Genomic DNA, 72,089 nt, shown 5'->3' on the forward strand with positions numbered 1-72,089 from the left:
TTAGGGTGCTTCAGACTGGTTTTCGCTGAAAAAAATGTCATGTGTCGTTTATTGGTTTTGTGCGGCACTACAGCCGAGACGAGTGCAAATCAATACGATGAAACGCTTACTTTGTAATGTACAGTATTAGAACACAACGCGGTTTTTCTTCTGTCACTTGCCTGATATATACGTAATACTTTGTTCGAGATACTACTAAAATACTTTAAATATTTAATAGTACAGCAAAAATACAATGTGCAGCGTTTCATAGCCCGTTGCATGACAAACGCACGTAACAACACAATTACTAGCCGTAGTATTGTTACTTGTGAAAATAAAAAAAAGAATACACTTATACATCCCAGATGTATTGTAACCGTGTGCAGTAAATACAAATTCGCCCCTATTCGAATATTCCAAATAATATGATTTGCGTAATAGGACACAGACACCACTGGTTAGTTGTTCAGTGTCTCCGTACGAATTATCATGTTTTGTTTTCTGTCAGATAGTCTAAACAAGGTAAACCTTAGAGAGGCCCTGAGGCCCTGACTCCTTTTTCTAATTTAATGGTCGAATGACATCTACAATTGAAGTTTATTGCACCACGAGCCTATTATCCCAAAAGTTTCTCCAATCTGTCAAGTAAGAGCGAAGTTACAGGGCTTTGTCGTTTGTTTTAAGAGGGGCCTCGACAACCAATTAGGATCGATCATAATCTCCATTGTAAGGGGAACGTGCTCTATTGTTTCATCACTGCCGCAATATTCGCAAGAAGCACTGTCTTCCGTGTTCTCTCTCACTGCCCACGCTACATCATACAAAAACAGCCGCTAGCTGCTGCGTTGCCTCGCCTTGACGACAGACCGTTGTCAGAACAGTCAGTGCACGAAAGCCGACATGATCTGTCTTCTCACAGATAATCAGTGAAGGCCTCATGGAACTTTTTGCGTGGTAGTGTTCTATTGAATAGGATATATCAACCACGCTCTTTTTTTATTTTTTGCCCGTCTATTTTGCTCTTCGCCTTCTTTCTTCCCTTTCTTTCCAATTCCCATTTTTCTTAGTGCAGGGTAGCGAACCGAAATTCCAGTTTTTGGTTAAACTCCTTGCCTTTCCTTCATTTTATTCTTACTCTCTCTCCATTGCAAGGGTTAATTCTTGCGTTGTCAAACAAGCTAGAGAGAAAGAACACTCTGGCGACCAGTTTTGTTTTGTGTGCTCAGTTATGCGTGAATTCGAAGTATTTAAGCTTTCTTCATCTCGCCATTAAACGATATGCAGTGGCTAAACTAATGCCATTGAGGCACCGCAGCCCCATACTGAGTGCGTGTGGTAAGGTGGCTGGTTTGGTAGCAGACGATAGCTCCACTCAATACGGCAAAGGACGTCATAAGTTGAAAGGTAAAATGGTTCTCGCTGGCGCTAGGTGGGCTGAATCTAGACTAACATGTTCTTTCACAGGAGTTTTTTCCCATATGCACAGGCATATACCCTGTGTTTTCACATCTTTCGCGAAAACCACGAAATATTGGGGGACCTTGTCGAGTGTTAAGGGTTGTCTTTCTGCAGTTGTCCCGATGAATGCGCTGGAAGCCAAATATGGAGAGACGACACGGGGGAAAGAAGCTACATCACTGAAGTACATGACCCTGAACGTGTTTGATGAAAGGTGATTGCTCTTTCCCGTAGTAATTTTTCACAGTGCCAGTGTGGCTGTCCAATAAGAGACTATAGAGCACGTCATCGACCCATGCATGATGCATTGCCCCCCTTGGCAAGAAGTGCTTTTTTTTCCTGTGCGAAAAAATTGTGTGTATAGAAAACGTGTTGAAAGTTTCAGTGTAGGTCGTATTCTACTATGAAAAAGCAGAAATCCGTCCCAGTTACCAGGGCATTGCCATGCGGCTCACGATTCAAAGCACTATGTCTTTTCTGTGCTTAGAAAAATTTATTCTCTACTGCGTTTAGAAAAAGTTGCAAATCCCACGTACAGTGAGAATCGATGATTTGAAAAGCACGAATGAGGAAGGTTGCTATGCCACTTTCAAATCACCACAACGTTACGTGGCGGAGGTATATTATACCGTACACGACTTCCGTGTCATGATTATCATGTTTAGATGTGTCCTTTGCCTTCGTCATATATTCACGTCACGTTATGCCAAATTCAGAATATGTGGAGCTAGCGAAGTGGCCGCGAGCACGCTATGAGCGTGGTATGTTGTCATGTTCCTACATGACGCGCGTCTTATGATTATCATTTTTGCACCAGTCATATACCTGATTGATATGTGGGATTTCACGTCCCAAAACCACTAATAATAATGAGACATGCCGTAGTGAAGGGCTCCGGAAATTTCGACAACCTGGGCTACTTTAACGTGCACCCCACTAGTCATATAACTTCATCATCCATTGTCGTCACGTTACACCAAATTTGGTATGTGTAGAGCGATAGCGAAACGGCTTCGAAAGCACCATAAAGGGTCCAATATACTCCAACGTAACAGTGACGCGCACGCACGCTGGAGACACTGACGCTACGTTAGAAAAACGCTAAAACTTTATAGTCTGACGTCAAGCGCGACTGGCGCTACCAGCATCCGTCGGCGCGGCCCGACGGCAACCGGCGCAAAATGCGACGTGCTGCATTTCGCGCCGATGCGTTACCCACACAACACTCCGTCTCCCTCTTTTCATGGCGGAGGGACGCCGGATGCGCTGAAACGCGCATGCATCAAAGCAAAGCTGCGTGGCGTGTGCCTGCGACTATATGGGAGGACCGGCACCTGGTGTGACAACGTCGGCGTGACATGACGAAATAAACGCCGGTGAGCACGCGCGCCGCCTCACGTCGAAATGTATTGGCGCCTTGACTGTGGCATGTAGTCATGTTCTCACATGACACGCATCTCATGATCATCATGTTTGCACCAGTCACAAACATTCGTCATCTATTGACGTCACGTAATACCATATTTGGCATATGTGAAGCTAGAGGAACGGCCGTGAGCACATCATGAGCGTAGCATGAAGTCATGTAACATGACACGCATTTTGTTTGTTATGTTTGCACCAGTCTCATACTTTCGTCATCTATTCGCGTACCATGATACCAAATTTGGTATATGTGAAGCTAGAAAAAAGGCCGTGGGTGCATCATGCGTGTGTCATGTAGTCATGTTTTTACATGACACGCATCTCATAATTATCATGTGGGCATCAGTCTCATACGTTCGTCATCCATTCACGTACCGTTATACCAAGTTTTATATATGCGAAGCTAGCGAAATCGCCGCGAACGCATCATGAGCGTGGTATGTAGTCATGTTACATGACACGCATGTCATGATCTTCATGATACGGTCTGCCGCTTGTGTTTGTCATGCAATCATGTCATACCATACCAGGTTTGCAACCGTCATGTGACCGACATCATTGCGAGAGCAGCAAGCTCATGCAATGTAATTCATGACATTGATGCCATGATTTTCATATTATGACTATTCAAATACGTTCCTCATACAGTCATATTATTGCATACTAAGTTTGGTATCAATACCATTATTAAAACGGCCAGGAAGGAAGGAAGGAAGGAAAATAGAGGGAAAAGAACGGCAGGGAGGTTAACCAGCCTATAGGCAGCCGATTTGCTACCCTGCGCATGGGAGAGGGATGGGGGAGATGAAAGATAGTGAGCAGAGAGGCCACGAGAGCTAAAAGTCGTGGGCGGCTAGATAGATAGATACGCTCAAAGTCACTGAAATTCGCTAAGAAATGCTCGCATTCAAAAGTGGGCAAGGATTCCGAGTACTACGTACTCTACTGTGGAAGAGCACTATGCCGTGCCGTCCCTAGAGGTTTACTACTGCCACCTTATCTGTACATTTTTACGCTATACCATGCCCTTTTTTCTAGAAAGTTTCGTGGTGACCTAGATGAGTGCGTCTGTGAAGCATCTGTTTCTCTTCAAGAAAAAAGCTGGACTTTCTTTGTTAGATAGACGTTTTGCTGAAGCAAGGTACTTTCATCTCGTGGTAATTATGACTATTTAGTGAGCACACTCATTTTTCTGAGGAGGCAAAATTGAGGCATTCAAACAAACCATCCGTTTTCCCACACTCCTCCTGTCTGCTTCTACTCCGGTATCTCGTTTCAAGCTCAAGGTATTTCTAGTAGACTTTTAAACCTACAAACCTACATTGTAAACTGTACGTTTCTTGCCATGTCCTGCGTTTAGCGTTCGGCTCATGTTTTCACGGAAGCTCATGTGCACATGTTCACCGAAAAGTCTACCAAGCGGTAGCCTTTTCTGACCACGTTCATAAAGTGTTTCAGGCCCCCTTGAGGCAATATGGATTTGGCTGCTTTTGTGCAGTAGACCACAAACGTTCAAGGAGAGTATATAATGCGAGCGAATTTAGACTTTCCTGCCATATTAAGGCAGCGTATACAAAATCTTCATGCTTGACACACCGAAAAATGGCAACTGCACATGCAAACACAATACTAAAAAAGATAATGGAATATCAGGCTACTGATGCGTTAGACATTTTTTCGCCACGTTTTGCACTTCGTAAACATGTGCAGTTATCTGTGGTGTAACTGTGCGTCATATCGATGGAAAATAAAACAGTCACCGCAGCATTGTATAAGTGTATATATGCTGTATAAGATGGTGGGCAGCCACTTTTGAAATTTCTAATTGACGCACTGGCATAGCTATAGCCCCTCACGTAATCTTGGCTACGTCTCTGATCGCAGCCTATAAAAATCATCTCTTATACTTTAGTTGCCTCGACGAATGGACTTTCGGTGCTTCCGAAAGCTGTATATCTGAACGATCCAGTCCTTGGACCGATCCAGTCCTTGGCGGGAGGCACGAGCGGAAGTTCGTGCCCCCCGCCAGACACGACTGAATGTGCGGGATGTTGCCACCATGACCGACGCGCCAACGTACGAAGGGCCGGCTCTGGCTAGGGCAGAGCGCATCACTCCCTTCACGCCTGCCACAGAGGCAGCCATCTGCCACGTCGGCCTGTACACGATCCTTCGTGCACCGACTACCGAAGGGGCTTTTACGACTTCTGGGACGCCGACAGACCCTCCTCCAGAATGCGCGTTTGCTCGGTCACATGACGTGCCTCCGGGCATGATCTCGACGAGGGACGCGAACCAACAAGCGTGTAACTGGAATGCACGCATTCTCTTTGACACGTCTCAAGCCTCGTCCACATCGGCCCGACGCGCTGACTGATCATGTGCCCTCCTTCAGATGGTCCTTCGACCACAGCATTTCCACGCCCGTCGACTCGGTCACCCGCGCCGGCATGTCAGCCAAACTGCAACGCTCAGGTCGGTGTTCCATGGACGGCTACGTCCACGCCAGAACTGCTAGCCCACTGATTCTTGCCAACAGCCATGTCGGCGCCATGTGCGCTGCTGCAGACGCCGCCGCGTCCTTCACATTTCAGTATTCGGTCGTCCTGGTTCCGCGTCAATGCATAGCACAACCTGGTCAAATCTATAACGTGGCGCTACAGATAAAATTGAGAACTCATGATTTATGGGAAATTTAGTTCATTAGGACCTCATAGCAGTGCATCCGGACATTGTAGATCAACAAAAAATTTGGTCAATCAATACAGATTTGCCGTAAAGAAGGGGAGCCGACGTAGACACAACGCAGGGGAAACTTACCAACCAGCTGAATTTTTTGACGTCCTATATATGCTTATCGATAGTGTATTATGTACCTATTTTTCTCTTCACCGACTCATGTAAACATTCTTTCGAATTGAATTTTTGTGAGTGGGTTACGGATGGGCAGAATGCTGGCCATGGCCCCACCACGACGGTCTGGTGGCTAAGGTACTCGGCTGTTTAACCACAAGTCGTGGGATTGAATCCCGGCTGCAGCGGCTGAACTTTCGATGGAGGTGAAAATGCTGTAGGCCCGTGTGCTCAGATTTGGATGCATGTTAAAGAATCTCAAATGGTCGAAATTTCTGGAGCCCTCTTTACGGTGTCTCTCATAATCATATGGTGGTTTTGAGACGTTAAACCCGACATATCAATCAAATGGAATTCTGACCATCTCGTCGGAAGCTTGGTATGATGCCCTTCTAATAGAAGTTGACACATTTGGTCGCTTTTTAAATCATTGACATGTCAGGATCCAATGATTTCTGCTAAACTAGACGTTGATTGTTGGCGACAACTTGAGATTTATACAGAATACCAAGAAGAGAGGAAAGAAAAAGCAAAAGGAAGGCAAGAAGGTTAACCAAGTTGAACTCGGTTTGCTACACGGCATGACGTAAGGGGGGAAAGGAAGGAAAAGAATAGAGAACAGAAAAGAGGTAAAGTAATACGCTTGCACTCATAGCACTAAGTACCGCGCATGCTCAGAAAGTCATAAAAGTGTGAACTGTCACAAAGTAAACGGGTCGACTTGGATGGTCTTAGATTAAGGATCACGGAATTTTGTCACGCAAATTTGTGCCATAGCTTCTCTCGTGTGAGCGTATGCACACCTTACTTTCTTTTCAATTACACGTCGTGAGCTTACTACCATAAGTGCTCAATATGCTTCACATGTTCGAATGCCCCAAAGTGCCGCCGCGTTGAGAAAGCTAGACCACTGTGCGCAGAACCACAACTAGTAGCAGTTTATTACAGTCACCGTAAAAGCCCGATGACTGCGTCACCTGCTTGCTATCGTTCTTATTAAACGAAATTCAACAACAAAGGGCATACTTACGGCATCTTCTAGTTTTTTGCAGTTAGGATCGCTACTTTCCGGAGCCCCTTGCAGGTTAACAGTGCCTGCCAATGCCAGAGACAAGTGCTTCGTCACAGCAGGAAGCGTGTCAGTGGTTCGGCCCTTCAAATGTAACCACGATTTGTACCTGCCTACGAATACTTTTTCTAGATGTAATTTTTTTTTTGTGATGAGACACTTCAGTTACAGCTCCCACAATAATCTTATTTCAACACGTGAGCCTGTGATCCAGCGCTGAAACTATCGTATGAACTAAATAAAACAAAATATTCGCTGTTTTGTGCCTAGGTACGAGCGGTACTAATGTGTAGAATATATTAGTTCATCATTTGCTGGGCTGAGCGAGCTGACGTGAAAAACATTTTCCAACGTCCATGTCCGCAACAAAGATTTTTATGGGCAACTTGGTTTCAAGATAATGCTTTCTGCAAAGTTTACCTAGCTCTTGCGGCATTTCGCTTAACTAGACAGATATGACGGCATGGTGAATGTAAAGTAATTGAAAAATTTAGCAAATTCAGACGTGGCGACAGATTCTTGTCTGGACACGAAAACTTATTGACACTTCGAAAATGTTCGCAACAACTGGCATTTCTTCAGCTGAGACACGTATTGATAAGTTTCTCACGACGTTCGCCTCAATAGTTTTGATCTCGTGGAATGTGCGGGTGATATGTTTTGTTCACACATCTCGCACAAAAATTTTTAAGATATCAAAACTTTGCAGAAAGATCATTCATACTTACAAATAGCAAAAGTGGCAAATACAAACGTGAATATCACAACCGAGCGCATTTTGCAATGCTTCCAGAAGCTCGTTTGTGGGCCCTGTGCTGTACGAGCATCTTGTGAAGCAGAATTACAGCAGCGGAATAAATAACCTCCAAAATAAGAGCATATGTCGCGTGATTGTCGAAAAAAAAAAGATTGTTGAAGAAGAAGCACAAAGCAGGTGTGTTTACGCATGATTAACACCTTGTCGAGGCTCGGCATCACTGCTATTCAAAACATTTCAGGCTTCTAAGCAACGAAGCCGAACCATTTGCAGCGCGTGTAAACGCAACAGTATGGCATTTAAAGCTAAAGGGTGGACACTTTACCCTACGTAAGACGCTATCCTTTGCAGATTTTTCGAGCATAAAAAATAAAAGTTAACCTGAGCCACAAAAACATAACCGTATTGCGCAAATGAATTAAGAAAGAAGTGGTCACAGGGTCCCCTCTCCCATTAACTCCATTTCTTTGCAAACAAGAGCTATAATGGGGCATATTTGTAGAACTTGAACCAATCAACCCAACAACGTGTACTTTTGAGCTTGTACAAATGGGATTTATCGGAAGCATCCATGATAATGTATTCCTTCGGCTTGTTTTTGTTGTTGCTGCTGTCGCGGCTATTTTGTACGCATATGATGAATAGAAGAATTTTTGAATATGTGCATGACAATAAATACAAGGTATCTATCTACGTCCACGCAATCTTATTTTTCTCATTACCCATCCCTCCCCTCTCCTGCATCCCGCTGCCAGTACACACGCAGCGTGTTTTTCCTCTTGGCTGTCTCTGTCTAGTTTAATCGTGTATATGTTTGACTACTACATGCTAAGTAATACCTTATGAGTGTAGAAGTGTTAGACGTTATTTTGCGTCTTTATCGCGCCACCGCGATAAACTCGACATTCCATCTTTATTGTGAATAATGCTACAAGAAGGGGCATGGGCCGGTACGATATCACATCTTGAAAGGCCTGTCTTGCCTCTATGATGGTTCGGCCTATCATTTCAACATGGAATTGCCTCGTATACCATCTAGTGTAGATGTTTCCCTTAATTGGTAGCTGAGCAATAGTCCCTCGTATACAGTAGCCATGGCGGCGAGTGTGGCACACTCTTTATGAGCCTTTGTGACATCACGTAGCATGTGAGCGTATTACGAGAGACCAGCTCGTAATACGTTCACGTGCTAAGTGATGCCACACAGGCTCAAAAAGAGTGTCCCCACCTTCTTCTCAGTTTCTTCAGGCTGCATTGGTTGCTTTATAGCGTAGTTATGCGTAAAACGGTGCCCGCAACCAGCTTATATGTGCGTCTGAATGCACGTGGGCCATTCTTCAAAGTGTTACATGCAGTCCGTTTAGGTAATCACCTGTTCTATAAGGTCATCAGAGTATTTCAATTAACACCATTTGTCAAGCGTCTAGGGGTTTCGGGCGTTTATATAACGAATTTCAACGGAGGATCTGGGTCATGCTTTTCAGTCACCATTTAAAAGCCCAAACCACTGTCCGACGTTCGTTGTTACCTCACTCTCTTCACGACGCTGCCACACGAGCACAGTCGTCCGTCATCATCTCGCACCACCACATTTGTGATGTATGACTCTTCACTAATTCGTTGTTTATCTGGAGTACATACGCGCAGGCGTTACTCGAGTGTACCTGACATGACGCTCAATCAGATAATTTCCCTTTTCGTGTGACGCCAGTTGGTCAGATAAGCGATTGGTTGGTCATTTGACTAACTCATAATTACCTTCCGGGTAGTTGGGAAACTTTATACACATATGAAGAGTTACACACACACACACACACACACACACACACACACACACACACACACACACACACACACACACACACACACACACACACATATATATATATATATATATATATATATATATATATATATATATATATGTATATATGTACATATATATATATATAAGTGTGTGTGTGTGTGTGTGTGTGCGTGTGTGTGTGTGTGTGTGTGCGTGCGTTTTCGTGGAATGAAAACACAAAGATTAGGAAACATCGTTTATTCTCCAAAGTGTGGGATTCATTGATCGTTTGGAAACTTTTTTCTTTAGCGGGAAATCTTTGTAAGCCAGCCAGACCATCTTCTGGTTACCTATCGACTCTGCCAGGAAGCACTTGAGGAGACATTGCTGCTGCTAAGGTCGAAAAAATCAATCAGCTGGCTATAATGAAGTGTGACCCGGGTTTGGAAAATCTGCGCACTATCTCATCAGCATGGTTTTCGCTTTTGGTGTGTATGACGAGGAGATAGTCGTCGTTCACCTAGTTTCAGTTTGGCTGCAACAAGCGACATCTTTGTTCGATGGCACAACGTGTAGCATATTATGCCTGCTCGTAATGTTGGTTTCTTTTAAGGCCTTTTCGTCATTTTTCAACCAAACTGATTGAACTAAGTATTTTGTGGAAATGGCCCAGATTATTTACACAACCACTGCTACTGTCGAAGTTTTCTCTCTGTCGTAGATACGAAATGATCATCACCGTGTAACGTCAGCTCTCATTCAATACCCAAAAACTCGGTACTGATGGTTAATAAGAGAAGCTGCAAGGTGGGGCCCCTGTAAGTGTTGAAGATTTGGCAAGTTGGTTTGTCGTATATAGTTGACAAGGTATAGTACTAACGGTAAAGAAGAAAGGACCGAGCAGACCGATACAAGAGGACAAAAAAAATTTACTTGCACACGACGCTTCATACTTTGTTGAATATATGAGTAGTAAACATCTAAGGTGCAAATGTCAAATGTATGGCTGTAAGGTAAATAATTACATTAATGTAAACAGGCTACCATTTATTTATTACATGAAAGGGAGAAAGACAGATATTTTCTTCTATGTATCCTATCAAATTGTTTTCGTTATATGGTTGTTAGCAAAACACTTTTCTTGTACGCAGACACTTGTAGGCAGCTCTTGCTGAGAGGAAGCGAGAACAGATGCTTTAACTTGGTTATTCGGAAGCTGCAAAGAAAAAAAGAGATAATCGAACTCTCATGCCTTCAAGCTCATTCATAGTTATATTTAATGTTTAGTCAAAACACTATCCCAATCATGCAGCTTAAACTTATAACGCGCATTAGAAGAATGTTAAGAACATTACCACAAGTGGCGTCATTTATTTTGTTACGTGAGTTTGTACGCAAGTTGTTATGATGCAGGTACAATTGATATGTTGGCTGCGCGCTTTCTGATACTTAGGTTGGATTCAGAAAAGTCTTGTTACTAGGCTAACGAAGATCAAGGCTAAATTTGGTGAATATTCGAAAGAAGATGATGAGCTGGTCACTATTTTTTATTCATTTTGCTTTCTAATATGGTCACATTTTGTGTGCAATACAAGAAGAAGGAACATAAAGAATACTCTTTGCGCAACAATAGCGGCTTTCGTATCTGTGTCTCAATGTGCCTTAGACAAAACATACACAAAAAAGTGTTTTTTCTTGTCAATCACTTTTTTAGTAGTCGTCTATTTGTTGTGGCATAGGTGTTTGTGATATAGTCTTGTTTTGAATGTCCGCGCTCTGAATTATTATTCAAAAGACGGTGAGCTTGGTGCGGTAAGCCAACGTGAAGGCGTTGCCAGTACATGCCGGGACACTTTCGTAGTTGGTAAACTGCTATAAACGATGATATGGTTTGGTAGGTTGGTGCCGTGGTTCACGTACTTAGCCATTGCCACGTTACGCACATGAGACCGGTGAACACTTTAAGGGCAAATTGTTCATCACGTTTGAACATCACGTAAAAATAGTAAGTAGCAACGGTACGTAGCGTCCATGAAGATGTCAGAAGGAGCGACAGGTAAACATTGTACGCGGTGTCACCATGAATCATAGTGCCCAAAACAGTTGTTAGCTTTTACAGTGTCCTACAGGTGTTAGCTGTATTGTGGCATACAGGAGTACCTTGCGTAATGAGTCTTGACAGCTTTTTCTCTTAGATGAAACGGGAACAGGTTATTTATGATATACTAACAGTAAAAATCGCAGAACTCCTAAATTCCACGTGCAGTTATAAACAGTAGGTGCATTTTGGAAGTGATCATTCGTAGCTACATAGCGACTAAATTGAAGTATTTTCACCTGCGATACACGGCGACTTTCACCGGGTGTTCTGTAAAGGTTTGACTGCATATGTGCACCGCATATGTGTACTGTGGAAAGTTAGATCTAAAGCGAAATTACTTCTCCCATCGGCATTGGTGGTGTAATCGATGCAACAGCAGTGCTCCTGTTGGTGGATTTTCTGTGTACGAGAATTCATTATGGCGACTATTAATAATTTCTAACTATTCAAAATGGCGAGTGCCCATCGTGAGTTAAGATATGCTTCTTATCAGATGTCAACAAATCATGTTTTCCTTTTTGTAACCTTGGGTTTTCACTGATTTACCCATAAACGTCCGGAAAGGCCTTTCGCAAATGATTTGCTCACCGTCAAAGTGTGTCAGCGTGATATATGGGGGCATGGTTTATTGAGTAGCACTAATTACTTTGATGTGTTCTGGGCAAGTCTGTTTCTGGCTTTTCCGTTGGGTATAATTAGATGCTTTCGTATCAGCAAGCTTTTAAACCAAGTTGACTACGATACCTGAACGGAATAGGTGGTTGCGCTCTAACTACACAAGGACACAGAAGGCACGGATCAATATATACGCAATCACCCACGTACCAGCAACAATTATCGCCGTGTCATTGTCGGCAAATTGCAAAACCTTACGCAAGAACCTAATTTTACAGTCCACTAAAGAAATGGAAGTTTGGGTAACACAAGCATCTCCTATTGTCAGAATATAAAATTCTCCCGTCAGTTTCCGGGCCTGTGAAACTCCCTCCACCGCTTAAGAAAATGCCCGCACCACAATTTCATTGAACTATGGCAAGATTGTGTGTGAAAAACCGGGAGAGAATTACTAAATATATTTTACAAAGAATACAGATTGTCAACTTTTAGGGCATTGATGTTTCTATTAGTGTAAAGCAATTTCTATTACTGTGATGGGAATATATTTAGCAGTAAGAAGCTGTAGTACGTATTCTCGAGCTGCAGGTAGTCTAGCCTTCATTGAAGATTATACATTGCTATCACGTACTCTCGGCGATTACCTTGTTTTACTTGATCATCGTTACCCTTAACAAAACACAGACACAAAAATACGTAAATAGGAGGGATTTGTAGTCATTCGCACCTTTATGCGGGGGCACGTTCTTGTTTCTAAGAACACATACTCCATTTTCGCAGATTCCTTTTCTACGAGTGCGTCTACTCTTCTTTGAAGAATTTATAGTATGCCACTTTGGAAGCTGTAATCATTAAGAGAAAAAAGCAAATATTAAATTTAAAGCCACTGTAGCAATCAAGTGGAAAACTGTATACAAGGGTATGAACGCGATAGCTGGCAGCTCATATAAAATAAACACTTTTGTAAAATGGTATTCTAGGGTACATGCTTTATCACCTAATAACGAGGTTCCCAATATCCCGAGCGGCGTTTCGCATAGCGCCATCTTTCCGTGGTGGGCGCAACCCGCGATAACAAATGGGAAATTGCGAGAAAAAAAAACGTATTTTAGGACAAATCACCTGATCGAATTGGACACCACCATTGTATACAACGCATAACCAAAGAAATAATGCGGTAAATTTCTCGTATCATGCCACAAAGTACCTCTTAAACGTTTGGTTATTTCGACACATTAGACATCACTTTCATGACTGGATCTGTTTATACATACCAGGGAAACCTACGCAACTTTTGACATGTCTCAAAATTTTGTTTTCAGAACATCAAATCAAGCATCTAGTACGTACAACGATAAGTCAATTTCGATCACTCAATTTGTTCGTCAAGTATGATTTCATGGCTTATAGTCAAAATATTTACGGGTGCATGAGAGGCCACATCCAAGAGAGGGTGCCCTGAACAGCTGTGCCAAAACGCTGCTTTTTAGACAAGCTGACGCTTGTGATAGCACGGCAATCATTTAACAGGGCAAAACAATTTTTTGAGCCCGGCGCTATAACAGGGAATGAGAATTTTTTGGATGAATAAATTAGTGAGAAAACAAATTCTGATACTGAAGTCGTTCCATAATTACTTGGGAAAGTGGTTCAAGACGTTTTAAGTAACACATGCGACATATCTCACCCTGCTTTACAAAAACCCGTTTGTACTGAATGAGCTAACCCAGTGGATGTCCTATTTGTTTATTTGACCTCACAGACAACAACAGCACCATCTTCATATCCCACCATAACCTATTACGCTAATATTTGCAGTATACAGTATTTTAATGGCCAGAGCCCCAGTCGCAAAAAATAGCTCACCTAAAATTGTTTTAACACTTCATTAAAAAGGCTCCTGGAATACTACAAAGATTGGCACTTTAGGGCGCATTAAGCAATACATCGGAGTCGTACAGAAGTAATAAAAAATTGACATTAAATTTACTCACCACACACTTTTCGCCTCTTTTTAAGTACACCATTTCATCCCCTTCGCAAGAAAATGAGCATTTCCGATACCCGTAATTCTGGAAGAAAAATTTGTCCACATAACAAATCTTTACCGAAGTTACAAAAAACAAATGTTTTTTTCTTTCTTCAGGCAATTCTAACGTCTGCGTATTTCCTCACTCATCTGACACATTGGCGCAGTAACGAATATTCGATTTCAAAAAAAAAAAAAATCACGTGCATTTGAGAAAGTGCGAAATGTCGCATAGCCGCGATAACTTTCAGCGGGAGTTTATGGTGTTCACTTTCGGTAGGTTTTTACTTCTGTGACGGGCTGTTATAGTAAGAAAAAAAAATGCGGTTGAACGAGGTCTTGTGAAATAACCTAACTCCAATAGACGACTCTTAGGTCTACTGCCTATTTGCTGCTAACATAGCTATAATCATTGCTACAATTCACAAAGTAGAAGAACTTCCAGGCTTACATTGCTTAATTTTCTTAGTCACTCAGGAGTATCGAGTGTCGGCTGTCAAGCCCAGAAGAAGTCATTGATATAATCACTGTTTGCAGTGTATGCTTTCAAGCAAGATAGTTCATTTCATAAAAAAAAGGTAGTGGACTTTCATACAGTACATTCAAAAGTGCTTATTCAAGTGTAATACATTCAAAAGTGCTCATTCAAAATAATTCAAAAGTGCTTATTGCTTCTATTCAAATTAAAAAAAAAGCTATCTTGACTGCATGCTCACCTTCTGTGATCGTCATTACACACAAGTAGCTTTATTTGTAAGTTAATATTATTACATATATATTGCGCGTACACTGGACGAAGCATTTGAAAGTTATATGACATGAAGTATCGGTTTTTGTCCTCTTTACAGATAGATTGATACATGTCCTTGCAGGTTATTCCATTACTGAAGCCTTGCAAGTGAAATTATGTGCGTTCTGGTCTTTAGCGCACACCTCAGACATCCCCACTTGTCTGGAATTTCAATCAAACAACGAGAAACTTGCCACAAATGTCGAATCTTTATTATTGTATTCGCAACATGAAAGCGTGCCCTACTTCAGTTGAAGATCTTGTCGCTCTCAATACTCGATGTATGTCCCGCCAGCCAGCAACGCATATTCACAGCTGGTTTGGTAGTTCTATTGTCCTTTTGTGTTAAAATAAAATCGGTAAGAAATTGATAAACTGGGACAGGATTGTTGTGAATCCAAAGCTCAACAATTTGCGAAATAGCATGTGGTTTATGACTAAGGCAGAAGAGCGTATCGATTGGCAGAGAGGCATACAAATGCTGAATCGTCTTGAATTAGCAAGGCAATACGTACAGGCTACGCGTTTCACACATTGTATTCATAATATCCCAACCCTGATGTCAAAACTCCTCATTGAGGCCTTTGAGGTTTTCTAAATAAGTATATAAATAAATTAGGAACTCTTGACGCGCCTATGGACACATACCATACGCCGATTCTTCCAAGCTTCACAATCACGACTCCTTCGGGGTGGTTTTGGTCCTCCCTCTAGTTGTTTCAAAAAAATGGAACATAAAAAAGTGCATATTGAAGGTTCGCTATTCTAACGCTCTAATAATATAGCTGGAACATATATAGGAAGGCTCTACTGGATAATAAGCATGCCGCATTTACTGGCTTCCGTATGTCGAAGAGCGCAACATGAAAGGACCTAACTATATTTCTGCGACTACAATTGTTTAGGAAAGTAATAGTAATAATTATGTGGCGTTTTATGTTCCAAAACTAATGGGCAATGTTCACAAATGTAAGAATAGTCTTGATGCCATCTCCTAAAAGCAACTGTGCCGTTATTATCTGTTGCTGGATCAGGGGGCAACGGAGTGACGTACAGACCTTTCTCTATCACAAACTTCGTCTAAATATACATAGACGATACGTTACTTATTCATGTTACTTGCAAATTGTGATTTTCGCGTGTGCATGGAGGTCATAACATATGCAGAACAACCACGCGAACGTGGTGCCATGTAAGCTGTAAAAAAATGACAGAAATATCTAGAATGTTTATTAAAAGCGTTAGAGAACTCAATAAACTTGATAAGTGGTCAGTTCGGGAGAGCGAAAGCACGTCCAGGAACATTTGCTAGAATGGATATTTTTTCGGGAAGCAAACTCTACATTGTGTGCAATGGCCTACAAAAGATCATTTCATGTCACAAAGAGCAACCACATAATGACTCCTCATTTGCTTCATTTTGGAAACTCTAAGCATAGGTATCGGTAGGTAAATATCGCGAAACTTCATTATTCTTCAGCATACTCAATAGCTAACTTGTTGTAATTGAATGGTTTAGCTGGCAAACACTGGTATATGCTGCGTATGTTTTCAGAAGCAAAACAAATGACAGTTCAACTTACGGTTTGGAGGTATAACTGCATTTTCCGAAACGCACTGTCCTTCTTTGCAGACTCCCGTAGCAAAAGCAGTTGACTTTGTTTGCAACGAAGTTGGAATGGCGACTTGATGTTGGCCTTGAAGCTTTAAGCGCGAAAGTAAAAAGTCGTCCAGCAGGTTTAGATTTTCATTGTGAGCATAAATAGGTGTAAGAAAAACGAAAACATCCTTGAGAAGGAAGGGAAAGGAAAGGTAGGAAGAATAACCAGACGAGCATCCGGTTTGCTATCATACACTAGATAAAGGGCATTGAGGGATCAAAGAGAGAGATAGAACAGGAGACAAACATGAAATAAAAATACACCTGAATTCAATCTACACTACTGCGTTCAATAGCAGTGGACCCAGCACTTCAGGTGTATCACATTTCACTGTAGTTACTGGATGTTCTACGTCCAGTGCTTGCAAGCCTTCAGTAGGCACCATGAATGAAATGATTCCTAAATTTACTGCCTTCTAAGGGTTTAGTTAGAGTGAAAGAACAAAGGCAGTCAGTTAAACAGCATTTGGTATAATGATTATACAAATAATACTAATAGTTAAACTATCAGAAAAGTCGTATGCTACAATAAATGATGTGGCGCGGCTTTTTTTGTCACCAGTTTTGTTTCTTGGTCAGCTGATGCAGCCTGACATCAAACAAAATTTATTCCATGCTTATCGAAATGATAGGAGTCGGCGTCGTTGCATTCCACATGTTATTAGAAAATAAAGACCTTCACCATAAAATGGTCGCAGATATAAACGAGTTCGTCGGAACTTCCGCATACTTACAACACATTTCTCACCGCTATTCAGGTAGGACTCTTGATCTTCCTCACAAACAAACGTGCAGTTCTGGTAAACATAGTCCTGAAAAAAATATACAAGCATCGTCTTAGTATTAAGCTTGGTAAATCATAAGAAACCTGTGGAACGTCAAAGAAGGAGCGGCTATAGACCTCTGTTTACCTAAGTAATCCAAGAAAACCTATAAGTTCTGGTTTCTTCAGAAAAGAAACTTAATGGTGTGTCTAGGATGGAAACCGCCAAGGCGTGGGATCGAGTTGGCTTGCGACGGCGGAATGACATGCAATTATTGTCGAGGGTCGTTCGGGAATCTACTTCAAGAAAGTTATTTCAAATATGGTATAGAAATAATACTACCGACTTTTGAATTTTCGTGTGTTGTAAACTACTAACATGCCTTTGGGTAAATTTGTCATCCTCTAAGAGATTTCCACCATTTGAAGCGACTGTCCGATAACTAAGCATTCAGGCCTTACGCCTTTGGAGATGTCATTAAGGTTATCGCCAATATTAGTCACTAATTCTAGTATGCTGGGAATTTGACAAAATCTACACGGCTAAAAAACAATTCCTAAATATTAAAAACGAGAAGTAAAAATATACATATTGGGAGCGCAGTCACCGAATCTTCTTTATCAATTGGACGTGTCATCACCATTTGTATAATTTCCTCATCTGTAGATATCATCATCAGTGTGTGCCAGCTCAAGCTCGTCTAGAATGAAGTTCTTCCTCATAATATGCAGAACCATGAAATTATTCTCACTTTCACAATGTGCTATGTTAGGAAGACAAAAATTGGCTGTGCCTTACAACTGTTCGCGAGATTTCCTAGTATGTAACCGCAATACCAATATAAAACACTACCGTATTTGAGAAATGCTTTACATGCACAAGCCGATTACTGTTTTGCCATTCAAGTCAAGTAACGTCAAGATTTATTCAGATACTTTGGGGTTGCTATCAGCCCACGTGAAGCCGTTTGCATCTCATGTCGCACGCGCGTCTCGTTGCTAAGTCACAGTTGGGTTAAAAATCCATCGAGCGTAAGGCGATGCGGTACTCGCGTGGTGGAGGTTCAGCGTGGCGGTGCCAGAAGCACCACCTAAGTGACCACACAGAAAATAGCAGCGAGCCTCTTTGGTGTTTGTGGCTTGCGTGGACGGACGTCTCCTAAGGTGAGTTCATGAGGAAGAAGAGGAGAGGCTGAGGAAAGGAAAAGACCCCAGTTCGCAGCATGGCTCAGCGACTGTGGTGAAATAGACAGAGAACATTAAACATGTGGAGAATAGAGGAGAAAAAGAAAAATGGCTTCCATGACTAGGACGTGGCCGGTGGCTTTTGTAGCTTGTTGTCGAGTCCAGTGTCCTTAAAAAAGCGAAGAACAACCTTGAAGACCTGGGTGTGGTGTCGGGCAGAGACAAAAAAGTCCTTTTGTGTAGCCATGTGTAGACCCACGCAACGAAGTGCGGCGAGCACAGGCACAACACCGTGGGCTATTTCCCATGGACTACTCGTGGTATATCGAACGTAGGCGACGCTGTAATCGTGTAATCGTGGTGCCTTGCATATGTGTTATGCTGCTCTTGTAGGCTACGTTGTTGTTGTATTGTATTGACACGTTATACAAGGTTATTCAGCGTGTCACGAGCGGTGTATTAGATTCGGCTGGTGAGCTGGCCGGGATGTGAGAGCAGGTTTATAAATGTACACGTCTTCATAGTTCGATGGCGAGATTGTCTACTTTCGTTTCGAGAGCGTGGCGTTCTTCTGAGTCCCCAAAATGTCTTACATGCGAGTGTTCAAAACAGTCCGGGCGTGAAAGCTGTAAGCAATCAACTTTTCGAGGTCAAGGGGCCATCACAAGACGACATCAATGCACACAGCTGCAGTACAAGCGTCAGTATTTCCGTAATGACAGCTTCGCTAATACAATGCGTGATATAATTGTTAACCTTATGTGTTGAGGCACTCGACGATGACGGCTACATTTCCTCCCTGAAGATCTGTGCCATAAGCTTGTGCAGAAAACCCATTGTGAATGTCTTTTAAGTGTGAGCTAGCAATGTCGAAAAATACCGTGAAATATTTGACGAGTTGAAAAAGAATAAGTGTAAATTGTAACTTACACCAATGTCATCGTCCACGTGACTACAGTCAGGGTTAATGTCAATTGGTGGACCAGGTATTGCTGAAAAACAAAACAGGGAAAAAATAAAAAGAACATTAGGCTTGGGAAAGGATTGTATGAGGGAATTAGCTGCATTCACAAGGCATATATAGACTTCCCATTTACAAGGCTTTTGTTTATAGACACCGGCACCTGGAGCGATAAGATTTGAGTTCTCTCCAGTGAAGACGAATTATTGCGTCGTCCCCCTACGGTCTTTTTTTGTAGACCAACAGAATTGGTAAAGTAATAAATTACAACATACATCTTCATGTAAACACTGTCCATAAATTACAAAGTACCGAAATTATGAGCTATAATTTTCCCGATATCCCGCAATGTTTTGTTTGGCATTTTGAACAGTCTATTGCCTGTGTTGTGTGTGTGTGTGCTCGTGAATGAATCGCAATATTTGGACGTTCATACTCAAATTTTGTAACAGAAATTACCGCCCAAAACATGAAACTATATGCAGAGTGAAGTTGGCGTATATTGTCCTCAAGACACCATCAATAATTCTGCCTTTATTAAAATCTTAGTTGAACTAAAATTAAGAATGATCACTTGATGATTAGTTTAAGGTTCTTAGCGACGTAGGTATCAGTTTATTTCTTGAATATTGTTTTCTGGGAAAAGTGCACGACAGTATATTTACAATATTGTGGGTATGTTTGAGCTGTTTACCTAATGACATTGGTGTATGTGATGCGTAATAACATTTACGACTATTATGAAGTGATAACGTTTGCGATTTCAGTATTTCTGTTTATATGAAATTGATCTTTAGCAGAGGTTTCTAGATTTGTAGCAGCGCTATCTACCACTTCTATCGTAACAAAGGAAACAAACATGAAAAACATAAAAGTGGGATTGACACAAAACATGCCACTCTGTGGTAAATGATGTTTCGAACCTTTCTAACAACTGAGTTGCACTTGACCTATGCGTCCAGTTAAGAGACAAACGAGGTTACAAAAGTGCAGTTTACGCTGTTTATTGATGATGTAAAAGTGTTATGGGGTACAATAGCTTGATGAACGAATCTTACGTTTTTGCGGTGGTATCTTGCTGTCCCGTGGAACACATTTTCCGTTATCACAGACTCCTATCTTCACAGAAGGTGAAATTTCTTCGACTTGGTTTTTAGTAGAACCAAAGGCTGGCGGAAGCTGAAAGTTACAATTAAGATGTGGAAAATTTCGAAAGGATGTAATGTAACATATTCACGGTTCAAACAACAAAAGTTATAATTTCGATGTGAAAAATGTGTTTCTCATAATTAAGGTGGTCATTCAATGTCATGCAAGTGTACTTAAGTCTGCACAACAAATTAAAGTTCATGTAATGGGATAGTCTTTGCTTCGGTATACGAAGATTACCCTAAGTGGTCGAGACAGCTACTCATTCAATAGATGTGACAAAATTTAACAAGGAACAGCGCTTAAGCCATACTTACCACGCAAGACTCATTATTGCGCAAAGCAACTCTTTCGTCTTCTTCGCATGTGAACATGCAGGTGTGAAAAATATTGTCCTGGAAACGACAAAGAAAAAATTTGGGGAAGAAACACTGCAAATAACGAGCAAAATTGCTCTTTGTGAATACATAACATATGTAAAGAAAAAATTATTATCGCAGGTACCATCGTGCTATCACTTAAGGCGAGTCCAAGGATCACATAATTTTCTTTTTCTTTGTCCTTCCACGCCCCCTTCAAAAATCTTCGTGCACCAACGTGCTATTTCCCTCCTACCGAAATTGGGACAGACCCACGGCGTGTCTCCACGTCAACGTGCCACACCACATCCCCCCATTCGCCGCAGTTCTTGGAACGATGCCAAGTAGGTCAAGTTGCAGCTGCGCGTTGACATCACTCTCTCTCATCCGCAGCAGCTGCCGGCTCTTCCCAACACACCTACGGTGTGTCTGCTCCACCCGCTCTCAACGCAGTTTTTTCTCTCTCGTTTTACCCTCTCCACCGGCCACAATGCTAAATAGAAACACTATTTTGGCTTGTTTATATGCGATGAAACCTACACGAATCGCAACCCGCGTCTTGTCGCTTTGCGCTTCAAAGAATCGTTTGCTCGAGTAAAGCCTCCAGTGACTTTCGCTTCTAACCGTTCTTTGGGCACCCGTGTCGACGCCTGTTCCTGCCGGGTCAACGGCGTGCGCACAACTGCTGCTTCGCATCACATCGTGGTTCCCTTCGGGGAGATGGTCCAAAATTTTTATGCAATCAATTATTCGTGTTGATTTTAGGGCAACGGTAATGTATGCCTCCTTGAGTTATGGTGCTTAGGTTGTAATACAAGAAAGAATACGATGGTGGAATACAGTTATATTTGTTGCTGGTTCGTGTCTACTGTTCGGAGTTATTGAATGAACCTTAAATAGATGAATGGATAAATTTTGTTGTCCTGGGAAACGAGGCTACTGTAAGTTTGCACGTTTGTGTAGCAATACAAGAAATGTGCAACTGCAAAGAAATGTGAGAGGTGATTCATGATAATAGCTACCATATGAAGTGTATTACGGACTACAAGGCTACATGTTCAAAATGTTTCGCTGGTGACTCTTTGTCACCGTGAAACTCTGTTGGAAATCGTTCTTGCCAGTTCGGCTCAAGTTTTGAGGGCAAGAAGTAGTAAAACTAAGACCCAGACCGTTGCGGAAAAATTTATATGCCAGTGACAGTTACCCGGAGTTGCTGCCACTAGAACTGGCTAAAGAATTGGACCATGTGACAAATGTTGATATCTATGGCGACTACATGGCGAAGTGTAACAAACGTAGGCCACCAGTGCCAAAGAAAACTGATGAGGCTTTTATGATTGCTTCTGGCTCCAAAGGTCTTTTGTTTAGTAAAATTTAGAGCCTTTAATAAGTTAAACACTACCGTTCTACTGGCGTGACTGTACATGCGATTCTATTAGGTGAATTACTTGGTAGGTAGCCCACCTTACGACAGCAGGCAGCATCGTAAAACCCCGAGCAGATAGACCAAGGAGATCAGTATTCTTAAGGACAGAGAGAACAGTGCAGAAGAGAGGAATGCAGAAAATACTCACTGTGCGATTCGTCATCCAAGCAGTACAATCGGGATTAGTTTCCTTTGGAGGTCGTGGCTGTTTAGCTGCACGGGGAATGCATGGAAAGTCAGCGTCACACAGTTTCAACGTTTCAGGTGCTGAGAGAAGCCACTACCGAAGTGAGGGTTCTTGTCTTTTGTCATATCGTAAAAAAGAAAGGCTCACAGATATTCCGTCACATACATTAGCCAGTCAATTATTAAACATTTCCAGGTAGCAATTTTTTTATCTCTCTATTCAACGAGCTTGCTTTGTGCAGGCAGATACATCGCATTTATGGTGGGAATCACGAAGACAATTTCTTTTGCCTTGTATCTTTCGCTTTGTTTTTCTTTCTTCCAGCGCTAAAATTTTGCTTTGAGGGAAATGTGCTTAAGAAATCAGTTCGGCTGTTGCTTCAGTTACAATTGAACTAGAAAATAAAACTAGCTACGTTAAAGTTAAGCAAGAAAACTACCAGATGTATGACAAATGCTGTATAGCATAATAATACAGATAGTCATGCTTGTATCGGCCTCTTCAAAGTGATAGTGAGTCCCTATTTATTTTCAATTTTCAGTTATTTATTTATTTATCCTCCAAGTTGAGAGGGCACTGCATGCACTAGTGGTAAACAAAGACTGAAGTAGGTCCACACGATGGTAGTAATGTAAATTAGGAGACAAGTACAACACACGAGCAGTACCGTAGATCTTTGTGCCATGCTACCTGACACTTCACTCAATTGTTTGATAGTGATAAAGTATAGAGAAAATCTAATTTGTGAGAGAGGACCTTAATCTAAAACTTATGTGAAGAGATCCTACACGTTGGGGCGTTGCTGTTCAGCGGAACACATTTGCCATCCACGCATTGTCCCATGTCTACAGTTCCCAGGTCTTTTTCTCTGCTTGGATGTTTTGAAGGTGACCCAGGCGAAGGTTGACGCTGAAATGTCCCATTATATTGTTAAAGAAATGCACAACTAATGTAGTAAAGCAATAGACATTCAAAGTATTAAACGAAATAAAAATCGTATCACCAGTTCTTTTAGCCAGAATGAAATCTCGCAATTTCTGTTTGTCCCACGTAGAATCCTATCTATCTATCTATCTATCTATCTATCTATCTATCTATCTATCTATCTATCTATCTATCTATCTATCTATCTATCTATCTATCTATCTATCTATCTATCTATCTATCTATCTATCTATCTATCTATCTATCTATCTATCTATCTATCTATCTATCTATCTATCTATCTATCCATCTATCTATCTATCTATCTATCTATCTATCTATCTATCTATCTATCTATCTATCTATCTATCTATCTATCTATCTATCTATCTATCTATCTATCTATCTATCTATCTATCTATCTATCTATCTATATGCGAAAGAAATGTATACTTAAAAGCTCGGGTTCTCGTGTTTGGACACAATAATAATGAAATCTAACAGACGATAATGCCAAGGAAAGTATAAGGGAAGTTATTAGACCGAATTGTAATGTAAATGTGAAGAAAAAAAAGGTGGGTGAAAACAGATAGATAGATAGATAGATAGATAGATAGATAGATAGATAGATAGATAGATAGATAGATCCTCATTAATTTCATAAGTGGCGTGGCAAAGTGCATTGACATTGATACAGTACCATCAAATATCGGAGATTTATTGTTGGTGACTGCCTTAGTTGCAGATTAAATTATCTACGTGGGGCGCTCAAGCTCATCAAAACCATATAAAATAATCGAGGCTGTTCGACTTTCCAGTGCTGCACTTACAAGGGAGTGAGGGGTTTAAAATGTAAGGGTATGGCTACGTGGAAATTAAAAAAAAAACCCATAAGTGCGCATACTTACAACACAAGATTCCTTATTTTGCAAAGCCACTCTTTCGTCTCCTTCGCAGGTGAACGTGCAGGTGTGATAGAGATTATCCTGGAACAGGAAAAATGAGAAAAACATTTTGATGAAACACATCGAATAACAATGATATGTGGTGTTTAACGTCCGAACACCACCATATGATTATGAAAGACGCCGTATAGTGGAGGGCTCCGGAAATTTCGACCACCGGTGGTTCTTTAACGTCACCCAAATCTGAGCACACGGGCCTACAACATTCCCGCTTCCATCGGAAATGCAGCCGCCGCAGCCGGTATTCGATCCCGCGACCTGCGCGTCAGCAGCTGAGTACCTTAACCACTAGACCATCGCGGCGGGGCGAGAGTCTACATGATGTGACCTGGATAACGTATGGGTCTGTGCAGGCTTCCGACCCATGACAAAAGGCTCAGCCATAATTCTTCATTGCCATCAGCCACTTCATCAGCAAATTGATCATACCATTTTACAGGTATGTAGTGGTTACCTCACTCTAGCCAAAAATGATGAACAGCGACACGGGATTTCCCATATCGCAAAAAATAGAACTCGTGGCTTAGTGGGCACCCTGATAGTGTACCTGAGTAGTTACCCAGAGGTGTTGACGACCGGCTCTAGAATTGCCGCTATTCCAGCATTTCCAGTGACTGTGCTGCGTGTATTCTATAGCTTTGGTGTTTTTAAGTTAAGCTAACGTTAAAAAGGTGTTACATAAAACTGCACTCGCCTCTTATCGGGAAGCTTATTTTCAAGAGAGGACTATATAGTTACAATTCCTGAAGGTTCGTGCTTGCTGTTTCGAGTTAGTCAATTAGGCAAGTAATTTGTTCACTAATGTTGGTCTACAGATTTATTTACACAATCAAAGAAACATGCGAGGTGATTGATAACTTGTAACCGCAATATGAAGCATGTAACATATATTCAAGAGTACATGGCATAGTGTTTTTTCCCGAACATTTTGCACATGACTCATCACCGTGAAACATATATGTGCAAATAATCGTTCGTGTACGTTCTTGCTTCCCTCAGGTCGACAAGCAGTAGAGGGAAGCCTGGAATGCTGTGCAAAATATGTTTATGGAACAACTGCGATTTCACAGGGACGCTATTGCGCGAATTGCCCCTAGAATCGGACAGTGCTTCAAACGATCATATCTGCGGTGGCCGCACAGACAACTTTAGTCAATGTAGATGTTCAGCTCCAAGGAAATGTTATGATGAAGCTTGTTACTAGTGTTTTCTTTCGCTAAAAGGGTCTACTTAAGTTAAATTTATTGCCTTGGAAGGGTAAGTCAAGTATTACCATTGAAAGTATATGATAATAATACATGCTTTTATACTATGCAAAGTACAATGTAGGTATAGCGCACAGTGCAAGAGCCGGTACCATCATAAAATCTTAAACCTACAGTTTCCAGGATTGCTTTACGTAAAGACAAACAGGACACTTGAAAATAGAATGCACAATGCTCACAGTTCGATTTGTCCTCCAAGCAGTACAATCTGGATTAGTGTCACGTGGGGGTCCTGGCTGTTTCGCTACACGGGAAATGAAGGCAAGGTAGTGTAACACAGTTTTGAATATTTCGGACGCTTGAAGGCGCTACTATACGAAAATGATACATCATGTCTTTTGGAATGTGATAAAAAAGGCTCATATCAAACAAAGGCGCAGAAATTTTTGACATGCCGTTTCAGTGTACCAGATATCTGTAACTCTTCTATCAGCGAGTTTTTATTTATGTGAGCATGTCACAATGAGGGAATGTAACACGCCGTATAAGGGCCAGCACACAATCACTTTTTTCACCATACTTTTTTTTCTTCCAGTGCTTGCTCTTAACGTGTTAACATGCCGTAAGTGATTGATTTATGCGTTACCTAAAACTGAATAATGAAGTGAATTTGTCAAGTTTGTGCACTCCATCAGGTGGTGATGCAATTAAGATCTTTTGTACACATTGACAACACTTGCATATGCCCGGTGAAAGTGATGATGAGCATTTAACTATTTATTTTATTTCATTTTTTAAACTTCATTAAAAGCCGAGGACATCACGCAGGGGAAGGAAGCAAGATGGTTAGTAATAAACGCATTAATATTTTTGGTATAACCAACCCTACTGTATCTCGAAAGACAGGAAGTGCGAAACATGATAAAGATAATATGATATATCATAAAAGCAGTACATCGGACGTAAGCTAATACAGGCGGCATAAGAAAAAAAAAAGTAAATCATTCCTATTTTATGCATTTTCTGACTTCGTTACTGTATTGTAGTGAGTGTGAAGGCGTCTTACTTGTTATCATAGGTACCTTGCTGTTCGGGCGAACACATTTGCCATCCACGCAGTGTCCAATGTCAGCTGTTCCCAGCTCTCCACCTTCGCTTGCATATTTTGAAGAAGATGTAGATGCAGGCTTAATCTGAAATGTTTGATTAGATATCAATAGCAAGTTGGAGTATTCAAGCAACTCAGGCTTTAACTATCGGAGCATAAAATCTTATATATGCTGCCAATGCACTCAGTATAAGATCTCTAAGTAGCTGTCCGCCTTGTAAACTTCCCTATTCTTTGGGTTTGACAGGTTACAAAACCATAGTAAAATGTAATAATATGATGGTCGCCAAACAAATAAAAATGTATAAACGTCATAACATTTCAGGCAAGCTATAGGCAAGTGCAGTTGTTTAAGCGTTAGAAATAAAGGAAAAGTGTAGGCTACTGCGTACTATCGGCGGCATATGAAACCCAAGCAGCGACAAGCTTCCGTGATGGTTATCGGCCGCACCATCCAGCGATCACCATGGAAAAGCGCGCATACATGTGCAGTGCTACAAAACCGGATGCGCGTGCCTGTGAATGTTGATGACTGTAGGGTGCGCTCCAGACTGCACCGAATGCTTGCCGATGTTCGGGTTTCATTTGACGCCGATAATACACAACTACGAGATGCCACTGAAGCAAACATATCACCCTCAACATTCCTGAAAGGACACTTAAAGGCTAGGCAACAGCATTTTTCGTTTATTTTGCAGAAAAAAAGCCAACTTTTTAGGGTACTAGGCACACTACTATGGGACAGCTGGATGAAGTGTTTCCCGAACTAAGTTTCCCCCTGGACGAAGTGTGTTACAAAACACATGCTTAAAACTGTACTTACGACACAAGATTGTCCATTGTTCAATGGCACTTCTTCATCCAGTTGGCAAACAAATGTACAGCTGTGGTATAGGTAATTCTGAAACAAAACAAATTGGTACAAAACAGTATTATTTGGTAAACACACAGAATGATATGCTTCATTACAATGATAGGTGTTCTACATATGAACTAAAATTGTACATAGCAGGAATGAAACTGGGTCTATAATTCGTTGTCTTTTTTTTTTCTCTCGTAGGATACTTCTTTATACATCGTCACGACTCCACTAATAGTATGCTGGGAAAGAAGATCAGCTGAAATTTTCGTACGTACGACAGTGGTACCTTAAGAGGATTTAGTACAAACAAGTGCGGATGTAATTTCTATACCACACGTTCGGAGAAATAACCTAATATCTGCTGTTTTACGCGACAAAGCTACGCCACTAATACAATACAAAAGGGGTGCACTCCTGCCCAACCTGCGCAATTTTTTTCAACACCTGGTCGGTGATCATAGTGCGCACATGAGTTTAAGTAAACAAGTGTTCTTGCATTTCGCTCCATCGAGGTACCGCCACCACGGCCGGTATTCGAAGTGCGCACTTAAGCTTTACATGTCAAGCTGATACGGCCTGTAGTTTAATTGCTATCTTTATAGCGCTGCTAATTTCCGCCTGTACTGGCGGAAATTAGCAGCGCTGTAAAAATAGCAATCACACGTTTTTTTTTTTCCATTTCTGAAAACAGTCCCGCGAATATAGAAGGACAGTGCTCAGCAGCTATCTAGGAACTAAAGCTCATGGAGCGCACTTATGTGATTATCGCTGGAACACATATACACTCGGGTTATACTGCATCAACAATCTAATCCTCTACATTCCGAACGTCGACAAGCAAAGGAAGCCCAGCAAGCAAATGAACGAGGTCTGCATAAGCAAAGATGTTTACGACCAACACGATAGAGAACGCGATGTGTGATACTCACAGTTTGATTCTTCTCCCAAGCGTAACAATCTGGGTTCTTGTCCTTGGGAGGTTGTGGCTTTATAGCTACATAAAAAAAAGAAAAAAAAAAGAGTGACGTCGAAGTGTTCTTACGCTTCAGGAGGTTAAAAATTACGGTGTTTTTTGTGAATGCAAATGTCTTGTTATGAATAAAAAAAACGTGAAATCGTGATTGTAACAGGTAACGTCACATTTTTCGGATGTTTCATTAGGTAATGAATACTGGTTAACAAGTATCACAGCTTTCTTCAACAAGATATTTTTTTTAGTTCTCGAGAAACACGGGAAAAGCCACACGGTGGGATTTATTTAGAAATTTCTATCGTCCCTATAAGGGTTCCTAAGCGGAGTGTGAAAATGTATATATTAGTATTTCGTTCATAGGTTGCTCATCACTGTATCATCAATGGCTTTGTGGCCTCATGGCACCCCTGAATGTCTTCTGCGAGGCACACATTGCAATTATTTCGATTGTGCCTTTGTGCGCCTTAGTTGATTTTAAATTTTTAGACAATTTTCATTAATGGAGGAAGTACAAGTTGGAAATCTTACTAGTAATCGGTGCCTTGTTGTCCAAGGGAACACATTTGCCGTCTTTGCAGTATCCCATCTCTACGGTGCCTAGCTCTCCCCCGTTTACTTGATTTTTCGTATCCTGTTCAGATGTCGAGTTGAGCTGAAAATTTCAGTTAGAAAGTTAAAAAAATGTATCGGTTTGTGGTATTGGAGTATCTCTGTTTCTCACTACAAAATTCAAACTTAAAAGGCTCACACAGCTTTTGCTTCTTTAATACTCAACGCGCTAATAGTCTTGCTCGATCAGGATACTGTATTCCTGGATAAATTTTATGCCCTATAAAAGCGTACCCATAGGTATTTATTGCCTTGTTATACTCATTTGCGTTAAGCCATCGTAAAGGGGAGGCTATCTATTATTTGATAATAGATACTTTCAATAAACCGTACTTACGACGCAAGATTGTTTATTGCTCAAAGGCACTTCTTCATCTCCTTCGCATACAAACATGCAGTTGCGATAAAGGTAATTCTGAAATGAAAAAATAAAGCGAGGAAGCTATAACTAAACATGCGACTCAATTCATGCTGATTGTTTGCAATAGCTCTGCGTCCAACGTGCTAAAAAAAATCATGTATGCATCTTGTACAAAAATAAATGCTGATGCAATCACTTTTATGCACAATGCCTATCTTTAACTACATTAAAATTATTGACAATCAATTATTTGTTCCTAATTGCTCGTACCTAAAAGATACATGCGAAAAATGACCGGAGGGTGTAGGGGATGTCTGAATAACCATCTCAACCCACTGTACCGGTAAATTACCGCAGACGAAGAGCTGAAACGTGCGCGACGTTGAGTTAGCACACGAGTGAAAGTAGGTTGAGTGAAGCCGGTGTTTGAAGCCCTTTGACGATACGAGAAAATGACGAGTGGTCGTATGTCGCTATCGCTCAAGACTGAAGAGAGTCCGATACTAAAAAGGCTTACTCCCTATTTTATCGACTTATACAACCTAGAGGCGTATATCTCGGCTCACTTTACTATCTCCGCTCTGGGTTATAACACCTATTGTTTGATCGTAGAATAATCTAGTACAAATCAGCTTTTTAAAAACGACCAAACGTGCTACTAAAGCTATACAATAAGGTTCTAAATGATGTTGTTAACGTGCGAAGGAAACAGAATTGGCCGCAGATAGACAATAATGTGTCTACATTGCAAGTAGAACATGAGATGCAGGATAAGTCTTTATACCGGTGGTTTAAAAACAGCTGTGTTGTACAAAAAGATAACACGACGCAATTAGATTTCGCGTGGCAGTACTGTGGCGGGAGTCAACGTGGTCTATAGCATCTCGTGCGTGAGAGGTGTGTATATCAAGACAACGAGCTCTAGTGACACAGCTATGCCTGGTGCTTACCGTTAGATTTTTCCTCCAAGCATTACAATCTGGATTCGTATCACGTGGGGGTCCTGGTTTTCTAGCTACATGAAAAAACAAGGAAAAATCCCATTCAGCACAATTTATGAAAGGAGCAGATATTAAAGCACTTGTTATTTTGTTACACACAATTTAAATAAGCTCTAACAGACATAAATTCACTGCGAATCAGATGTGTTATCCGAAAGTCGGAGGTTTGGTCTTTGCCAGCGGCAAGTTATCTTTCCGTTCTCCTTTGTTTCTTCAGAACCACAATAAAATAATAACCTCTATAATTTTTTTTGCCATCAATGTGTGTCAGTTCTCAATAATATTAGCACAATCCAGCTTTAGAATATTCAATGACATGCGCGTTGACAGAGCAGCGTGTGAATGAATTACTTGCACCCCCCCCCCTCAGGCCATACCAAATCATACCCCTTCCCCCACGCGCCAAACCAGCGCTACCCCTTGCTCCCACCCTGATGCAATATAGCTTAGCTCCTCCTTCAAAAAAAAAAAAAAAGAAGTCGTGCCGACGCCTTTGGGAGACAAAGATTTCTTGTTCATGCTTTCATAATTGACCCACAGTGCGATCACGCTGATATTGCAGAGAGTAAACTAACGTAAAAAAACATTATAGTACTGGGTAAACTGGTGTGCGCACAAAAAACAGACAAACGACAGCAGAGAAGAGACAGGGACTGCGCTTGTCCCTGTCTCTTCTCTGCTGTCGTTTGTCTGTTTTTTGTGCGCACACCAGTTTACCCAGTATTATGAACCAACTCGCCCAGCTACAAGTTTTATTAAACATTATAGTGTTTGCTGTTTGTATGTCGAAGTTTTTATATTGTTTTACGATTATGACAGTGGCTAGTATCCCCATGGTGTAAATTTCTATGAATGGTACCATTTTTTTAGTGCGTGCTGATCCCATATTTCCTTAAATTTATGGCAATGCATGCCTTGAAGAGGCCATGGGCAACAATAAAAAAGTTTTCTTGACAGGGTTTAGAGAGATAGAGAAGAGATATAACTAATGTAGAGAGGTTAACTAGACTACGGCCATTTCGATGCCATACACGTGGGAAGAGGAAAATAAAGGAGGAAACGAGGAAAAAGAGAAATAGAGAAGGAAGCGCACATCGCACATCACACACACACAGTGCAGGTTTTCACAGGCAGTCACTCAGTGATGTTCCCTTCATTAACTGTGCCTTCCTGCTATTATGGGCATGTGAGCGAAAAACACGTGAATTTATCTTACTTGTTCCCGGCGTCTGGATATTGTTTGTAATACATTTGCCACCTACGCAGACTCCTAAGTCGGCAGTGTCCAGGTCTCCTCCATTGACCCCAGTTTTCGTTGGGGCTTGAGGTGCTGGTTTCAGCTGTAAATATGCATTGTTAGTTTACAAAAAGCTTGAAAGGACGAGTTGAAGTGATGTGTTCTTGCTATATCGTCAAGATGAAAACCAAAAGCATTATGCATGTACTTGCTTATTTCAAGTGATGGAAGCGCAAATAATATCGCTCACAGAAAACACTGTATCCTTAGCCTTGGAGATAAACACTGTGTTACGAAGAGGACCATCATACAGGATGGCCTCATGTTTGACTGGACAAGAAACAACACCAACGTCCAACCATTATTGCTTAGACTGAATATCATGACTAATGATCACTTCTCCTGCCTAAACACCTGCTGGAAATCTGAAAACAAGATGGTCACTAACTTTATATACAAGATCATGCAAATGTTGTCATTCTTTGAAATGATGAACCCTTAAACGTATTACTTTATTAACAAAAGGGGTGCTTAAATAAAATTACGCTAGCCACCCGCATACTTACGACACAAAATTCCCTACTGTTGAGCGACACATCTTCATCCCCTTCGCATATAAATGTACAGTTGTTGTAAGGATAATCCTGAAATATAATACAAAAATGGACAGCAACTCTTATTTCTATAAACAGAAAAGATGCAACAAAATTACGTACATAAAAAAGGGAGCTCAATACTAGTACAACATCGTATACTATGCGTATTTAGGAAGATACACGTGAAAGCTTGCTGAGAAATCATTGAACAGGTAGTGTCTGGAGTCAACGTTTCGCCAAGAAAAATTATTATTGTGAAAGCAGCAACAGTTGTTGCCTTGGCAAAGACAATTCTGCTAGTCGGGACATTGACGCCAGCAACAATGGATTTTGAGTGATTTTTCATTGCAACAATTTCATTCGTTGAATTCAATTTAAAAAATTGTAAATATATAGAATATTTAAGGAATAACGATGCAATATTTATGTATTAACCTTACCTTAGGAGAATGCATGAAATGATTGCTTCTTTTACTATTTATATTTTATTCCCGAGCAAGCACCCCCCCCCCCCCTTTGGTGAAAACTAATCTAACAAAATTTGGCAGAGGGAGCTTTGCATGGTTCCGGTGCAAACCAAACCTGGCGCGCGGAACTAAAAAATACACCCCTGTTTCGTCTGAAAAAGGTACGCATGCACTTGGAGGTTTTTCTGAACTGAAAGGAATCCTGGACTTCAATGTCCGTTATGGCCAGATAGGAAAGACGTTTTTTTTTTCAACTACTTCAACTATTTGCGAGAACTCCAAATTCGACCTGAATGCACCAAATATAAAACTACTAAGAAGTCATGCAAACGTCTAGGGACTCTCAAAACTTGAATTACTATACCGTTTATTTATTTATTTATTTATTTATTTATTTATTTATTTATTTATTGCTGGTACCCTGTTTACCAGGATCAAAGCAGGAATGGGCATGCAAAACTATTTACAGCGATAGCCTAATCAACATTACACAAAATAATGACAATGGTTGAAATTGTATAAAGCCATACAGAAAGCATAATACACATTGCAAATAAATGGTCTTATTTTAGGCTTTGTGCCAAAGAACGCGTTGAAAAAAAAATTGTGGAAAAGGAGGAAGGGTGCTCAGTCAGTGGCACATATTTAATATCTTCCGAAAGCGGGCAGGGTGCGCTTTCTTGGGATGGGACGCTTGCTGAGTCTTTTGCGTTATGCAGAAAATTTGAAAATGAAGCAACAAACTATTAGCTTAATGACTGATATGGTTGGCGGCAAATAAACATTCTGGATGTTTTATGTCAGGATTCAGAGGCCTTTTCTCCAATAAAAAGTAATGCTTTAAAATTCTATGCTTGTTGTGCACTATTGCTAAATTAAAAAAAAAGAGATCTTACTTGACAACCCTTAGTGAAGACATAATGATGTATCAACGCCAAACAAGATTAAGATAAACTCCAGTGTAAGACACAATCAATTATGTCATTATTAGGTGCCATGTTAGAATTTTACTGTCGTACTTCACAATCGATTAAATTTCACTATTTCGCATGAAATAGGCAAAATTTCACGGCACTATCGAGAATTAGTAGCGTCATAGTTTCGTCTATCCGGAGAAGTTTGAAGCCCTTCAGATGACCAGAATAATATACTTCAGCAGTGTGAATGTCGCTGCTCTCTTGGTTTAATAATGCCGTTGCATAATTTACAAAGTAACTTGCAAATTTTTGTACCCCAACTAAACTTGTTGAAATAACTGAAGTATGCCACGTTCTTTACCTTTCGGAAAATTTTCAAACTCCCTCATCTCTGACCCCAGTGTAGCGTACGTAGCATACCGGTCATGCTACACTGATTAACACCCCTGTTTATCCTTTCCGTCTTGTTCCTACCTTGAAATGCAGCTATTACTAGCTGTGATAATATTTCATGATGGGAAAAGTTATCTTAGATAACACAAAACACACTATTACATTTCGGCTGTCTTGTAAAGCTAGTCTTTGTTAATGCTAACAATTGAAGTAATCAGAATGTGCTTGAAGTTGTATGCATAGAGCACAGAGAGCATGCAACAGGATATATAATACTAATATGGAATAACCAAGTTACTTCGAAATTATGGTCAACAAAACGCGTGTTTTCATATAGCGAGATTCGTTTTTGTCACGTGGTTAGTGCTGCGATGAGGCACGGACACGCAAGAAGCGACATGCACAAGCTGGCTCCCCGGACAAAACTGGGCTAGCCACGTTTGTTAGGACCGACACATATAGACATACACACAAGGTACAGGAGGTGCCCCGCTCCGGTGGCAGCCTAATGAAAGCACTGAAAGGTGGCGATCTCTACAGGTTATTTCTGAACTGCAGCCAGTAGCTAACCACCCAACCTCTATATTACACCTCTGTATGACTCGTTGCGCAAAGCATTAGTGGGAGACAGGAGCAGTAGTACAAGCCGCAAAAGTGCGTGCTTTGTATATCTGCTACCCTGCCAAAATCACGTTGCCGCTACACATTTACACTGCTTGCCAGTAACACTGGGCATATATGGGGCTATCCTGATGTGATTCCTTGAAAAATAGTGATCAGCTCCGTCGCGGTGGTCTAGTGGCTAAGGTACTCGGCTGTTGACCCCCAGGTCATGGGATCAAATCCCGGCGGCGGTGACTGCATTTTTGATGGAAGCGAAAATGCTGTAGGCCCGTGAGCTCAGATTTGAGCGCACGTTAAAGAACCCCACGTGGTCAAAATTTTCGGAGTCCTCCACTTCGGCGTTTCTCATAATCATATGGTGGTTTTGGGATGTTAAACCACACATATCAATCAAAAACAGTGGTCAAGCTTAAGTAGAAAGGGCAAACATAGAACGACAAAATGTAGCAGAGAATAGATTGAGTGGTGCTTACGGCTTTCTTCTTTTTCCAAGCTGCACAATCCGGGTTTGTGTCACGGGGGGGCTTTCCATCTACAATTTATGTAAAGCCAAAGTTGACACCAACGCATTATTTAAGTTATTTAATATGGGCGATGGAGACTCTAGGGATTCCCGTGCCTTTGTGTACTTTAATATATGCTGATGTGTAAATAAACCATCTAACGTTCATATTTCTTTCCAAGCCAATGAATAAATGTTTTACGATAACATATGTCAATAACATACTTAAACTTGTTTCATTCAAACGAGGCAGTCAAACTGAAAGCATCCTATTAGTTCGTTGTCTAATTGTCTACTGCACACAATCAGTTAGACGCGATTTCCGATTATTTTTCTTCAGGTAATATTGATTGAACCTGGCTCTAACCTAACCCTATGTAACTTCCTTATTCTCCTTTAGATAATAAATAGAATAAGCACACCCTCGTGGCAGCAACACCAGAAAATTAGATCCTGTATTACCCTCGCTACCAAACAAGTACACCAGCTTTCATTTTAGTAACACCGTATGCTTTAACTGCAGTTTGAAATTTGCCATTTTGAATGTCCTACAGTTATTCTCTACTCTATATTTGATGATCCATGTCTTGTGACGTGCACGAACTTACGCAGGATAAATGGTGTTACAGTGTGTATGTACTAAACTGATATTCGTTTTTTCTTGAAAAAAAAAATACGTAATTTATCTTACTTGATGGGGGCCCCTGACTGCCCGGTGGAACGCATTGGCCTTCCACGCAGAATCCTATTTCCACAGCAATCTCGCCTCCTATTTTAACTTGATTTTTCGCGCCACCAGGGGATAGCTGCCTGAGCTGAAATTTAGTGCATTAAAATACTGAAGAACAGTGTGAATAAAGACTGCGACTTCCATTGCGATTATTGACTGCTAAAGATATTTGACATATCTAGCTTCGCAATTTCTACTTTTTTAATACTTCACATAAAAATGTCAGCGAGCTCAGGATTACTCTATGCTAGCACAATTATTTTCATTGGAAGTCGCCCAAGGAATACCGTACCTCCACTTAAAACATGACATGCATTGGAGGAATGTGCTGTGTAGTTTAGAAACATTGGTCTAAGAAACAATGGTGCATTCCGTGTTCTTGGAAAACGAAAATTGTTCATTCAGAAATACTTACTACACAGGATTCTTTATTGACCAATGCTACTTCTTCATCACCTTCGCAGGCAAATGTACAGTTCTGATAAAGATAAGTCTGAAAAAAATGTTATAGCAGTAGGAATCACTAATTCTATCAATAATAATAAATGTTTATTTATTATCAATTTTTTTTGGAAAGAAACTCATTCGTAGGCTATCGCAGAATAAATCCTTGCATATGGGGCAAAACACAATGCTTTCTTTTCAGTCTGTGTACTTGAAGCTTTATTACATTGCCAGTCATCGAGCATAAGGCTGATTTCTAATGTCATGATTTAAAATATGTCAATAGGTTCCTGGGAAATTTACCTGAATTGATCTGTTTAGTCACGAGATAGTGACCTCACAGAAGGCGAGCAACTTATTTTTTGTGTCCGTGCTGCATCATGTTTGATACCACAAATAACCCAAAATAGCTTATGTAATCCTCATAATGTCCCTTTATGCATGTGCTCGAGTTCGGGAGAGTTAGCTTCTAGAAGAACGTCACCGAAAGATCTATACCGGCAAACTATGAATGGGCAGCTGAAAGTCACTCATATGAATTGGAGGATGGGCTAAAGTAGGAAGACAGTTAAGCGGAATCATTTTCGATGCGTACTCCTCGCTTGGTAAATTACTGAAAGTAAAGCACAGCGAAAGTCGACAAAACGATATAGTTAGTCCCAAACCTATAGAAAGACAGCGATGAAGACTGAAGTTTCCACTCAGTCTTGGACAACTCGCACAAAAGACAAAGCGATAAACTGCTATTAGTTTTAGAACCTCTGAAGATGTTATCATGAAATTGAACCAGCAATCTCGAAAAGGGAATCTGTGGTACTCACAGAGTTTTTCTTCTTGCTGGCAGCACAATCTGGATTAGTTTCTGGTGGAGGTGTTGGAATTGTTGCTACATGAAAGGTAAAAAAAAATTATTGGTTACCGTCGAAACCCATAATGTTGTATCTGCCAATGAATTGCTGATGACACATGCGTGGATTTGAACTTCCAGCAACAATTTTTCTAAGGCAAAGCAAAATAAAGGAACATGAAAGGTGAATTCCCTGTAATTGCTGGAATGAGCTATATTCAGAGGAAGAAAACGTGTAACTTCTGCATTATTACTAGCTTCTCCATGCAGTCGAAGCAGAATGGGAGAGGTGCAGCGCAGATGCTTCTAATTATAGTGCCATAGCAATACTTTTAACATTCGTATTTCTACTTAGTACCCATAATTGGAACTGCGCAAAGGTGCGCTTTCTTACTTAAGAGCGCCAATCAGGTAGACAAAAAGAAAACATCAGAAATGCTCCCACATGGTAAGTTATAAGTGAGTAGCCATAGCATGGAAACCGAGCCTTCAACTCACTTACATACTGTTTCTAAGATGATCGGCGTATTGAGAACTGCGTCTCCTTCATGAAAATGCATACTTATTTTGTTTCTCTCCTGTTGCTAATTAGTGAAAGTGGAGGTATTCTCGTCTGCAATAACAAACTTTTACCACTCCGACTGCTTGCTCGGGCCGGCATGTGTGCCTCCGCACTAAACTAGCTTGCCTTTTTTTTTCAATTTATGCTAGCCAAATATAAATGATAGAGAAAATCCTTCCCAACAGCTAGTGCAGATTTCATAGTTTTGTTTGCGGGAGGCATTTTCATTGGTTTTCTTTTTTCGAAGTTGTCTATTCCCAATTCATCATACTTTACCAAGAAAGTGTACTTATCATTTTGAAAAAACGCTTCAATTCGTAAAAATCGCAAATTCACTCTTTCTCACAGTGAAGTATGCACTAAAGTAAACGCATTTGCGCATTTTTTCCGCATTTTCGTTGATTTTTTCTTGACAGAACGTTTTGTTTTTATGGAGAAACTACATAGAAAATAATGTTTGAACACCACTAAGCAGACATTCTAACTGGTAGGTTCAGAAAAGGACGTTGTTGACGTAAAAGTACTTAAAAAGGTATTGCTCATAATGTAACTATTTATGACTGTTCGTATAGAAGAATGTGGTACGAGTCAGCAGTTTAGCTCAATTTTTGAATGTGTTTATCATTTTTTTCTGATTATAGATCGTTATCTAGAATCACACTATCGAAACGGTGGCTGAGCGGGCTGCATTGCGGGACGTACTTCGAGAAAGCATTACCTCATTTTGACCAATACCAGTGTCTTTAATGTCAATACGCGAAAATTGTGAGTGAACATGACTTACGTTTTTGCGGTGGAACCAAGGTGTCGTTAAGTACACATTTCCCCCCAACGCAGACTCCCGTAACGAATGCAGTCGCACTTCCCGTTACAAGAAATGTCCCGCGGGTTGGAGTTTGCCCTGGCAGCTGAAATGTTTCACGTTGGAAATAAAGCCGCTATTGATGTCATTGTGGTACTCTCGAAATATACATTCTAAAAAGATAACCCGTTGTCTTTTTTTTCCCCTGAGAGTTCTGGCTTATGACCTATAAGGATATCTTTAAAGAGGCATGTCGACTTTCTTGCTTGGTCATTAAACCAGTATACTCTCTTCGGAAAGTCGTGCCACCGACGAGAGAGCTAAGGTGTCTTTTTAAAAAATATGCGTGGCATGTCAGAATATTCTCAAAGGAGTGACACGTGAGCAGCGTGTGTTGGGTGGCTATTTGTTAAGATATACGGCGTAAACTGAAGGAACAAGTCGCCAGAGTAGACGCATACAGAACGTCCTGCCTGCGTCTGCTTTGGTATCACGTGCTATTTATAACTTTAAAGAATAAGCAAAAGATTGTAAGTTTGGCTGCTCCTTTTGTTTTTAGACACAATATTATTGGAACTAACAGACCACTATGCGAAGGAAAGTATTATAAGGACTTGTACTGTAGACAACTTGCTTTTACACATTTCTTGGCATCGTTCTGTGTAAGTTCTCATCATTGTAGTGTCTAAAAAAGAACCCTAGTTTACACTCCTTTCCGTCATTTATTGCGAGGGTGGCAATATGGCAAGCTTGATGCCCTCATGTTGTATACAAGGGATTAGTAGTCTGCTGCCAGCTTGTAGTACTATCACGTACGAGGCAGCATATATAGCCAAAAAAAGTTCTACGCTCGCTGTAACGGCTACTGACGGCGCTGACTGGTTATCCTAGGTATAAATGCACATATATACCAAGTAAAGTGGACGGAGCGATGCCCCGCTTCATAGCTCATAATATCGGACGTGTTATTCGAAGGTCGCCTGTTTGGTCCCTTCCGGAGGTAATTTGTCTTTTTGTCCACTTTTCATTCTTCACATTTACATTGCCGTTACTCTTATAGCATCGTTTATACTTTCCTTTGCATTATTGCCCGTTTTTCATTTGAAAAACAGGTTACACGTACTCTTTCCTTTTTTATAGCGTAAGGCTTAGCTTGACCAAAAGTGATAGCTTGTCGTTTCAAATATAGGGACCAACTTTAAATATCGACTAAGATGAGCTAGCTGGTGCGTAATTTACGATTTTCCTGGGTTGCCCTAGCGCATTTTAGAAACCTCTTTACGACGTAAGTAGCTGACTGCGGCTTCATTAAGTTGAATATCTGACCTTCGTGATAACTTTGAAGATCACTGTCTCATTGTACAACACACTCTTGTTTGTTGCAAATGAATATTTCATGTGCTTTTTTTTATCACAGTCTTCTATATCTAGATTATACTAGGAGTTGCGCTGATGATTAGCCCCCAAAATTACGCAAGGAACAAAACAAAATGCTCCTAAATAAATAAAAAAGCTGTATTTAAATAAAAAAACTGTCATTGTCATTGACTTTTTCGCGATTGCTTTATCTTCTTTTGAGGAGGGAAATACAACATGATTGCTACGCCTACATCAAGTCTAAGCTGCCATGGTCATTCTGAATGTTTAAGGTAATATTCTTGTGTCTGCATAAAGTAAAATAAGACATAATTTACGTCCTCTACGCTCAGTCTGAACTTTCTCACATTACATTCGCAATTTATTCCACTCTAATCACCCATTATGATAGCTGAATACAGGATCGTATAAAAAGAGGTGCCCTAAGAGAAGAATTTACACTTAACACAAAGAGCGTGGTCAATGGCACACTTTGGCAAGTTTAATGTCGGTACGCTACTCTTCAAACACGCTTACGCAAAATCAACCAGTCATAACTCCTACTGATCACTAGAAATTAAACATTTTGTTAACTTGCTTGCGCTTATTTTTTAGAAGTCTTGATTTAAATACTCAATAAGATGAGGTAATCACCGAGTGTACAATACCGCAGAAGCAAAAAAGTTCTACGTGTGTTATAAATTGATTTTCACATATAGAATAAAATTTAGACAATGCTTAGAACGTAAATATGTGTGACAAAAAGTTAGGTTTCTGTGTATAGTGCAGGTGGTGAATTCCTTGTATTTTTGATTATTTACGCCTCCTAAGTGTTCATTTTCCTGAAGTATGAATGTGTCAGCACTTTCAAGACTTCGTGCAGTAAAGCACCATAGTCAACAAGAGCAGCATCTTTAAGAATTAACCACAAAACGTCACCGTGCATCAGACAGTGAAAATTAAAAGTCGTGTTTCATGGACACTCACTATGCACCGTTGGCGACTTCGCAAGGTGAAGAGCTCGTCTACTTGACAAATGAAGCTGCACTTCCGATAAACGTAATCCTGAAATAAAAAAAAAATTAGTCAGTCAGCCACATGGGACAGTTGTCACTACATAAATTGAACCTACTCGTGTTGTTTCTTTTTTGCATGTCAACAGTGCATAATAATGAAGTTCATGCTTTAGTTCAGCATTCCGCCCGTGAAAGCGGATTACCTGACGAGGCGGACATTACTGTCATAACTTCAATTGAGGAGTATCCAAACCGATAAATTCCCCGTCTTCAACGTGGTGATTGATAATCTTAGAACATACGTTAAAAGTGATCAACAAGCACCTAAATAGAAGCGTAGCAGTCATTTTTCTCTGTTATAAGTTGTGAGAATGACACACCCGTTCGATACATCTGTGCGTGACATTATATTTATGCAAACAGGCGTCCTCACGCATAAAAAGATGCTCAGTAGCATCGATGACGTTTCAGTTGGCAGCTTCAGAAGGGTATTATTTCAGCATTAGGTGATTATTTCCCCGAAATGCCGATACATTATTACCGAAGCTACATAGTCCAAGCAAGACCTGTTGATAAGTTTCTTCTTAAAGCCAAGAAGATGCAAAGAGGATGAAGGCAGCGTCGGATGTCACGTGGCCGTTCTTACCATCAGTGCGCGTCCACTGGGAGATGACAAAAGAATACACTAACAATCTCCGCAATGATAACCTTCGTGTCTTTGCTGTTTTGAGGTCACTGATAAGCCCAATGTGCACACTTCTCACCGGATTGAAAACAGCATCAGCTTGAAGCACGCTGCGAGTTCTGGATATCTTGGAGCCAGTGCTTGCATGCTTGAAAGCCTTCTTCAAAATCATGTATTGTAGTGCACTTGATCTAAGGCAGTCAAAGTTTACCCGTTCTCTGTGACTGTTCTCAGATATACGACCTTCTGGACACGCGTGGTACATGCGCTGCTGTGCGTGCTAATCTATACATTCACCTCTTCTCCCTTCTTATTTATTTTCCAGCCATTTCTCTATGACCGTGTAGGGTAGCAAAGCGGATGTAACTTGGTCAACCTCCCTGCCATTACTTCGTTTTTCTCTCTCTGTCTCTCTCTATGTTTAGAAAATTTGGCATTCAAATCTTCAGAATCATAAAGTAGTTACAATGGATGTGGCTCCACATTGTTCCTGATCAAAATTAATTTTGCTAGCATATGAAATGTTATGTAATCATTTATGAACGTAAACATTACATTTTTTTAAATTTTCTACTTGCAACATATTGAGTGCCCATACATGTCAGTCATGTATCTCGGGAAAAACTGATCCAAATTTCGAATGTAGCCTTTGTGTGTGCGACACGATAAGCTAAGTTAATTTTCCTGGCCCACCACTTGTAATATGAACATACTATGGTTTTAACAGCGCTCTGGCTTTTTTTTAAAGTCGTGTTACTAAAAACGTGGAAAGAAAATTTGATGCATGTGAAAACTTTAAATCAGCGTGAAATTTCAGATTTTTTGTAAGGTGTGAGGACATATACTGCAAGAAAATAGCTGCCGAAAACGTGAACTCTTATATCACTCTAGCTGACCACTTACAAATCTAAAACAATAAACATGCATTTGTAAATACACATCCATTAGCCTGTTTTGTATGGTAATGACTGCATGCATTCTCGTATCTTTTAGGGATGCACATTTTCAGCAAACACAGAAGGGCGTAGAATATACATCAAAGCAGAGAACTCGCAATATCTTATAAGGCCAGCTAATATTTTTCATCGGAAACCTCAACACATCAAAAGCTCAGCCCGCATTCTTCACGATGTGAAAAATAAACACAGTCAAATGTGTTCCTTAACTTACCGTGGTGTTGAGGTTGTAACAATCAGGGTTGGTGTCGGAAGGTGGCCTCGGCTTTCGAGATCCTTTTGGAGGTTTAGCTAACAAAAATAGGAGCATAAAGCATCACAACGTTCTTGAATGGCGTAATCTTTTTAGCGGGACGGCTCAGTGCTCTCCCATAGTTGAGTGCAAAGTACTCAAAACCGTTAAACATTTTTTCTAAACACAATGAATATCTTTTCTTATTGTTGCAAAAAGTCATGAAAGGCTATGCGCTCAGTTTCAGAAGTCACTATGACAATACGCTCAATTACATTGTCGAGGAATTGTACTGTACACTCTACTTTGTGGTCATGGTTCGAATCTCCGTATCAATTTCACTCACGTAAAAAAAACTAATCAGCACATGACGTTTCTTACGCTTGGAACCGGGGAGCAAGCGTTGAATGAAAAGTATTAAAATGCAAGACCGAATTGAAGAGCCTGCTGACGTAATGAGTTTTGCATTTTCCAATGTAGAGCACTCTGTACGGCTTTCTTGCGCTAATGCATGCTGTGTTTAATATGTGAAGGTGTTTCGTCTTTTTTGTGTGTAAATATTACAGGCACTTAGCAATAGGTGAGCGTGGCTACAGATATATAATAAATATTACAGGAAGAAATAAACCAAGACACGGTACACATCCTATGCACTGCCATCGGGCAACACTGATCCGCGTTCACGGCTACCGCATGAAGCCTGCAATGATTAGATCATGCTTCCTCTGTCGACTCTGCCCACATGAAAATTCTCTGCAACACTATGCTTCTTGTCTCCATTTCAATGGCAGGCCAAACTTACAAGAAAAATGTATATACTTTTGTTTGAGGCACCTGGTGCGTTGGTGCTTGACTCTGGTTGCGCCACAATCCTCTAACACCAGCTCATGTTGGTTCATTTGCTACTTGCTAATGCTTCCATATAACTTTCTGTCAAATGAACTTTATTCCTTAAAATTCCTGCTGAACACCTGATTAAAAGGGTGTCTTTTTTATACGAGATAATATTCGGGGAGGGAATGTGAGCGTACACAGTTTCTTTATATTACATTGTATTGATCCTTCTATGGTTCATCTTGCAATGGCCAATCAAAAACCACTGATACTTTTGGCTTAACGCCTGAAAACACTATCTATAATGCGAAATTTTGAGAACTTGACTCAAAACCAGTTGTGATGCTTCCTCTGTATTTTAGTGCCTTTCCGGCATCAAAGCAACTAAACCAGTTCTTAAATCAATCGTATTGATGGTAATATTTGGCTCTAATATATTTTCTTTTTAAGGGTGTCCAGATGCTGAAAAATAAAGCTTAATGACTTGCTTCAGTTGTTACAGCTGCAGAAATGTGTGCGGCCTTTACAGGGTTGAACGGTTTCGTGAGCCAGCTGTGACCCTGTTGAGCACTTAGCTACTGCTACCACAACATACGTCATCCATGGTTATGATTTCACTCGCGTAATAGAGTTTACTCTGCGGAGCAAAATCTTCCGTTTGTAGCTCATCTTATGGCACATGCGACACTACTGATAAGAGCTCAACGTTGCTGGAATTGTCAAATTGAATTTTTCTTCAAGGTAATTTTGCTTTGTTGTGGATATGTTACGTTAAGCTTGTCTCTGCCGTCGATGCATTAACAGTAACAATAAGGGACACGTGACCTCCGGCTGAAAATGAAAACATGATACCAGCGAACACCAACCGCAGATAGACGCCATCTAACTGTCTAAAGCTACGTTTGTTCAGTGAGCGGTGTCTGCGTTAATTGCTTGTTTTCTGTGAACTACTTTTTATTAACAGAAATATTTGCAAGTAACCTCAATGTGTGATTATGTGAGTCATCAATACACAATGGTTTGCATTTGGCATTCTTCCTCTTGTTTATGAACTAAAAGGTCGTCCCGCTTGCGTTGGTGATAACTTTCTCACACTGAGGGTATTTCCTTATGCTAGCCTAACGATAAAATTACTCACTCACTTCTATATGGATTCTTTAATCATATGTAGAAAACAACCACAATATTGTCTTTTTATGCAATTGGTCACGATACTTTTGTTAATAAACATTTTCCAGCTAATAAATGTGTTTCAATGTTATGTCCATGTGAATGGTTGGAATGGCCTTTATTTTGTATTTGTTTTGTTGCGTTTAGCATGATAGATGCCTCAATTCGATGCAGTCGCTTCATGCATGGTATAGCTGATTCATTGTATAACGTTAAATAATATTGTATCATTCACTGCGTAACATTTATGGGAAACACATGCTGAAACATCTACTTGAACGACCAAGGTGAAGTACGGCTATCGTTTGTTGCATCTACTGTTCAAACACCTTCAGCCCACTACCATCAGTATACAGTATTTGCTGTACACCAGAATAAAAACTTTTGAATTTAGGACTCGAATTTGAATTTGAACATGTGCACATGCTGCTGTGTCTTGCTCAACTTCTCACAATGAGATTACCATCCCTTGTGCTTATATTGTATGGCGCTCTCCAGGACAACTGCTCCCACGTATCAATACCCCCAGTACTATCTTATACCACAAAAGCTGATAGATTATGCTTTATCTTTGCTACGTACTATTTCTGAATTCGATAACACTGAGACATGTTCGTGGAATTTAATTGAGCTGAGATTTTTTCAGCAAGTTGCTTCATAAGTTATATAGCAACTGTATTGCCAACTCGATAACAGCCCCAAAGGACTAGTGGTACTTTAAATAAAATACATAAATGATTACACAAACTTCAAGCAATCCTGGTTATCCGTATTTCTTAAGAAATGTCCTTACGGTTTTTCGGTGGTGTTCCACTCCCAGGTATGACACACTTTCCATCTATACAGACACCCTCGTCTCCAGTGACAGTTCTTACACCATTTCTGACAGGCATCTCTTCTATTGGGTCTTGAGCCTCACACATCCAAAAAACAAGAAAAAATAAAATTAGTAATGATTAGTTATGAAAAGCCATTGATCTATGTGGCAAATATGTTTTGTCGTTTGAATAGTGCTTATTACTGACACGTTCAAAAAATTTCTGAGGCAACACAGGATAATTGACTAGGATTACCAAATACATGCCCACAAGGAAACTTTTCATCGCTATATGCCTAGATATCTCATAGACCACTAACGAACATGGCCAACAATTAGGTGACGGAAAACATGAGGGACATTATTGGTGGTTTCTTAACTGTCGTGTAAAAATTGGTGCTTCAACTGAAGTAAATTGCAAGTGAACGAAAAATTTCCCTTTCTTGCAGTGACTTCTGAACCCGTGCCTTTCGGATTACGCTTCCGATGGTCTATCAGTTGAGCTAAATTTTATTTATTCATTTGATTTGCATACACAGATACACAAGGACACAGGAGAAAGAGGGAGAGAGCAAGCTGGCAACTGCCACCTGGAAGGGCACAACGCCTGCTCACTCTTTCGGGAGAGGGAAGAAAACAGAGGGAACAAAGATTATAGGGGAGAAAGAGGGAAGAAGTCGAGGAAGGGGGAAAATGACGAAAACTCCGATGAGTAGGAGTAAAAAAACATAAACAAAAATATAGTAAAAAAGAAAAAAAGAAAAAATTGTCTATAAACATCAGAGGCCGCTCCTTCAACCACTTCCTTGTAGGTTACGCATGTGTGCGCAATGTATGGGTTTCATCCTGCTGACGAAAAACTTAATTTTTTTAATTTTCATGCTTTCCGATTAAAGCGATAACCTAAACACTACAGTGAAAAACGCACAAGTAATCATCCGCCTCAGCATTCCTCGGTTTGATCGTCTCTCGGTTTCATTAGTTACGTATAATACCAAGAGGTGAGCCTCTCGGACAATTCCTCTTCTCTACTTTTATAACGCGGGCTTTATCCCGGCGAACTTGATGCCTTTAGTGGCATGCAGGAGTTTGTTGGTCAACCGCCACCTCATTTGAAGATAAGGTGTGCCTTGACGCCCTCTGGCAAAAACACGTTCCGTACATGTCGCCTGTGCTGCAAATGGAGCTGGCCAACACTCCAGAGTATTTAAAACGCTTAGATACCCTACAAAAAAAAAGCGGACAAGGAATCACCCTCCGTTCTGGCTCAATCGGTAGAACACCAGACGGGTGCTTCGAAGAATGTTGGTTCAAAGCCCGCTGGCGGAAAGAGTGAATATTTCTTAAGTTTCAGTTTGTAGCGATATAAGCGGACATTTTCACGGTATACTGCTGAGAAACCAAAAATAATTCACTGATGCTTTCGTTACTTTAATTGTCTGTTGATTTCGATAGCATAAACTAAATAAGCCCCTCAAACAATTCCCATTCTTGACTACATGTCCGCTTACATTTGCTAGCAGCTCACAGGTAGGCAAGTAAACTGCTGTCTGTTTGGTTCTCCTCCCTGCCGTCTTCCTATTATAATTCTTCCTAAGTTACTGGGTGTACCCTTGCCAAAAGTATTTTCAGGGGTCCCCGTGAGTTGTCAATGCTGCCTTACGTCTGTGACACTCCAGCCTAATTATTAGTAATGAGAGGGTAACAAGTGTTTCTTTTTTTTTGTTGGCTGCTCAGTTGCGGCATCTAACATGTGCTCTGTTTTCCAACATTTAATGATGCTACAATTCATCGTTAGTTGTTAAGTAATGATTATTTTCTGGAACATTGATGCTATAATTTTTAGGCACTTTGATTAAGTTACTTCCTTGTAAAATAAATTACATTGCAAAATGCAATAAAAGTGAAACCTGAATTTCAGCCAATCTATACTTTATACTTACAAAGCATGTTTCGCGGTTGCCCAAAGTAAATTCTTCATCTTGTTCACAAATAAACGTACAGTTGTTGAACAGGTGTCTCTGTGGAAAAAGGAGAAAAATTCACCAATTATTACTAAGCTTCGCCAACCGTGTTTATGACTTTTCAGCATCGCAGTATTGCAACATTCGTTAGAAATTACCGCATAAATTTCCACAACTTGACTGCTGCTCATTCACACTCTTTCGTCAGCATTCGCTCTATCAGTTACGCCAACAGCACTGCTGCTCAACGCTGGAACGGGTGATTAAGCGCTGCGCTTTAAAATGTGGCTAATCCCTCGGTCATACAAATCGATATAATGCGAAAGTGAAACTTGCTTTCACTGAAGTGAACTGTTTTTTGTGCATTGACAGATGAGAGCTTGAAAATGTCTATTGGTGTTTGATATATATGACAGCGTTGACGTCGATGCACCCAAGCTCGCGCCTAGTGGCGCATCCTCATTGCCACGGCTATCGCCTATGATCATAAGTAAGCCTTTGTGCTAGTTGAAGTTAACACATAGCCGGAGAGAGAGTATAGTGACGCCCGTGCAAAGATGGCATCAACAAGAGCACAACGGATAATGGTACTCGGCATATGGCTCAAAGCGTCGTGTATGATAAAGAGAGAAACAGAACAGTGTGGGCTGACGTCTTACAAGGTAAGCTAGGCCTGTGCGCATCCATAAACTGCGCTTCAAGAAGCGCAGTTTTTAGCTTGAGTCGTGAACGCGTGATCACGTACAGCTTCATGCTGGTTTCTGTCTCCCATCACCAGCACATGACATTCCACAGCAAACATTACTGCCCTTCTCCAGTGCTTATTGCAGCAGTTTTGTTATCGTCGCTATCCCACTCGATTCAGCATAGGCGACGAAAAAACACAATTAGTGCATCTTGAGCCTGCACAACTCCGACAATGGGCCGTCACGCGCTAACACGAAGCGGATGGCAAACACCACAGCTGCCTCTACGGCTATTTCTAGGTGTTAGGTACGTAATGCTGGTGCGGCAAGCGTTCTCGCTCGGCAGTCGAGACGCTTTAACTTGGGTTATCTCCAAATCGCTCCCTATCGGCGTTTGTTGGTGTCATGACGCGGTGCTTCCCAGCCCACAGACAGTGATATTGCCCCGCCTTGCTCGCCAGTCGAGAGCACCATGCAAGAGAGAATGAGATATAAGGTATACGTTTGTCGAGTCTCGTGCATCAGCACCGCTAGCATGTTTGATAGAACACCGGGTGTCTATCATCTTGGACCAAGAAACCGAAGGTTCACTTCCCAGCAATGAAATGTTTTCTTCTAGTTCTGTTTTTATCTCATCTATTCGCATGCATTTGACCAACGTCATATCCGTGGAGCGAATACATCAGTAAAGACTCCGTGGGCCCCGGCATAAAGCACTTTCTTATTAGGAAAAAATTATGACAAACCTCACTAAAACAGGAAGAAAAAATATTATGTCATGAAGAAGTGCACTGCGAAGTTTGGAAGGGAACTTAAGATGTGTACGGCCTTAATTAGGGTGTCGTGCGATATAGCTAGCTTCTATTTTACGTTCTCGTGTTTTCCTATTAGTATGACGACAAAAGTAAAAACGCAAAGAACGAAGAAAGATCAACCACAAGAAACCACAAGAAAAACCTTCCATTTGAGGCACTATAGATGTAAGTGTGCCATATTTTCGTCATTTATAAGTTTTTTTTTTCTTTCCAGCTAAAGGCTAAGATTCAGGTTCTTATATACCACTAACAATGAATTACCGTTTGTTTAGAAAAAAAGTGTTTACGTCTTAGAGTAGTTCATCTAAAATACTATAGAGGAGCGGCAAAATATACCAGTATTTATTAAAAACGCCATGTTTTGCATATGATGTGTGTTTTGAGCAAATGTTCGATGGTATAAAATACAAAGTACTCGACTATGAGAGAACGGTAATCTATACTGACGAAATTACTGCCATTTTTTTAGAAAAAGGGTTCAACGATTTTGAGTATTCGTACTCAACTATGGGAGAGCTGTGAAATTTAGTACAGGCACCTTCGAATTTATTAACAGTGAAGGAAGCGTTTAATGTCGGTAAATACAACGATTTTTTAGTATAATAGGCAAAAGGAGACATTCCAAGTATCGCACGTTTGTAGATAAAGTCGTAGGGCTTTACCCGAGCTTACGTTTCTCATATATACATAGCAAAGCATTGCATCCCCAAGGCAAAATACTGCTGCAACGTGCCCATTTTCAAAGTTAGTCACTTCATTGTCACGGGACTTTCCAGTCTTGAGCAATAGAGCAGCCACGTTTCCAGGGTACTGGACGAGCTTAGTGCCCATATCGACATTCAAATGTGATGAAATATATCTCAAGTGTGTACTTGAGTAATTTCTTAAAAAAAGACCATGTCATAAAGTGTGAAGCCTTAAAACTTTCGCATGTAAATAGGGACCCTCATGTTAACAATAAAAATGACAATGAAGCGGCCTTCTCTTTATTCGTTCACTCACTGTCACTTTAGCTACGGCAAGCTTTTTACGCCTCGATGTACAGTTCATGTGCGAAGGCGACAGGAGCCTTGCTGTTCTGGCACTTTTGTTTAAAAACTTGTAATATATAAAAATACACTGTATGTGCGCACCGGGTGTTGTGTTCAATGTAAGAACCCGTAACATTCATAAACAATATGGTATAGTGCTTCAAAATAAGAGAGAGGGGCCGTTATCTGGCCTGCACGTTTTGCGTTATGACCGAATTAAGGTATATTTTTAAAACCTATTTCAGAATTGAAATGTTACCAGACGTCGGACAAATTTTCTACGATATCACCACACCTCAGACAATAGAGGAGTACGAGCCGAATCAACTTAAAGCTGGTATTTCTTCGTAATACTTACTGGCATATTATTCTTCACTGCATAACAGTCCGGGTTGCTGTCCATAGGAGGCTTCGGTGCTTCAGATGGCGTTTGTGGTTGTTTCGGCGGCACTGATATTGCAGGCGGTGACGAAGGCATTGGAGATTCCGGAGCTGAAGTTGGGGGAGCGGGAGGTTTCGAGAATACGGGGGGCGTTTTGTTTGGAGGTGATACTTTTTGTTGTGGTGGTAAGGGCGGTACGTGAGTGACCTGTTGGCCAGGTGGTGGCGTGGGTACTGGGTGTGGAGCAAGTCCTGGTACCTCAAGTTGAGCTAGCCAAAAAAAAGTACGAAATCATTGCCCAAGCTTAAACGGTGCTTCCATATTTCAAAATATCTTTTACAAATCTGTCTATTGGTTATTTTGCAAGGCCCTCGTTGGCTTCGCACTCATGTCTTCGCATTGCGTGTACTATGGATAATTTAAACATACAGGTAATATCTGTAGTATCACTGGCGTGTTAAAAAGTGGGATCGACTTTTTTTGTGTTAGCATATAATATAGGCTACGCACGTTAGTGCAAAACAAAGCGCAAACCGCTTCACAATACGGAACACACGCTTAGTTGAGAACATTGCGTACCAGGAAGGTTAACCAAGCTTCGCTTGGTTCGCTACCCTACACTTGGGGGGGGGGGGGGAAACAATAGAAAGGAAACAGATAGAGAAAAAATTGCTGTAGTAAATGCAATGTAGTTGCTACGATGCTAGAATTACCGCTTCTTACAGGCGAAATTTCGACGAAATGGCTCACATTACCGTATATATTTCAGCATTTCTCACTCATTGAAGTACATAAGCTGGGTGAATTCAGCCTTTCCGAAAAATAAGGGCCTTTTCTGATGCCTCGCTTATGGTTATTTAATAATTATGTTCCGTCATACAAAACTACTTATCCTGAATTCACAACCATTCCTATACCAACATAAGTACCTTTACAACGTACCTGATGCCAAAATGGCCAAGCTTCCATATATAATCATGTCAACAAACATTGCGTCGATGTTTCCAAGACAAAGACGTTGGCTAAATACTCTTCGCCAAGTATCCACTGGCTCGCGCGTTTTGTTACACACTCTAGCGTATGGACGAATAAATACGGTTACCACAAGAAGCAAAGGTTTTCTGCTTCTAATGCGACTGCGCGTGCATTATTGGCTGGTTCCTCCATCACGTGTACCTGACGTGTTTCTCTGGTAATGGCTGTCAGAATATGAAGGGATCAGTGAACACAAAGGCTAAACCACCACGTTACCAAACGTATGGGCGTCAAAGAATCGTACACTTGTTGCGGGAATAAATGGGTCAAGTTGAATTGTGCGCCAGGTTTTCTTACGCAGTGATTTTTGGCACACATCCGTCAAAAGAAAGATTTTAATCGTGAAGAATGGAAGACTCACCTTGGTCCAGGTCTGTCTAAGCACAGGCGGGTGGCCCGCGGCCTTTATTACAATTCGTTTCATAGAACAGGTGCACAACAATACAAAAGCTTGCAAGATTTCTTGCCATATAGGTGCGTTCGTGCTGAGATATAGTTTCACGGATTTGTTTCACTTATTGAGATCGTTATCTTTCTTAAATTAGGTAATTATTGAAAATGCTTGAAAACAACCCCGTGATTTATACGATGATCAATGGGTAGTTCTGGACACGGTGTAAAATGAGGTAGGTGCTTACACTGGCCGCCTGGCTTAAGGAGAGGGAATGGGAAGATGGTGTTCACCGATGGCCTTGAGCCACGAGTGGTTTTCGCCCTGCGAATTGAGATGGCGCTGCAGTATGAGAAAACAGGGGCTCGCGCGGCACTCACTGTGTTATTCGTTCTCGAAGGAAGGTTTTCTTGAAAGATCTGTGTGCATGTTCTCCTGTGGTTCATAAACACGTTGCCTTGCGTCTGTGAGCCCTGTCAGTGCATTTGTTTGTGCTGATTCATGGTTTGTGATTCAGTTCACGTATAGCTTGACGCTGCATGCATATGACTTCGAATACGCGTAAGTGACCTTGTCCCCGGCTGCACCTCGAAATGGCCAAACACTGTTTTGTTGTGAATCACAGGTCACGTTATAGATCTTGTACGGAGCATGAGTCGCTTTCCAAGGCTCCACGTGAACCATAGCGCTTAGATAAGTAGCGATGGACGATCCTGAGAGCGGAGTCTTGGAGCTTACTGACCATGTGTGCGCGAAACATTTCCCAGAAGAGGCGATCTCTGCAACATATCATGCTGAATACAAGAAAAACGTCCTGTTGCACACATGAAAGAGACCTACACTCTCTTCTTGCTCTATGACTAGGATTTTCCCAGGCTGCCAAAAATATACGACTGAGCCGCAAAAAAGCAAATAAACGTTTTTTTTTTGCTGCCAAACGGCAGGGTGCTATCTATTGTGCGTTAAAGTATATAGTATACCACGTGTTATCTTTGTATCTTCTCACATAGCTTCATGACAGAATTAAGCACACGTTCATCCATTGTTTCAGCACATCATTCTTCATATCCCATTAGGCAAGTGTAAAAGCACAGCCTACCCCACTACACTTGTTTATTAGAGAAAATTATTTTCTATAATAATTCATTTTTGTTATCTTGAAATTACAGGATAGGGTATAATATTCACGAATTGGATTTCAGCCTGCGATATATAAGCAAACATCAGCGGTGTGCATATCTCGGTGAATGCTTCAGTATTTTTTTTTACTGAAAATAGGATGCCACTATTATTTGGCTAGTCAAATTACCCCAAATAAAGGTGAATTTGAATTGTTGATGAAGGCTGCGGTGTTCCATTTTCCCTAGTGAAGAAAATATTTGAGGCCCGTATACTTTGAATTCGGTTTATGTAAAAGAGCCCCGGGTGGTCGGAATTTCCGGAGCCGTGCACTACAGCGTCTCTCAATATCATATTGTAGTTTTGGCACGTTAAACCTATGATCGTGTTATCGTTGCCTCAAGAAAGTGCACAAGGAGGAGTAGGAGAAAGAGGAAGCAAAGGCAGAAACGTCAACAGAACACGCGTCTGGTGGGCTATCCCACGGTAGGGGAAGGGGTTAAGGGATGAAAACATAGAGAGAATGAAGCGAACATAAAATATGCGTATAACCTTTTACTGTAGATTCTCTAGTCATGGTGCCTACTAAAAGCTTCTAAGCACTTGACGTAGAACATCCAGTACACCTATTCTACGGCCTCAGTGTGCGATGAATTTAGCCTGCAGATGAACACTCGAAGTGTGTAACAGTGATTGAAGAACGATTAGCATTGATTTGTCTTGTGCTGGAAACTCAGCCGGAAACTCGGGGTTCGCTTTTGCCAATCGTGCCAAAGTGCACAATGAGCATGAGTGACATAATAGTGGTGACCTCGGGTTTATTGGCCAGTTAGTTAGGTCACTTATTGTTCACCTCATTATATTGCGTGATCAAATTTAAACCACGGCTTCATACAGCTGCTGCCACCGAGGCATGCCATCAAACTTCGGCCTATTCATGGTCAGTAGAACGCCATACATAAGCCACGAAACCACCAAAGAGCAAGCATGTTACCATAAAGAGTTTTCAATATAAAAATGTATGTGCTCATTTATTTCTAGCTTGCTGGCACCGTCCATTGAGGCATACGCCGATTGAGGTCTTCACCTGCAAAGAAGTGAGTAAAGCTTTTTCAATCCATCTTTTTACACGATCCTTTTGTATGAGTCATAGGAAAAACATTCATACATAGGAAGGTTACTCATTCGAAATTTTTTGCTTGTTATTAAGGTCAACTAAAAGCGGGGTAGCTTAATATTACTAATATTGGCAACTAAAAGGCAACTGTCGAATGGAAAAAAAAAGCAGAGATGACTGCGTCGTTATGCTGCATACATATATAATATTTACAAACTGTCGGACTGGGAAACATGAGAGCTGTCTCCGATGTTATGCTGCACACAACACTTCATATTTAGAAGAAACGAAAAACTTGCATGCCTTATCAAACGTGAAAATTGAAAGTTGGTGCTGCGTGGCACCGCGTCAACACGAGTGATGCGACAAATGACCACCACGTCATTACGTCACCATGTGACACTAACGTGACATCACAATAACCCAACTTGTGAAGTCGTTAAGAGGTCACATGGGGGCGTTGTTGTACAAAAACATCTCTTGGGCAAACGTAGGCTCATGACGGAGGTATAGTGTAAAAACCGACTGAGAAGCAGAAAGCTCGCGATGTTATCGATTTTGAATGCACTGCAAAACTAAGTGCAGAAAACTCTTCCAAGAGGGAGGGGATGATTCATACATCGAATGAGAACGACAAGAAGGCAGCTTTCACCTTGGAGTCGTCTTAGGCGAAAGTATAAAAGACGTTGGAATTTTTTTTTAGGGTGAAAGCTGTGGGCTTTTCTGTTTAGAAGTCGCTCTGGGAGGTTATTTACGGGCTTGTACTTTCGAACGCAACCAATTATCTCAGCTGTGAAAGAAAATTGTGCTGTGCAGTCTCAGTAGCAGCTGTGAATGAAGAAAATCTATGAAGAACAGGTTGTAAGAAGTTAGAGACGACAATTTTCAGGGGGGGGGGGGGGGACCTTGTGGTGTATACAAGCTACCTTAACAAATATGTCTTTCAGTACTTAATGAGCACTTATAGCTTACCCTCATGTGCAAATGGCACGGTGTTCCGTCTTTCTCCATTTGATACCGTTGATCGTGTTCTTGGTTGTCACATTTGTACCTGCAATTTAGGACGGGTGGCAACTACAAAAAAAAAGGAGGGAAACTAAGTTGTAGTATACACGAACGTTAAATAGGCGCACATAAATTGTATGGTCACGCGTGACATAGCAAGCAATGGCGTCCTGTGAACACCGCAGTGGAACTGGTATTTTGCATAAGCAGACATTAAAATGGGTGCGTTTGGGTTACGGTAATTGCAAAACAAACAGAAAACATGTAGTTGAATACCTCTGCAAACCATATTTTCCGAATTTCAACACATGCCGGTTCTAATAAGCATCCCATATGCATGACCCAGAAAGAAAAATGCTGCAAGCCCCAATTCTCTCGCACACCTGATTACCTGCTTTGAAAAAAAAACAGAAAAAAAGAAGACTAACCAAACTTTCATCCCGCTTCTTACCTGCAGTCTATTTATACTAACGAACAAAGCGTGCAAACATTTTTTTCCTTCGCCTAGATCAACTGCAATACCTGTGAATATCACCCCCTGCAGACCACGGTGATCATTACATCAAGGCTTGCACTCGAAGATCTACTGTATCAGTTTTCGCCAGTGGCGAACTCAGGTCTCTGGCACGACAACCGGCAGCAATGCTGTAGCCGGTCTGTTCCGCATACAATGACTTTGTGTTTTAAGTATTCCAGTGGAATGACGCAACTCCTCTTGGTGGCTGGTGCATCAATTATTGTACAACATTGTAGCTAACATATCGCACTTCGCACAATCACAGCTCTGGGCCGATAGCGAATGCTCCTGTGATAGAGACAGCTACAAGAAAACGTATACCATGGTTAGCGACAACTCAACAGCGATAACAGCATATAATGGGAATGACGTAGGGCAACCATGGGGAAGTTCAGTTTTTTTCCCCACATCTAACGCGCATGTGACTTTAAGGCCTTTTTTTTCCCGAAAAGATGGTGCGTTGCACGCAAGCAGTCGGACTCACTAACCAACCCATAAAAAAACTTGCTTGTAGACGTTTTCAAATGCTTCCGCGGGGGTGCTTGTAACTTGCTCTTGGGGTGTAACGGGCTGTAGCCAGTGTTTAACGATTCGTAGTGCTTGGTACTCTACTTTGGGAGCAGAAAGCTGTCCAAGTAGTCACAATTAGGCTACCATTGCTTACACCATATTTCCTAATGTTCGTCGCACGTCGTTCAGATAACTGATGTATACATACAAACGCATGTGTGTGTCACTGGCCTTAAGTGGGAAAACTTGAGCGTAACGTCCTCACGAATTTCATCCAAATTTATGATATCGACGTTTAGCAAAAAGTAATACTTTGAGTAGGAATGAGGAACCTTTAGTATTCCGTCAGCCTCGTATTCCGATTAGCGCAGAAATATACTTGGGAGTGCGAAAGGAATTCAGATGGCACAACCGAAACAAGTGAATTACACTGGTGCTGCGGTTTAGCAAATGGAGTTTCCAATTATTTATGGGTATTAACCAGCTGCATGTAACGCTTAGTAGCATGTTATTGCACACAATCTCCCTAATCACTCTAACGGATATTACGAAAGGATCGAAAAATTGATAATATCTCTATGCATACATAGGACGAGCCTCTCAATTAGGTATATGGTACTAAACGCGCATTAAGTTTACGACATGTAAGCTAAAGCACTTGCTCGTCATCACCATCATTATCATCATCATCCTGACTACGCCCACTGCAGGGCAAAAGGCTCTCCTGTGATCTGCTAATCATCCCGGTATTGTGCTTTTTGCTGGCACGTAATAGCTGTGAACTTATTATTCTCATCAGCGCATCTAAATTTCTCTCTCCCTTTCGCGCGTTTGCCTTCTCTGGTGAACCAGTCAGTTACCCCTAATGACCAGCGGTTATACTGCCTATGTGCTACGTGCACGGCCCATGTCCATTTATTTTTCTTGATTTCAAATATGATGCCCTTAACCCCGGTTTGTTCCCCGACCCACTCTGCTCTCCTCTTGTCTCTTAAGGTTACACCTACCATTTTCCTTTCCACTGCTGGCTGCATCGTCCTGAGTTTAAGCTTAACCCTCTTTGTAAGTGTCGATGTTTCTGCTCCGGAGGTAAGTACCGGCAAGACGCAGCTGTTATATACCATACTCTTGAGAGTTAGTGGCAGGTTACTATCCGTGATTTGCGAATGCTTGTCGAGCGGAATTCACCCCATTCTTAATTTTCTAGTCATTTTCCTATTATGGTTCGGCGCAGAGGTTACTATGGAACCGCGGAATATAGATATTGCTGATTACATAATACTAAGTAGACATATTGCTTTACAACTTCCAGCGTCTCTCCACTTATCGAAAAGCGCAGTTTTCTGTCGTAACTGTTGCTCATTACTTCTGTTTTGTGCATATTATTTTGAAACCTACTCTGCTGCTTTCTGCGTCCATTTATTATTCATGAGCTGTAATTCGTCCTCTGAGTTACTCATCAAGGCAATGGCAATAGCGAACTGCAGTTTACTAAAATACTCTCCATTACCTCTTATCTCCATCTCTTCCCAATCTAGAGCCCTGAGAACATCCTGTGAACACGAAGTGAATAGCATTGGAGAGATCGTGTCTTCCTGCCTTACACCCTTCTTTATTGGGATTCTGTCGATTTCTTTACGGAGAACTATGGTAGCTACCAATCCACTGTAGATTTCCGCCAGTTCGTTTATGTAGGAGTTGTCAATGCGCTTATTGTGTAGTACCTGCATTACTGCTGATGTCTCGATGTCACAAACGATTCCAATTTTCGGAGCATCCGCGGGCCCCATCTTCCAAGGAAGGGCGTTTTTGTGTTGGGAGACGACATCCGGCGACTATAACGACCCAGCGTGGCGCCGGCTCGTCTTCCCTGCCCCTGACCGGAAGGGGAACCGGTGGTCTCAACAAGGAAAATTACTCCCAGATGAGATGGGAGCACGTGGACGCCCCTGAGGAGGTTTGAACTGCATCGGAAGAGCAGTTGACGTACAGCCAGCAACAAGTGCGGTCGTCGGTGTCGCGAGTCTCGCGTAGGCGGCGAGCATGAAGTGACCCGCGCAACGTATTGAGACGGCTGCGATTCCGGGCACCCTCGTCGTCTACCAAGCCGGCGAGACCTTCAGCGGCACCCGTCAACTCCCCTACGTGCACCAAGAGCTCGCCTGGTCCGTATGGAACTTTTTATTGTGACTTTTTTCTTAAACTGTTAAATTATTTTAACCAGCCTTTTTTTTTAAATATGTGTAGTTGTGTGCGCTGCGACGCACATAGAAATTCAAGAACGCGACCAATGATCAATCTGTAATTATTTCCTTGTAATCCTTTTTTACGATTTCCATCTTGTTGTTATTTTATTAATGTTCCGCATATTTGTCTTTAGCCTGTATCTGTTGTAGTGTTTTTAGCACATTTTGTTATATAGTCGTTCTTCCCATCGCGTATCAGTGTTATTCTTCCTCTGTTATTTTTGTAATCTCCTGCCTTTGCCCTTGTTTCAATTAAATGTTTGTTTATGTGTAATCAAACTCCGTGTGTGCTCTATGAGTGCGTCGGTCAGGCCCACACATCACCACACGTGCAACCCCGCACGGGTCGACCAACCCGCAAATAAATTCGAAATGTGCCACTTCGAGGCCTTTCAGGCGTCGCAGGCCGAAGCGTAAAGTGGAAGCCTGCGAGTCTGCCGCACGTCGATGTTGGATCGGCGGGGCCTCACCAGAAGTGTGTGACACTCGAATATCAGAAATTTACTTGATAGTAGGCACTAGTAGCTTCTGAAACCTTTTCCATTTAGCTTACTGAGGTCAGCAAAGAAGGCAACTTATACTTTTAATATTGTCCCAAATCATTTTTCATGCGCTTCGACAATTTATAGAAATTATAGAATCGTCATCATATGCCTCGTGAATTTTGTTTTGTCATTATTTTGGAAGGATTATTGCCCGACAATCCATAATCACGCACCAAGAAGTATAGAGTGTACATATGAATAGCGTCACTCTTTTCGCTAACTCTTTCACAGAAGATTTGGGTGCACGTTAAAGAACCCCAGGTGGTCGAAATTTCCGGAGCCCTCCACTACGGCGTCTCTCATAATCATCAGTGGTTTTGGGACGCTAAACCCCACATATCAATCAACTCTTTCACAGATATTCAGATATGGCAACATATAGGTTCAATTGCTTATCACTTTTCCTTCCCCCGAATAACACAATTTATCTATGCGCTTTTATATCGAGGTCACCTGCCTATAGTTTAACACACCGTGCTTTCTTGCTCATGAGTTATGTAGCTGCAATACTGGGTATGAGCTCGAGTGTAGGATCGTGCCAGAGTCGCATTTCAATGAATGCGACATCAAAAAGGATCGTGCTTATTCTTTAGAGTTCACTTTCAAGAGGCCCAAGCCACCTGATACAGTACCACTTGTACTAATTTTGGCATTTCTCATAAATAGGTTGTGGTTCGGACCCCTAAATCCTAGAGTTTATGTTGATTTTACCTTTTGCCTTTAAAACGAAAGCTTGCTCAACCCAGGAGTGCCATACGGGTATAAGACATTGCAAAAATATATTACTTGAGACGAAACGCACGGCATCGAAATCGTTTCAGGTTCTCATGCCAAGCAGTAATTCTATAGATTTATGTTTCTCAAAGAATATTATCTTCCCTACGCACACTTATTTATGTTCGATTCTCGGCCCGAACGAGTCAGCCCAAAGATACTTTTTTTTTATCTTTATTACTCACCAGTGGCTGTTCCCTGCAAGGTTTTCCTTTCGTTTGAACCCGTGACGACGATCGTTCACGTTCAGCTTCTGGTTGGCCACTCGCATGATGGTGTGCTGCAAGCTTGTGGGTATTTTTGACCATAAACGGCTTTGAGAGACCTCCGTTCTGTGTCATAGTTGCTGAAATCTTGGTGGATTTGAGTACGTTGAAGGACGAGCTCGGATCCGTAATATTGACGGGCCCGCCTTCGATAGGTTTTATAAGAGTTGTTGTTGTGGATGTGGCAGTTCTCAGCTGTAACAACGGTTTTACACCCATGGAAGTCTCTCGGGAGTCCTTTCTGTTTTCTGCACGTGAATCTGCCTCGTATTTCTTACTTTTAACGGAAGTGGGTCCAGTTGCCACAGCAGTAGTATTTCTGGTTAAAGAAGCAAGAATGTTTCTGAATGTATCTGTGGTATTGCTATTCTCTTGAGCTCCAGCTAGGCTTTTCAGCAGGAAGTTTTGTGTTAATGCAGTTAAAAAAGTATCACTAGGTACACTTGAGTGAACACGACTCGAGGACTTGCCAATGCCAGATCCTATAGGGATATGTATGGTTTGGTTTTCAACTGTCGTGGTTGTTATACGAAGCGAGCGGCCGCTTTCATTGCGAGGCATCGTTTGTGAGACCGTTATGTAGCGCGCTCTTGTCGCGTTGAGCATTACAGACTCTACGTGTTCCGCATTCGATGTGGCGCTACGATTACCGGCACCACTGCATGGTTCGCCAATATTTGTTGTCCCTGCCTTTGACTCTCCCAGCTGCTTTGGTATAGAAGAGGATGAAGGAGGATAGGACGGAGGCTGCGCTGTTGTTGTTCTTCCAGCAAAAGGCACCTTGCCTGTTGTCTTTGTAGCATTACTGTGAGTCGTAACTCTTGTTACGCTCGTACTTGTATTCGCGGAGAAAGTACCCTCTTTTCTGGACGCAGTGTGTTTTCCGGAGGGTGCCTGTTTCTGTGGTAGATTGCGTGGCTGCTTCGACCCTGTTGACCCTTTCGAAATAATGCCTTTGGGCACTGAAGCTTTATTCGTAAATGTGGTTTGTTTTGAAACTGCACTATTCTGTGTACCTGTCGATTGTCGTACAGTCAGTACACTTGTCTGCTGGAATTTTGGCTTCTCTTTTGGCACCGGCTTATGTGAAATGGTCGTTTTTCCTACAGTTTTTGTGGTGTTTATTGTTCTCTTGCTTACTTGAACTGCTTGCTGATTTCCTATTTGGGGTTTTGTTGTTGTTCTTTTGGTCAAAGGCACCTTGCCTGTTGTCATTGTTACATTGCTGTGAGTCGTAACTGTTGTTACACTCGTACTTGTATTCGAAGAGAATATCCTCTCTTTTCTGGACGCGGTGTGTTCTCCGGAGGGTGCCTGTTTCTGTGGTAGATTGCGTGGCTGCTTCGACCCTGTTGACCCTTTCGAAATAATTCCTTTTGGTACTGTAGTTTTATTCGTAAGTATGGTTTCTATGGAGACTGCACTTTTCTGTGTACCTGTAGATTGTGGTCCAGGCAGTACACTTGTCTGCTGGAATTTCGGCTTCGCTTTTGGCACCGGCGCATGCGAAATGGTCGTTTTTCCTACAGTTTTTGTGGTGTTTATTGTTCTCTTGCTTACTTGAACTGCTTGCTGATTTCCTATTTGGGGTTTTGTTGTTGTTCTTTTGGTCAAAGGCACCTTGCCTGTTGTCTTTGTTACATTGCTGTGAGTCGTAACTGTTGTTACACTCGTACTTGTATTCGAAGAGAATGTCCTCTCTTTTCTGGACGCGGTGTGTTCTCCGGAGGGTGCCTGTTTCTGTGGTAGATTGCGTGGCTGCTTCGACCCTGTTGACCCTTTCGAAATAATTCCTTTTGGTACTGTAGTTTTATTCGTAAGTATGGTTTCTATGGAGACTGCACTTTTCTGTGTACCTGTAGATTGTGGTCCAGGCAGTACACTTGTCTGCTGGAATTTCGGCTTCGCTTTTGGCACCGGCGCATGCGAAATGGTCGTTTTTCCTACAGTTTTTGTGATGTTTATGGTTCTCTTGCTTACTTGAGCTGCTTGCTGATTTCCTATTTGTGGTTTTGTTGTTGTTTTTTCAGTCAAAGGCACCTTGCCTGTGGTCTTTGTTGCATTTCTGTCAGTCGAAAGTGTTGTTACACTCGTACTTGTATTCGAAGAGAAAGTCCTCTCTTTTCTGGACGTGGTGTGTTCTCCGGAGGGTGCCTGTTTCTGTGGTAGATTGCGTGGCTGCTTCGAACCATTTGACCCTTTCGAAACGATTCCTTTTCGCACTATAGTTTTATTCGTAACTGCGGCTCCATTTGAGACTGCGTTTTTGTTTGTACCTGTCGATTGTGGTCCAGGCAATATGCTCGGCTGATGGAAATTGGACTTCGTTCTTGGCACCGGTGCATGCGAAATGGTCGTTTGTCCTGCAGATTCTGTGGTGTTTATGGTTTTTTTGCTTACTTGAACTACTTGCTCATTTTCAATTTGTGATTTTGTTGTTGTTATTTCCGTCGAAGGCACCTTGACTGTGGGCTTTGTTGCAATTCTGTGAGTAGAAACTCTTGTTACACTCGTACTTGTATTCGCATAGAGAGTCCCCTCTTTTCTGAACGTAGTCTGCGGTCCAGAGTGTGCCTGTTTTTGTGGTAGACTCCATGGCTGCTTCGACCCTGTTGACCCTTTCGGATTGATTCCTTTGGGCACTATAGTTTTATTCGTCAATATGGTTTCTTTTGAAACAGCACTTTTCTGTGTACCTGTCGTTTGTGGTCCAGGAAGTACACTTGTCTGCTGGAATTTCGGCTTCTCTTTTGGCACCAGCTTATGTGAAATGGTCGTTTTTCCTACAGTTTTTGTGGTGTTCATATTTCTCTTGCTTACTTGAACTGCTTGCTGATTTCCTATTTGTGGTTTTGTTGTTGTTCTTTCAGTCAAGGGCGCCTTGCCAGTTGTCTTTGTCACATTGCTGTGAGTCGTAACTGTTGTTACACTCGTACGCGTATTTGCAGAGAGAGTCCCCTCTTTTCTGGACGCAGTGTGTTTTCTGGAGGGTATCTTTTTCTGTGGTAGATTCCGTGGCTGCTTCGACCCTGTTGACCCTTTCGAATTAATTCCTTTGGGCACTATAGTTTTTTTCGTCAATATGGTTTGTTTTGAAACTGCACTTTTCTGTGTACCTGTCGTTTGTGGTCCAGGAAGTACACTTGTCTGCTGGAATTTCGGCGTCTCTTTTGGCACCGGCCTATGTGAAATGGTCGTTTTCCCTACAGTTTTTGTGGTGTTTATTGTTCTCTTGCTTACTTGAACAGCTTGCCGATTTCCTATTTGTGGTTTAGTTGTTCTTTCAGTCAAGGGCGCCTTGCCTGTTGTCTTTGTCACATTGCTATGAGTCGTAACTGTTGTTACACTCGTACGCGTATTTGCAGAGAGAGTCCCCTCTTTTCTGGACGCAGTGTGTTTTTCGGAGGGTGCCTTTTTCTGTGGTAGATTCCGTGGCTGCTTCGACCCTGTTGAGCCTTTCGAATTAATTCCTTTGGGCACTATAGTTTTATTCGTCAATATGGTTTCTTTAGAAGCTGCACTTTTCTGTGTACCTGTCGTTTGTGGTCCAGGCAGTACACTTGTCTGCTGGAATTTCGGCTTCTCCTTTGGCACCGGCTTATGTGAAATGGTCGTTTTTCCTACAGTTTTTGTGGCATTTATTGTTCTCTTGTTTACTTGAACTGCTTGCTGATTTCCTATTTGTGGTTTTGTTGTTGTTCTTTCAGTCAAGGGCGCCTTGCCTTTTGTCTTTGTCACATTGCTGTGAGTCGTAACTGTTGTTACACTCGTACGCGTATTTGCAGAGAAAGTCCCCTCTTTTTTGGACGCAGTATGTTTTCCGGAGGGTGCCTTTTTCTGTGGTAGATTCCGTGGCTGCTTCGACCCTGTTGACCCTTTCGAATTAATTCCTTTGGGCACTATAGTTTTATTCGTCAATATGGTTTCTTTTGAAACTGCACTTTTCTGTTTACCTGTCGTTTGTGGTCCAGGCAGTACACTTGTCTGCTGGAATTTCGGCTTCTCTTTTGGCATCGGCTTATGCGAAATGGTCGTTTTTCCTACAGTTTTTGTGGTGTTTATTGTTCTCTTGCTTACTTGAACTGCTTGCTGATTTCCTATTTGTGGTTTTGTTGTTGTTCTTTCAGTCAAAGGCGCCTTGCCTGTTGTCTTTGTCACATTTCTATGAGTCGTAGCTGTTGTTACACTCGTACGCGTATTTGCAGAGAGAGTCCCATCTTTTCTGGACACTGTGTGTTTTCCGGAAGGTGCCTTTTTCTGTGGTAGATTCTGTGGTTGTTTCAACTCTGTTGACCCTTTCGAATTAATACCTTTGGGCACTATAGTTTTATTCGTCAATATGGTTTCTTTTGAAATTGCACTTTTCTGTGTACCGGTCGTTTGTGGTCCAGGCAGTACACTTGGCTGCTGGAATTTTGGCATCCCTTTTCGCACCGGCTTATGTGAAATGGTCGTTTTTCCTACAGTTTTTGTGGTGTTTATTGTTCTCTTGCTTACTTGAACTGCTTGCTGATTTCCTATTTGTGGTTTTGTTGTTGTTCTTTCAGTCAAGGGCGCCTTGCCTGTTGTCTTTGTCACATTGCTGTGAGTCGTAACTGTTGTTAGACTCGTACGCGTATTTGGAGAGAGAGTCCCCTCTTTTCTGGACGCAGTGTGTTTTCCGGAGGGTGCCTTTTTCTGTGGTAGAGTCCGTGGCTGCTTCGACCTTGTTGACCCTTTCGAATTAATTCTTTTGGGCACTATAGTTTTATTCGTCAATATGGTTTCTTTTGAAAGTGCACTTTTCTGTGTACCTGTCGTTTGTGGTCCAGGCAGTACATTTGTCTGCTGGAATTTCGGCTTCTCCTTTGGCACCGGCTTATGTGAAATGGTCGTTTTTCCTACAGTTTTTGTGGTGTTTATTGTTCTCTTGCTTACTTGAACTGCTTGCTGATTTCCTATTTGTGGTTTTGTTGTTGTTCTTTCAGTCAAGGGCGCCTTGCCTGTTGTCTTTGTCACATTGCTGTGAGTCGTAACTGTTGTTACACTCGTACGCGTATTTGCAGAGAGAGTCCCCTCTTTTCTGGACGCAGTGTGTTTTCCGGAGGGTATCTTTTTCTGTGGTAGATTCCGTGGCTGCTTCGACCCTGTTGACCCTTTCGAATTAATTCCTTTGGGCACTATAGTTTTATTCGTCAATATGGTTTCTTTTGAAATTGCACTTTTCTGTGTACCTGTCGTTTGTGGTCCAGGCAGTACACTTGTCTGCTGGAATTTCGGCTTCTCTTTTGGCTCCGGCTTATGTGAAATGGTCGTTTTTCCTACAGTTTTTGTGGCGTTTATTGTTTTCGTGCTTACTTGAACTGCTTGCTGATTTCCTATTTGTGGTTTTGTTGTTGTTCTTTCAGTCAAGGGCGCCTTGCCTGTTGTCTTTGTCACATTGCTGTGAGTCGTAACTGTTGTTACACTCGTACGCGTATTTGCAGAGAAAGTCCCCTCTTTTCTGGACGCAGTGTGTTTTCCGGAGGGTGCCTTTTTCTGTGGTAGATTCCGTGGCTGCTTCGACCCTGTTGACCCTTTCGAATTAATTCCTTTGGGCACTATAATTTTTTTCGTCAATATGGTTTGTTTTGAAACTGCACTTTTCTGTGTACCTGTCGTTTGTGGTCCAGGCAGTACACTTGTCTGCTGGAATTTCGGCTTCGCTTTTGGCACCGGCGCATGTGAAATGGTCGTTTTTCCTGTAGTTTTTGTGGTGTTTATTGTTCTCTTGCTTACTTGAACTGCTTGCTGATTTCCTATTTGTGGTTTTGTTGTTGTTCTTTCAGTCAAAGGCACCTTGCCTGTGGACTTTGTTGCATTGCTGTGAGCCGTAACTGTTGTTACACTCGTACGCGTATTTGCAGAGAAAGTGCCCTGTTTTCTGGACGCAGTGTGTTTTCCGGAGGGTGCCTGTTTTTGTGGTAGATTCCGTGGCTGCTTCGACCGTGTTGACCCTTTTGAAATAATTCTTTTGGGCACTATAGTTTTATTCGTCAATATGGTTTCTTTTGAAACTGGACTTTTCTGTGTATCTGTCGATTGTGGTCCAGGCAGTACACTTCTCTGCTGGAATTTCGGCTTCGCTTTTGTCACCGGCGCATGTGAAATGGTCGTTTTTCCTAAAGTTTTTGTGGTATTTATTGTTCTCTTGCTTACTTGAACTGGTTGGTCACTTCCTATTTGTGGTTTTGTTGTTGTTCTTTCAGTCAATGGCGCCTTGCCTGTTGTCTTTGTCACATTGATGTGAGTCGTAATTGTTGTTACACTCGTACGCGTATTTGCAGAGAAAGTGCCCTCTTTTCTGGACGCAGTGTGTTTTCCAGAGGGTGCCTGTTTCTGTGGTAGATTCCATGGCTGCTTCGACCCTGTTGACCCTTTCGAAATGATTCCTTTGAGCACTGTAGCTTTATTTGTAGTTATTGTTTCTTTACTTTGTGAAACTGAACTTTTCGGCGCAGCTGTTGATTGTGTTTCAGGCAGTATACTTTGCTGATGGTAATTCGCCTTCGTTTTTGGCAATGGTGCATGCAGAATAGTTGTTTTTTTGTCTGCGGTTGTCGTAGTGTTTGTTGCTGTTTTACGTACTTGGACCGCTTGCTGATTTCCTGTTCGTGGTTTTATTAATGTTCTTTCTGTCAATGGTACCTTGCCTGTTGTCTTTGTTGCATTGCTGTGTGTTGTAACACTTATTACACTCGTACTTGTAATCATAGGGAACAACGTCCTTTGTGTTCTGGACGCAGATTGTTCTGTGGAGGTTGCTTGTTTGCCTTTAAGATTGCCAGGCTGTTTCGGGGGCAATGGCACACGTGATTTCTCTGCTTGTCTACCGCTAGGTGCTGTGCTTGTCTTTGTTTTGTTTGCTTGAACTGATTTTGTGATGTTAGAATATGATTTCAAAGAGTTTGATTGGCTCACTGGCCTCTGTGTTGTTTTATTTTGCGCAGTTTTTATAATTGTATTTGTAAGGTTTCTTTTACTGCTACGCCAAGTTTTGAATGTTGAGGTTCTTGCAGTTTTTGCTTCGTTCGGCAAATTTGGTGAATGTAGTACTTGGGTGCATGGCAGTCTTTGTGTTTGATTTGTTTGTATATTTAGATGTGGACTAGGTTCATCTATTTTCGTAGACTTTGAACTATCGAATATCTTTGTCTGAGCTTCGGCAGTTGGATTAGATTTTCTTGCTGGCGCCTTGGCTTCTGATTTTGATGTTTTCATTTTACTTTTAAAATTACTGGCCACATCCGCTGCTTTATAAGGATACGCACCAGAAGTTGCTGAGTTCTTATCCACTATCTGCACATGAGCTGGAACAGTGTGTGACAAAGTCGTTCTCCTTTCCTGTTGATATTGTTGTTCGGGGAATGTCGCAAATCTCGTTGCTGGTGTCCTACCAACATTACTTTGTTGTGCTTGTATTGTGCCTGTTAGTTGTTTTCCTGGCGCTTGCTGAAATTGTGTCTCTTGATAAGGCACGGGAGGGACTACTTCGCCTTGTATTTCACGTTGTAGCCCTTTTGCTGCTTGCGGTGGTTCTGCAGTATGGGCTCCTGTTCGTGGTAAAGCTTGCATGAGTGGACGCCCTGATAATGTTGTGGCAGTTTTATCATTTAGATTAGTTTCAGCCATACTCCTGGATGTTCCTGCACCAACTTGATATGGTGGAAGCGCTGCAGACCGTTTAAGATCTTTGATTATTGCCGGGTCTTGTGGCAGCTTAAGCCCTTCAACATACCTCGTTGTTGTCTTAGGGGATTTGGCGGAGTTCTGTGTAGGTGGTTTCACATGAAGTTGCGCGTTTGCTCCATTTGTTTGAAATACTGCAGTGTTTCGTGTAGGTATACTTTTGCCGTCTGGTATTCTAACACTTTCAGCCTTCAATCTGTTTGGCGATTGCTGTGAGATCTGGGCACCATATTCCCGTTGAGCAGGGATTTCCTTGAGCATACTTTTTTGGCGCGCACCTTGATGGACCCCCCGTAACACATGTCCACGAGTAACAGTTGCCGTTTGCGGGTATGATTGGGAGGCAGTTACATGGTCGTTGCTCGGTGCTGTAATTGATTGCTGGTTTCGCAGGTATGGGCGGCGAGGAACCACTTTATATGTCTGGCCAGTGAACGATGTTTGAGGTGGTGCGTTCTCCTTTGTAGTTTGTTTTGAATAAAGCAATAAGCTAGCCTTATTACCTTCAGTTCTTTCCACAGGTGATGAAATTTGTTGCACTACTGTATAATATGGCTCTGTAGGCCGCTGCTCAACGGGCGCTGCCTGTAGTAGGGCGCTGCCTGTAGCCGCTCTGGAATGGTTAGGCCGTGTTATTGGCATTGCGTTGCGTGCAGGAGTGATCCCTTTTTGTTGACCAGTAAATGCCGCCAATTTCTTATGAGATAGCCTGGTCGATGTCATTGTTGGCTGCCCAGCGAGAGTTCGTGAATACACGTTCTTCTTTGCACTCGGCAGTCCGAACACTGTCGTTTCTTTTACAGGTGGCCAACCTGTAGATGATGGTGTATTCCTAGATACCATGCGTCCGTTCATCATTCGCGTTTCCTCGGCAGTGCCAACAACGTTAGCTGAGCTCGGTGTCTGTGTTTCAAAAGGAATGAGTGTTTGTTTGTTTTGTATTGTAGTAGCGTCCAGCAATGTGGGCCGCCTATATAATATTTGGGGATAAGACCCTGGCTTCCCTATGTGCGTATTCTGCCTTCCCAATCTTTGAGTAGTCTGTGGCAAACCTGTGTACGTGGATGTCGTCTGCGCAGTGGTCTGGGTGGGAATAAATTGTTCTTGTCTTGCAGGGCTGCTTGGATAAGGCTGCATTATAGTTGTACTGTTCTCTGGTGGAAGTCCTTGCAACGCTGGTGGATACCCACCATTTGCTCTTGGTGCAACTGGTAAAGCAGTATTCTGTGTATAAATTGGTCCCACATCAGTGTTTCTTGAAATTGAAGGCGCTGGTAAGGCTGCATGTGGTTCTGAACTTTCTTGGCTTCCTATTAAAGGTGCCCTATAAGGTGCATTGCTAGTGAACTGTTCTGAAGATATCCTTTGTGGACCTGCGACATGGATGGCTGATGGGCCTGCACGTCGCATAAATGCACCAGATCTCACATCCTGGAATCGCTGTTCAAGTACTGGTGAAAAATACGGCTTTGTTGGTGTGCTGCCGGGACGCAATGCTTGTGGTTGTCCGTTTGTTTGCGTTTGGTGAGCGTGGTACAAGGAAGGCACGCTGCGTACTCGATTTGTTGCATGTCTTGGGCCGAAGACAGACGCTAAGTATCGATGCACAGACGCTGGGGAACTCGCACCATAGGCTTCTAGCTGTCTCATCATTTTTGGTGCAGCGCCGAGGTGGTTTACACTCATACCAATGTTAGGGCCTAAAAAGTACCGCTGATTATAAGTGCTGGCACTCTTACGCTGTCGTTTCTCGGGAACTGGTACATAAGGTATTGGCATAGGCGCTTCACTTGGCACAGATGCAAGCGGAATGTTTCCTTGAAGGCTCGCTCGGTTCTGTGATAGTGGTGCTATCGCGGGAGTTACTGTATTTGGCGCTGCCAGTGTTCGTGAAATTCCGGTCGTTGTTCCCATTGACGCTATTTGAGGTGGCAGCTGAGAGTTTCTACTCTGCCCGGTGGTTCCAATATTTGGCGTTTCGAGCAATGGGCCGTGAGCAAGGACTTGTCGGCTTTTACGCTCTTCAGCAGCTTTATAAGGTGGATAGAATTGTTCTTCGTATGGCTCTAATCCACTAGTTTCCTTGAAAATTCCACTCGTTTGCCTTAATGGTCCTGCAAACGCCTTTGCAGCCTGTCCTGCTAAATTACGTGACTGCTGAATCAGAGATTCATTTTCTCGCACCCCTGCCATGACATTTCTAAGGCTTCTTTCTGAATTCCTTGAGCTAATAAGGGCAGGCGTATTGGCCATTCCTCTTGCTCCAACGAGTGAACGCTGCGCTGCGCTTGCCCAAGAGGATTTGGTAGGTTTTCGGGATCGCGGGTCAATGTATTTCACGCTTTCTATTCTTTGGAAAAGCGCTGGTGGGCTTGCTCCTGTTGCCCGGGAATCATATCTTTGCCTTTCACTAAGCTTTTTAATTCCTTGTTCAAGAAACTGGGGCGTTATTCTTCCAATACCCTGTTGTGTGCTGTGATAAACCTGGCTGCGCATTGCATTGTTTATTTGCGACCCTCCTCTCAAACTGTGCCTAGAAGTCAAGCTTTCTGATGCGCTCTTCGCCGTCGCTTTTTTAGTTGACTCACTAAGAACATCACCTAGCATTGGCTTCGCAAAACCAGTTGTTGTTGACGAAGTTTTCGCGGGAAAAGACTCATCTCCGTTTGCTCTGTCTTGCCGTTTCTTTCCGGTCTTTGTCACTGGATATTTTCCCACTGTTTCCTTGACAGTCATTCGGAGTCCAGAACTTTCGTTCGACACACTCCTTCTTTCATTGGCTTCTCTAACAGGATTGGGCGCTGAGAGTGATTTGTTGTTGCCTTGTTCATACTTATAGTACTTCAGCGGTGTGGTCAGTGATTTCGAGCTTGTCAATTTCGTGGTAACTTTTACACTTCGGCTTTCTTTTTGACGCAGCACTGCTCTTTTGCCCTTAAAAGGCATTGAATCCGTAGCAGCGTTCCTTTCCGTATGGTTCCATTTGCTGCTTGACTTCGCGACAAGCGGTATCTCGGAAATCGATGGCGCAATCCGCGGTGACTGTTGGCTCGAGACATTCTGCTTTGATTGATTTTGCTCTGGACTAATAGTTTTCGTCAGTGGCAACTTTCTATTGAGTTTGGATACAACAGTGGCGTTGGAAGAAGTGCTCACGTTGACACCAATATTGCGTTTCACTTCACTTAGCGTTTGATTTCCTCCGATGCTTGCGTTAGTTACACTTTCGTAGCCCCGAGAAAGCTCCACATCACGCCGATTTGGATGTCCTGGCTCGCTGTTGAGAAACTCTAACCCAAATATTGTTTCTTGTTGTCCTTCCTTTACTATACCGGCACTGCTTTTTAGCTCAGGTGGAGAGGTTTTTGCGGAAGACCCAGTCACCTGAAATATGTTAGAAACACTTTTTAGACGTGGTTTATACTAAACAGGCAGTATTTAGGTTAGTATGCAGGGTGAGAAAGATGAAAAATCTCCAAGCACGACGTGTCGTTCGAGACAACGTTTCGACTCTCGTTGCTTTGAAGTTGAAGTAAGCGAAACCACTTGTCGAAACGCTCACTCTAACGACATTCCCTGTTGGTAAATTTTTCATGCCGCATACACAATCGTTTAATATGCATGAGCAGTGAGCGTATCACCTGCGGCGCTAGAGGGCCATGCTGTGGTAATGAATTCTGTGACACCTTGTTTTCCGGCGAGCCGCCGATCCTAGGTAGCAGTGCTGAAAAACAGCATAAACATATTCAGCATAACGACAATGATGGGGATGTGCTTTCAAGACTTAGACAGGGCTGGGACAGGTATATATGCGCTGTGCGTGTTCGGTCTCATCTTTTCTCTCGTCATCAAACAACACTCACATTTTAATCATCCAGTATTTCTCTGATGCCGATAAGGAAGTGCTGTTTAGACAGTACTTATCAGTTCTTACCTAAGGTACTGATAAGCAAATGATGGTTACGAAGTTTAACCAAAGTTTAGCTCGGATGTTGCGTTCTTATGAATGAAATGCAATTTGAAACCCTTGTCAGTGCGCACATTAGATAGTCAAGCACAATGACTAGTACAGTGAGTATGTGTATTCAGAAGGCATTCGTTTTGTGAAATTTCAACCGACACTACACACATGTTCAATTATCAAAATTAGGTCAAGACTTGCCATGAAGGTTGATTGTCTTGTAATTATTTACTGCGACGAGGAGTGTAGTTTGAGGGAAGTTATTCAC

General features: G+C 41.8%; 2 protein-coding genes and 1 long non-coding RNA gene across 3 annotated transcripts in view; all 3 read right to left on the reverse strand.

The window, feature by feature from the left end:
- The window catches only part of LOC119160029 (uncharacterized), an 11,675-nt gene extending 4,062 nt beyond the window's left edge, over window positions 1–7,613 (reverse strand). The window contains exons 1-2 of the long non-coding RNA XR_005108213.2: window positions 7,516–7,613; window positions 6,749–6,813 (exon numbers count right to left, since the gene is read on the reverse strand). This is a non-coding gene — a long non-coding RNA (uncharacterized LOC119160029). The remainder of the gene's footprint in view (window positions 1–6,748; window positions 6,814–7,515) is intronic.
- Window positions 7,614–10,362: 2,749 nt separating this feature from the next.
- On the reverse strand, window positions 10,363–51,798 carry LOC119161141 (uncharacterized). The gene is made up of 32 exons (XM_075889638.1): window positions 51,571–51,798; window positions 50,605–50,897; window positions 47,694–47,771; window positions 45,727–45,847; window positions 42,912–42,988; window positions 41,028–41,105; window positions 38,667–38,790; window positions 37,295–37,359; window positions 36,445–36,522; window positions 35,991–36,114; window positions 35,271–35,329; window positions 32,367–32,444; window positions 31,780–31,903; window positions 30,513–30,577; window positions 29,539–29,616; window positions 29,121–29,244; window positions 28,549–28,613; window positions 27,581–27,658; window positions 26,716–26,842; window positions 25,889–25,953; window positions 24,388–24,465; window positions 23,344–23,464; window positions 22,517–22,581; window positions 20,901–20,978; window positions 20,493–20,613; window positions 19,404–19,465; window positions 17,260–17,337; window positions 16,449–16,569; window positions 15,514–15,575; window positions 14,041–14,118; window positions 12,774–12,888; window positions 10,363–10,546 (listed from the first exon to the last, which is right to left on the reverse strand). Exons 1-32 carry the CDS (start codon window positions 51,617–51,619, stop codon window positions 10,536–10,538), a joined length of 2,940 nt encoding a protein of 979 aa, XP_075745753.1. The 5' UTR covers window positions 51,620–51,798; the 3' UTR covers window positions 10,363–10,535.
- A 2,382-nt stretch (window positions 51,799–54,180) lies between these two features.
- Window positions 54,181–62,176, reverse strand: LOC142803197 (uncharacterized). The gene is made up of 3 exons (XM_075888291.1): window positions 60,073–62,176; window positions 55,263–55,364; window positions 54,181–54,260 (listed from the first exon to the last, which is right to left on the reverse strand). Exons 1-3 carry the CDS (start codon window positions 61,366–61,368, stop codon window positions 54,201–54,203), a joined length of 1,458 nt encoding a protein of 485 aa, XP_075744406.1. The 5' UTR covers window positions 61,369–62,176; the 3' UTR covers window positions 54,181–54,200.
- Window positions 62,177–72,089: the final 9,913 nt, after the last annotated feature.

The sequence above is a fragment of the Rhipicephalus microplus genome, chromosome 3 (genome assembly GCF_043290135.1).
Source record: "Rhipicephalus microplus isolate Deutch F79 chromosome 3, USDA_Rmic, whole genome shotgun sequence".
Classification (NCBI taxonomy): domain Eukaryota; kingdom Metazoa; phylum Arthropoda; class Arachnida; order Ixodida; family Ixodidae; genus Rhipicephalus; species Rhipicephalus microplus.

Coding starts and splice junctions, on each gene's coding strand:
- LOC119161141 (XM_075889638.1), bottom strand. CDS start 51,619: ATGTTTGTTGACATGATTATATATGGAAGCTTGGCCATTTTGGCATCA. Junction 20,979..22,516: donor CTTGGATGACGAATCGCACA/GTGAGTATTTTC, acceptor TGTCGTTTCCAG/GACAATATTTTTCACACCTG. Junction 19,466..20,492: donor CAAGATACCACCGCAAAAAC/GTAAGATTCGTT, acceptor TTTGTTTTTCAG/CAATACCTGGTCCACCAATT.
- LOC142803197 (XM_075888291.1), bottom strand. CDS start 61,368: ATGACAACAGGCAAGGTGCCTTTGACCAAAAGAACAACAACAAAACCC. Junction 55,365..60,072: donor CTTGCAGGGAACAGCCACTG/GTGAGTAATAAA, acceptor TTTTTTTTGTAG/TTGCCACCCGTCCTAAATTG. Junction 54,261..55,262: donor CGTGCCATTTGCACATGAGG/GTAAGCTATAAG, acceptor ACTTCTTTGCAG/GTGAAGACCTCAATCGGCGT.